Genomic DNA, 72,089 nt, shown 5'->3' with positions numbered 1-72,089 from the left:
CTATATGAAGCCTAGCTCGCCCAAAAAGAGGGTATCTCTGTTTTTAGAAGAATTTTGGAGGCAAGAACACAAAAGGAGCAAGACGGAGAATTCTCCTACGAGTCTTTCATCTTCTTCTTCTTAATTCCATTGTTGGTTATGACTTTTTATATTGTAATCGTGCATAGTAGTATGAGTAGCTAAACCCGTCATCTATGGTTGATGGAACTAATTGTTGGATGAAGTCTTGATTACGTTTTGATATAATTGAGCCGTTTTTACTATATAATTGTTCAACTATGTGTTTCTTGTGATTAATTGAAAGGCCCCTTGATTAATCGTTTCTAGTTGTCTAGTGTTGCTTGAGAAAGAACACTTGATTAGATGGTTGTTGAACAACGACACTTTCGAGTAAGTTAAGAGATTAATTACTTGAATTTAAAAGCGAGATTAGAGATAACTAAGCTTTGGTGTGATATTTATGAGTTGTACAAATTGTCAACTAGAGTAATTTGAAAGAATGCTTATAGTAAATTATCGTAATTGATCGAGAGATAAGTACGGTAAGTAAAAATTCATCATCTTTATTGAGTGTTACGGCGAGATTATAGCTAACGTGTGAGGATTAATCCGACAATTGGGGAAATCAATAACCCTAGATTCTTTTACCCTTGACTTTAACTTCATTCTTGCTTATTGATAATTTTTATTGTCATTTTTCCTTAGTTAAATAATTTATGTTAATTATCAAATAAAATCTTGAACTCTGAAAATTATCTGAGCTTATCATTGGCGATACTAAAAGTTGTAGCAAATATGTTAGTTTCCTGTGAGATTCGACTCCGGACTCTTGAACCGGATTATTTTTGCAGTGACCGCTTAATCCCTTTTATAAGGTATAGTTCGGCGTGATCACGTAACAATTAACAATTTCATCCGACACTAGTTCACACAATTGCGAACTTCTGAAATGGCTACTACTTACCAATCTCTGTTACCACTTAGTAGAGACACCCAAACAAAATCCCATAATCAGCTGCAAGATCCTTACTTTCGTCGTTACCTTTGTTGTTGCTCTCTTCTCATTTATTTTTCTTGTCGCTCCATATAAATTTAAGGATAAACATTATGATATATAGTATCTGTACCACCTCCACAACTATGTGAGACTGTGCAAGATTCCCAATTCTGCTCAATTATGTCTCTGAACTAGTTTTCGATGAAATTGTTACCTCATATTCTGATGTGGTTATGTCTCTGAACTAGGCTTGGGTCGGATTTAATTAGGGTGGGCGAGTTTAATAGTGTAATTTACAACTTCATATGGATGAATTACAGATGCTACAAATTTGTTTAATCTCTCTCACACTCTCGTTAGTTCCAGCGGCATTTTTAGGCTAAAAATAACATTGAGGACATTTATAGTTCAATAGGTGGAAGAAAGGTAAATTTTAGTCAAATTCAATTTGTTAGCGGTATTTTTGGACATTTTTCATAATTTTTATTTTTTACCATGAAATTAAGCTTCTTCAGATTATTGTTCGAACAAAATTTTGTTTTTAAAAAAAATACTAAAATTGAACACAAGAAGAAAACAGAGACACGAAAGCAAGATAAATGTAGTTCCACTTTATTTTTTTGGAGTGATCATTCACACATATATGTAAAAAGTTGTCATGCTCCAATTCCCACCATACGCCATGATGGTGCCCAACATTGCCTTCAGACAAACCAATAATGAATCAACACTTTTTTTATCGATAGTTTATAACACTTTTTAATATAAGTGATAAAATAAAAAAGTAAAAATCGGTTCAAAAAATCATAATAAAAAACTAATATATATATTTAATTACAGGTTAATAAAATATTTACAATTTAATTACAAAAAAAAAGTCCCTTTTCAGGTTAATAAAATATTTACAAATATAATTTTCAGGGAATAGTTCACAACTACATATTATAATTTATCATTATATGCTTCCAATAAGCTATTAATAAATTAAAACATAATTCAATACTCTAATCATTACTAAAAGAAAATTAATGGATATAAATACTTATAAGTTGTTAATAAATTAAACACTAAATATTAAGTAATAAATTTCGTCACCTACAAATATGATAAAATTATTTCAAATGAAATAAAGTAAAAATCAAGATTTGTTGAAAATATTATAAAGAATACAATAATATCGGCCTAACAAAAATTATAACATGAAATATTTTTGGATGAGAGGTTCTATCAAATTCACTTTCATGCTGTAATATTAGTGTTTTTAATTTCTGATATGCAATTAATTAATAAAGCTTTTGACAAGTCAAAAGATTGTTAGTGAATTGTTTATGATCTACAAAGCTAATTACACAAAGCAGCACACGAATTGTGGGACGAGCCACTGTGTAAAGCGTCAAACACATATCAAGCATATGTCGAGCGCCTGAGGCGTAAGCTTAGCAAAATAGGAGCCCGCATATAAGTCCAAGAGCATTTCACGTGTGTCTTGCCCCGTACCAGTCCCTATTTTGCCTAATCCCTACTTTGCGAATGAAAACAAAAGTGATTTGTAATAGTTAAATATAAAGACTCAAAATTGAAACATTCATCAACTTTTACCCTTTGAATCCTTTTTAAAAAAAATATGTTGGAAGTTTATATATTTAGTATTTAAAACACAATCGAGATTTTACCTTCTTATTTAAATAATGTAACATGGACATAATTTTATGTCATAACTTGAATAAAATTTATTCGATTTTATATTTGAATTCTTTTAATTTTGTACTCAAATAATATTTACTTTTCATTGACTTTTTAAGTATAACATTTTAAAACGACACGCTAAAACAAAAACAAATATATAAAAGAGAAAGAGAGATTGACGAGAGAGAGAATTAAAGAAGACAATCAAATAATTTAGATAATTGGCGAAAATACAATCACAATAAGTCATATTATTTCATTTATCGAGCTAGCTAAATATGATAAGTATTCATAATTTTTAAGAACTTATATATTTTTTTAATGCAAATATATTATTTAATAATATTTATACGATTTCTTAAAAAGTTAAAAAATTATATATTCACTGACATGGGTACACGCGCAAAACGCGTACCATCAAACTAGTTATGTTATACGGAAAAGGGTCATATATGCCTTTAACGTATTAGAAATGGCTCAAAAATGCCCTCCTTCCACCTATGAGTTCAAATTTGCTCTTAATGTTATTTTTAGGCTTTAAAATGCCCCTCTCTTAACGGAAAGATGACATGGCATTGATGAGCATTTTAACATTAAGGGCAAATTTGAACCCATAGGTGGAAGGAGGGCATTTTTGAGCTATTTCTAATACGTTAAGGGCATTTCTGACCCTTTTCCGTTTTAATTAAACATGTAGCATTTATTTAGTTTGGAAAAAATGATTTTTTTTTACTAAAAATTGAAAAAACGAAAATATTTTTTTTCAGTTTTTACAAAAAAAACTGCTTTAAAAAAAAGCTGAAAAATATTTTCTAAAACAATATTTTTGTAAAAACTGAAAAAAAAACTGAAAAGCAATTTTCTAAAGCAATATTTTCGTAAAAGCTTAAAAACATATTTCCTATTCTTCTTCCTTCCTTGTTTGTCCACATGCTTTCTGAGTTCATTTTTTTATATATATTTTAGTTTTTCTAATGAGTTAGTATATCAAAACTAAAATATTTTTGTTTTTTTAGTTTTTAGTAAAAAAAATTTCATTAGTCTCGAAAAATATAGCATTTATTTAGTTGAACATGTAACATTTATTTAGGAATAGATTGACTTTCTGAAATCTGAAAAAATGGCATTTTAATTAAACATGTAGCATTTATTTAGTCTGGAAATTTTTTTTTGCTAAAAACTGAAAAAAACTATTTTTTTTCAGTTTTGATGTACTAGCTCATTAGAAGAACTAAAATATATAAAAAATGAACTCAGAAAGTATATGGACAAACAAGGAAGGAAGAAGAAGAGGAAATGTTTTTTTTCAGCTTTTACAAAAACATTGCTTTAGAAAATTGCTTTTCGTTTTTTTTTTTCCAGTTTTTACTAAATTATTGTTTTAGAAAATATTTTTCAGCTTTTTTTAAAGCAGTTTTTTTGTAAAAACTGGAATAAAAAAATATTTTCATTTTTTTCAGTTTTTAGTAAAAAAACAAATTTACTTTTTTTCAGACTAAATAAATGCTACATGTTTAATTAAAACGGAAAAGGGTTAGAAATACCGTTAACGTATTAGAAATGACTAAAAAATGTCCTCCTTCCACCTATGAGTTCAAATTTGCCTTTAATGTTAAAATGTTCATCAATGCCATGTCATCTTTCCGTTAAGAGAGGGGCATTTTTAAGCCTAAAAATAACATTAAGGGCAAATTTGAACCCATATGTGGACGTTAAGGGCATTTCTGACTATTTTCCGTATATTATAAGTGTGAATCACAAAGTAAAGAGTCAAAAGACTAAAATACCCATGTAAAATTACTTGACCTTTATTCCCTCTAACAACTACGTTATTTCTTAATTTACAAACTAGCAAATTAAAGTAGGTTCTCTCCTCTTTTTTACCATCAAGTCTCAGAAGGTTGAGAATTTGACAAGTTACATTCGATAATTTAGCATTGTCCAAATTCATCTTTATTACAGAAATGTAAACGAATAATGATAATGATCACTTTAATAATACAATTGCGTTTCTTTCACGAATTACCTGCAATAAATATAAAATATTTCTTAAAATTCATATAAAGTGAACAATTACTTACCAAGTTCAACTAATCCAAAGCTGAAAATACTATTGTTATAATTTGTATAACATTTATTTTGAATGAGAGCAATTACGAGGAGGCGAAGAGCCACAAATCTACAATATTTAAGACAAATTTGGTTTCACCTTATACTTGACCGGTTTTTATGGCTGTACATAGTTCTTAAAATATGGGTCTCTCCATTTCTTCATTCTTTCCACACTTATATGTTAAATTGTTAATCGAGACCACTGGAGTTTTGTTGAAGGAGTAGGTCTGCATAAATTCAGTTTATTTGTTTCCTCTAATATTAATATTATGCATAATTTATTTTATCTATTCCACCAAATATATAGCAAAGATGTGTATAAAAGTCCATTGAAATGCTTTGATTTCGTGGAGATGAATTGGCAAGGACATTCAAATTTGTCACAAACCTCGAAATGGGTCTTAATTTATATATCGTCTCTACTAATTGAACTTATATGTCATTGTATTTATTATATATCCACAGAAAAGCTGATCGTTACACCAAGAAAAGAATCATATCAAAGCACTTTTAATTGGTTGTCACTTTTGAGGGATGAGAAAGAGCTTGAGAGCGCTTAACCAATGTCATGACCTTCAATCGCACATATAATGGTGTTGATCTACCACAAGTGTAGTTAGGTGTGGTTGCAAAAGCTGATCACTCTGGGGTCGTTTGGTTTGAATACGGCTTATGCCGGGATAAGTTATGATGGGATTAGTTATCCTGATATTATTTTTTATCCACTATTTGGTATGTTGTATTAAAAATGACAATTGCATAATTTCTAACAAGAAGGTATAAGTTATCCCGACACTAATTACTCCACTCTCTACAAGGTATAAGTTATCCCGGTATTAATTTTAATCCTGGGATAACTTATACCAAGTTTGTTAACCAAACAAAGTATTAAGGTGATATTAAATTTTTATATTAACACTATACCTTCTTGTACCTAATACCAAACGGCCCCTAAGTGTACTTGTCTTATTAGAATATATTCATTGATTTTAGGGGTATTTCAGAGGAAAATATTGAAGTTGTTAGATCCTGTTACTTCTTTCAGTCTAATCAAATTAATGAAAAAAAAAATGTTTCTCTATCTCTACTCCTTTCAGTCTGGTGCTTGAATATATATATATATTATTTTTTTTTGCTGAGTACTTGATTTTCTTCATTTGTTTGATTTGACATATTTTCTCATTACTGTCTATTATACAGTAAGAAATGGTACAATTCTAATTTGTCATACTCGAAAATCATATCATGCCAATACAGTCCAAAAATTCATGCCAATACAGGCTCAAGTCGTGCCAATACATTCCCAAGCTATGCTAATACAGGCCCATACAAGTTCAGTATTCATCATCTAAGTCTTTTATAGGTCACGGCGTGTTAGCTGAATCCTTCATGTTAATTATTTTCTTGCAAAGGTATTTCAAAGAGACATATTGTAACTTAGGAAATCATGTTCATACGTCCCTAGTTCAAGTTCAAGTTTAACAACCCATGTATATGGTACCTCATGTGTGCATACATATAGCACAAGATAATCAAAATGTATAGACTCGAAGCGAGCTTGTCCCACATGCACATAAAGCCTTGTTGAATACCTTTATAGTAAAAATTATTTTCAAAGAGATATACCTCAAATCCCGCTAAACTAATTCAACCGTAGTTCTAATGTTCAAGCAATCACGCTACACATAATTGGAGTGACAGGGATTAAAACTTTAGCGAGCTCTAGGTCCTTGCTCCTTTTCTATAAAAATAAGAATTTATGCCTGGAATTGTATGTTTCACAATTTAAATCAATACCTAAATGAATTAGGGGCTTAGTATCATCTTGTTACCTTTCCAATCAATTAGAATAACTAAAGAAGGATAAAGTTCTTTCCTTGTAAGAGATCCCCAAAATTCCAAATTGATTGCTCCTTGTTAAATTTTCAAGAATCTAGGGATTTAAAGGACAATTTGGCATTAATACTTGTTAGTTTGATGTAATAATTAATAAAACTTAGTAGGAACTCACCTTTTATGATTTGGGAAAGTCCTATGGTGCTTTTCTCCTACAAAAGTCAGCCAAAACGAAGTGGGGTTTGAAACTCTAAAAATTCTCGTTTTCATAGATTTCGATCAGTTTTGAGATGCGGCCACCATATACAGTCTGTATATTGGACATATGATCCTTATGTTAGTCGTATGTCAACTCCTGAAGCCTACAATAATGGATATATGATCAATATACTATTTGGACTCCGCATGTCAACTTCAGAGACTAAAATTATCAACCATTCTTCGTCTCAACGGACGATACAACATGTGGCATGTATGTTCAACATATGGTCCGTATGTTTCTTTCGCATGTCAAGTTTAGAGATTTGAAATTTTCAACTTCCAGTGATTTCTGAGACCTTATATCGGTCAGACATGCGGTCCGCATCTTCAATGTGCGGTACGCATCCCCGCCGCATCTTGGCCTAGATATCCAACTTGGTTTCCTTTTGATTCCATTTAACTCCATTTTTTTGTACACTTGATAAACGCTTAGATTTTGACTTTCCCACGTGTATACACCTTAATTTCCAAGGTTCATGTCTAACTAACCCACGTGTATATGCCTTAATTTTTAAGGTTCATGTAATGATCCGGCCGGTTATTTTTACAGTTATAGCCTTGATCCCCTAATTACTACTTTCCCCGTATCTCTTCCTGCTTATGTGACTTGCCGGGAGGCTTTGGTTGTATTTTCGGAGTATTTTGGGGCACTTAGTCCCTAAACGGAGGCTTAAATCTCAGAATTTTTTAATGTAGTTAGAACTATGTGAAGAAGACTCCGGAATAGGTTTTCGTCGGTTCTGTTAGCTCCGTTGGATAATTCTGGACTTAGGAGCGTGTCCGGATTGTGAATTGAAGGTCCGTAACTGATTTAGGCTTGAATAGGCGAAAGTCGAATTTTTGGAGATTTTGACTGGTGATGGACCTTTTGATATCAAGGTCGGATTTCGATTTCAGAAGTTGGAGTAGGTCCGTAAGGCTGAATATGACTTGTGTGTAAAATTTTAGGTCAATCGGACGTGGTTTGATAGGTTTCGGCATCGTTTTTAGAAGTTTGAAGTTTCAAGGTTCATTAAGTTTGAATCGGAGGGTGATTCGTATTTTTAGCATTTTTTGATGTGATTTTAGGGCTCGACTAATTTCGTATGGTGTTTTAGGACGTGTTGGTATGTTTGGTTGGGGTCACGGGGGCCTCAGGTGTGTTTCAAATGCTTAACGGATTGAAATTGGACTTAGGCAAAAGGCTGAAGTTTTCTGGTTCCTGGAGTTTTGCACCTGCGGCGGGGAGACCGTAGGTGCGGGATCGCATGTACGCAAGGTCTATCGCAAAAGCGGAGTGGGGTAGGTGCTCAGGGGTCGCAGGTGCGAGGCAATTTTTCGCATCTGCGATGCCCGCAGATGCGCCAAAGAAGCGCAGGTGCGAAGTGAGACCGTAGAAGCAGACCAGGTTCAGCAGGCGCGCACACGCAGTTGCGACCCCTTCATCGCAGATGCGGACCCATCCCCCTTAAGTCATTTCTGCACCTGTGAGGGAAATTCCACAGGTGCAACAGTAGGTCCGCAGATGCAAAATCGTTGGGCAGAAAAGATAAAGTTCGAGGGTTTATTTTCCATTTTCAATTTTGGGACCTTAGGAGCTCGGTGTGAGGCGATATTTTGAGGGTTCTTCAAGGAAATTATTGGGGTAAGTGAACTCCTCGGGAGATCTCCTTGCATATTTACTTTTGGGATTACGAGACGGTATCTCGGGAGATCCCCTGTTGAGTATTTATTTATTTTTGACTACGAGACGGTCAGGAGTGTCCTTGTCGTTATCACATTGTAATGTGATTTTATATCTCTGTGAATTCTTTCTGTTAAATTTCTCGTGTTACTTTATTTATTATATCATCTGTCTTATTATTATATCCCCAGTAGGGCCCGGACCTGACCTCGTCACCACTCTACCAAGGTTAGGCTTAGCGCTTACTGGGTACCGTTTTGGTGTACTCATGCTACTCTTCTGCACATGTTTTGTGTGCAGATCCAGGTGCTTCTTATCAGCCCCGCTATTAGCTGAGAGTGCTTGCTACTGTACGGAAACTTCAAGGTACATCTGCCGCATCCGTAGACCTCAGAGTTCCCCTCTATTCTCCCTTATGTCATTTACCTTCCGTATTTCTTTTATTAGACTCTGGTGTATAGAGATTCTAGTTTTCTTCTGTAGCGTGTGACTTATGATATTCCAGGATTTGGGAATACTGTGTATTACTAGAGTGTTGGTTATTGTACATGCCGAGCGGCATTGTTACCAGTTATTAGTTATCTATTGTAGTTAGTTGTTAAGTTTACTTTCATTTTGTTATTTTTGTATTTTGTTAGGCTTACCTAGTCGTAGAGACTAGGTGCCGTCACGACATCTTACAGAGGGAGAATTGGGTCGTGACAGTTCAGGTCTAACCAAAAGTATTTAATAAGTCCAAACCTTACCCGAATTTATGAGGTATTGCATTATCTCTCTCTTTGGAATTTTCGTCCTCGATCGTTGGTTATTACCTAAAATTTGACTAACTTCCAAGATTTTCAAATATTTTGTAGAGTTTTATTTGTAACTGGAGCTATCCCAAAAGTAAAGACTCAGCTAACAACCAAACAATCAACAACACAATCCTCACAGGAACTATCACAACCAAAATAACTATCTTTCAACACATACTATGAACTTCATACTGGTAGCTAACATTTGTAGAATTTCAAGAACTGAAAGGTCAAAACATACCTGAAATAGGTAACAAATGAGGGTATCTCTTCTTCATGTCATCTTCTGCATCCCAAGTCGCCTCCTAGGTATTATAATTTCTCCATATGACTTTAACCGAGCTACACCATTTGCCCTTAGCCTTCGAACTTGACGATCTAAGATTTGCACATGTTCTTCTTCATAAGACAACTCCTCGTTGAATTTCACTTCTTCATAAGACAAGATATAGGAATGATCAGGTCTATACAACCTTACTATTGACACATAAAAGACTAGATGCACCATGGACATCTCGGGTAGTAGTTCAAGCTCATAAGCTACATTTCCAACCTTCTTATTAATTTCATAGGGAACAACGTAACAAGGACTAAAATTGCTCGTTCTACTGAAACACATTATGCCCTTCATTGGCAGCACTTTCAAGACCACATTGCCACCCAACACAAATTCCAACTCGTGATGTCTCATGTCTGCATAAGACTTTTGTCGACTTTGATCTATTTTGAGTCATCGCACAATAAGGTTTACTTTTTAGTGGCTTCACGAACTGAGTCGGGTCCCTACAATTTCACTTTCATTGGCTCAAACCTACAAATTAGCGATCTGCAAAGCCGCCCATATAACGCTTCCTACGGATCCATATGGATACTCTCCTGATTACTATTACTATAAGCAAAATGGTGGGAGGCATATCTTCAAGAGTTTGAATAGTTCTTTCTGTCTGTATGTCTGTTTAAAGGTGGAAGGCAGTGCTCAAATTGAGATGAGTTCCCACACCCTATTGGAAAGATTTCCAAAAGTGGGCGGTAAATTGGATACCTCGGTCAGATATAATAAATGTTGGAATCCTATGTAACCTGACTATCTCCTTCAAATATAACATAACATAGTGATTGCAGTATACGTCGTCTTCACATGAAGAAAGTGTGTGAATTTCGTGAGTCTATCCATAATTATCCGAATAGAGTCATATTTGTCCTTCGTGTGAGGTAAACCTACAACGAAGTTCAAACTGATCATCTCCTACTTCCATTGGGGAATTTCAATGTTGTGAGCTAGTCCTAGGCCTTTGGTGTTCGACTTTCACTTGTTGAAAGTTTAAGCACTTAGCCACAAAGCTAGATATATCCATCTTCATATTCCTTCATTGATAATATTGTTTCGAATCCTTATATATCTCGGTGGATCCTGGATGCACAGAATATTTAAAACTATACGCGTCCACCATTAACTCATATCGAAGACCATCGATATCAGCGACACATAATCTCCCTTGCATTCTCAAGACGTTATCATTTTCATCAACTGTGAACGAACTGTATTCACCATTTTGCACTCCATCTCTCAGCTTCACTAGGAATTCATTTTCTTATTGACTAGATTAATTCTCTCCGCGATATTAGAACATATCTGAGTAATTCCAACTAATTCTCCATTTTCTACTTCATCTAATCGGATGCCAAGGCTAGAAAGTCTTCGAATTTCCTTGCCCATTGGCATTTCATGAGGCCGAAGATAGGCTAAACTAATGCACTTGCGACTTAGAGCGTCAACGACAATATTCGCCTTACCATGATGATATAAGATATTCAAGTTGTAATCTTTCAATAATTTCAGCCATCTTCTCTGTCTGAGATTCAACCCCTGCTGCTTGAAAATATATTACAAGCTCTTGTGATTAGTGAAGATATCACAATGTTCATCATACAAATAGTGGTGCCAAATCTTCAAGGCGAAGACAATGACAGCTAATTCCAAGTCGTGATTTGGATAATTATTCTCGTGCTTCTTCAATTGACGGGAAGCATAGAGAGTAATTTTACTGTTCTGCATTAGCACATATCCTAGTCCCATTTTGGAAGCATCACAGTAAATCGCGTATCCACCAGACCCCGAAGGCAGAGTCAAAATACGAGCAGAAGTCAACCTCGTCTTTAGCTCCTAAAAGCTCTTCCCACACTCCCTAGACAATCAAAATTAAACTGTCTTTTGAGTCAATTTCGTGAGCGGTGCTGCTATTGTCGAGAACCCTTCCATAAATTTATGATAATAACCTACCAATCCCAAGAAGTTGCATATCTCCGTTGCACTTATAGGCCTCGACAAATCCTTAACCGCTTCAAACTTTTGAGGATTAACATTGATACCATCACTTAACACCACATAACCCAAGAATGTCACGGAGTTAAGCCATAACTCACACTTGGAGAATTTCGCGTACATCTTATTCTCCATCAGTGTTTGTAAGGCGATTCATAAGTGACTTGTGTGCTCTTCATGACTCTTTAAATATACTAGAATATTATCAACAATCAAGGCATGAATAACGAATACGTCAAAATGATCGTAAAGAAGGTTTAAAGCTCTATAGCATAATCTAGAATCAAAATGAGAAACAAACACTTGTAATATCCTGGTGGTCACTCGTCATACATGTGATCAGGCTGTATAAAGAAAACTCTACTAGACATAGATCCACAAACATAGACAAACCTTAGGAGACTTCTAAACCTAGAGCTCTAATACCAACCTTGTCATGCACCAAAACATGACCCCTAGCGCAACAAGTAATCAATGCTAAGGAACCATATTAGAAGCACCTTACAAGATAGAAGTTATAACAATGCCTTACGTTCTTTTAATAAGTCACTAAGTTATAAGCAATATGAGGTAAGTCTAAATAAATTATTTTGATTTAATTAATATCCAAAAATATTAAAATAAACTAAGCATGGCAAACCATCCCAACTTTGAGAACTAACCAAGCCAAATATAGCTCTAGCATAATAATACCCAAGAGCCAACATATGTGTATCGAGCCTCTAAGAATAATGAAAGAATAACTAAAGTGGAGATGCAAACCGAAACTAATATACATAAAATAGATAGGATGTCGGAGCCCCACGAACAAGCATCACCAAAAATCTATAATCAACAAGTACTCCTAGTCCGTACGATCTTCTTGTACATGCTCCTTTCTGTTACCTAACATACCATCAAAAATAACAATAGTATGTATAAGTACTAGGTACTTATAAAAGGTTGGGAAAAGTTCATATAACAAAAGTAAATACAGTAATATATATATATATATATATATATATATATATATATATATATATATATATATATATATATATAATATTAATTAAATAAAGAATACAATTTACAATTTATATTTCCGTTCAGTGGTTTGAGATTTCGAGTATATTCATATGATGTATTATGACTTGCGTGTATGGTCAGCTTTGGTTTTTGAGCGGTTTGGGATTTATTTGGAAGAATGATTTTTATTTTAGAAATATTAAGTTGGAAGAGTTAACCAAGGTTTGATTTTTGTGTAAACAGTCCCGAATTTGTATTTTGATGATTCCAATAGGTTTGTATGTGATTTTGGACTTAGACGTACGTCTGAATTTGGATTTGGAGGTTCCTAGGTTGATTTGACTCTTTTGGCGAAAGTTGACAATTTGAAGGTTTAGAAATTTCTTAAGTTTGACCATGGTTTGACTTTGTGGCTATCGGGTTTGGAATATTGGTTTCGGGACTAGGAATAGGTCTATTTTTTCATTCAAAACTTGTTTGCAAAGTTTGATATCATTCTGAGTTGGTTTGGTAGGAATCGAACGCGTGGTTGTGATTTTAGTGATTCTTGAGTTTCGTTGTAATTTTTATGTGTTTTGGTGTCTGATTCGTGATTCCGGATGTTATTTTGGTATTTTGAAATCACGAGCGAGTTTGTATAATATTTTAAAACTTATGTGGATATTTGGTATGGATCCCCGGGGGCTCGGGTGAGTTTCACACGTATTTCGGATTGGTTTGGACTTGTTTCATAGCAGCCAGTGTGTTGGTGCTGCAGTTATCGCAAATAAGAGCACCACTACGCATATGCGAGTACCACATTTGCAAAATAGTTATCACATCTGCGAAGGGGGAAATGGGGTGGCAGGCTTCGCATTTGCGACGCTAGCATAGCAAATGCGAAAAAGGGCCTAGGGCTGGGTAGGTTGCATTTGCGACCAATTGGCCCTTTTTGCAAAGGGGGCTGACTTCGCAAATGCGAAGTAAGTGTTTCATTTGCGACGTTCTCTGTGTTCAGTAGGCATCGCATTTGCGATGCACTTGTCGCATATGCGACATCTGCAGCTGAACAAAAGATTGGAATTTCGGGACTTAGTCTCATTTTATCACATTTTGGAGCCTTAGACTCGGTGGGAGGCAATTTTAAGAGTAGATTTTCATACAAAGCTATTGGGTAAGTGATTCTGACTCAATTTTGATTATATAATATGATTATTTATGATATTTAACATTTAAATCTTGGGATTTGAAGAGAAATTTTGGGAATTATTTATTATGTTTTGAAAAATAAAAATTTGAGATTTGAGAGTCGATTTGGACTCGGATTTGAAAACCAAATACATATTTAGACTCATGGAGTTATGGGTAGTCAATATCTATCCCTTGACTCGGGTTTTGACTGAATGGGCCCGACTTTTGTTGACTTTTTGGAATAAGTGTATAGATCTTAACTTTATTAATTAAAATTGGTTCTCTTGCATTGTTCGATATTATTAATTCATTTTTTTTGGCTAGATTTGAGCAGGGTGGAGGTGAATTTTAAAGGAAAAGAATTTTTAGAGTATTGAATTGACCTAATTGAGGTAATTATCTTGCCTAACTTTGTGTGGGGGAACTACCCCTTAGGATTTGGTCTAATTGCATTATTTGAACTATGAGAAAAGACGTTTACATGAGGTGACGAGTGTGTATACGGGCTTATGTTGGTAATTGACCAGATTAGACCCTTGTGCTATTAATATGCCTTGAATTGAAGTTGTTATTATATAAAGCACATTTCGTTGTTGATTCACTCCTTGTACCCATATGTTATTGTTGTTATTCTTATACTTATTATTGTAGAGCCGTGGGCTATGTATTGTGTGGCATTGAAATTGTTGTTTGGGCGATGTTGTGGCATATGTGCACGTTTTGTGCGATTGATCATTGTGTTGTGATTGAGATGCACATGCAGGGATATATAGGTGGTGTGTATATTAATGCGCATACGATGAGATAAATGGGCTTATGCGTGTGGTGCAAGTAAGAGAAAATACTTCATTGTGATGCACACATGGTGCAATAGGGGGCTTATGTGCGTGAAGCTATTTCGGAAAAAAAATTTAAAATGTGAAGCTCACGTGACGTCATAAGGATGATTTTTGATTTTGATATGTGGCACACCGCATTGACTCTTGTTGTTATTCATGTGTTGGAATGGTTTACGACTTCTTATATGTGTCATGCATTTTACGTGATTTGTTATGTTATTTCCAATGTGCTAATATGTGTCTCCTTTATTACTTGATGATTTGGTTGCCAAGATAGATTTACCTACGTGGAGTTATTATCTCATATTCTGTTGAGTTGTTGGTAGCATAACTTATTGAAATAAAAAGCTTTTATCATGCATTACTTTTTTTAATTCTTAATAAATTCTTCTTGAACGTGTTAATGGTAACTGACCCGGGTACGATTCACGTGGTGACACGAGGTTTTTGTCATGTGAGTATGACTTATATTGTGGTACAAGGTCGGGTGTAATTTATATTGTGGCACGAGGTCTTTGTTGTGCGAGTGTGATTTATATTGTGGAACGAGGTCTCTGTCGTGTGAATATGACTTATGTTGTGGCATAAAGTCTTTGCCGTGTGAGATTGATTGAAAATTAGGGCACGAGGTGCCATATGTGTGAGATTTAATTTGATGACTCATCATCGAAATTGTACCTTTATTTGTTCTAAATTGTAACCACTTATTCTGAGGAGACTCAGTTATTGCCTTATGTTATTTTTCTTGTTGTCTGTCTTTGACATTTTGCACAAGTTATATTTGACTAGTGAGTCTCTTGACTTAAACCTCATCACTACTCCTCCGAGGTTAGTCTTGATACTTACTGGGTACCGACTCTGGTACACTCATACTACACTTCTGTATATTTTTGTATAGATTCAGGTGTTGGAGGTAGCGGGCCCAGGTTGTGAGAGCATCTTTGATCTTAAGGATTCAAGGTAGAGTTGTTTTTATCATCGCAGTCCATTGAAGTCCTTTCCTTACATTTATACTATTAATTCTCCATCTTAACAATATTGTATTTTGAGATAATTTTATGTATTCAGTTAGAGCTCGTGACTCTGTACTACCTACTCTTGGGGATTTGTTGTGATTATCGTCGTGTTGGCTTGTATCACCTTTATTTACGCATTTATATTAAACTCTACTTCATGATATCATATTTTATTGGTTTAACTGTCGTAAGTAATCGGCTTACCTAGTTTTAGAGGTTATGCACCATCACGATCCTTAAGGTGGGATTTTGGGTCGTTACATAAAATAGTTTAAATCAAACAAATGAAGCAAATCAATTACTCAGCAAGAATTAATAGTAAGGAATGGTATAGTTCCCGTTTATCAGACTCGAAAATTATATCATGCTAATACACGCCTAGTTGTGCTAATACAGACCAAGTCATGACAATATAGGCCCCAAGTCCATGTCAATACAGGCCCAAATCTTGCCAATACCTGCCCACATAAGTTCAAAGTTTATCATCTAAGTCTTTTCAAAAATCATGTTGTGTTAGCCGAATCGTTCATGTTCATTATTTTCTTAGCAATAGTAACTCAAAGAGACATATTTTAATTTAGTAAATCATGTTCATAAGTCCATAGTTCAGGTTTAAGTTTAACAACCCATGCATAGGGAACCTCATGTGTGCATACATATAGCATCAAAGATAATCATAATACAGAGGCTTGATGTGATCTTGTCCAACACGCGCATAAATCCTCGTTCAACACCTTTATGGTAAAAATAATTTTTCAAGGAGATATATCTCAAATCCATATAAAATAATCCCACTGTCGTTCCAATGCTCAAGCAATCACATTTGAGTGATAAAGATCGTAACTTTAGCGAACACTAGGTCCCCTTGCCTCTTTTTTATCAAAACTAGAGTTTATGCCTAGAATGGAGTTCTTCACAGTTAAATCAATACCCAAACTAACTGGAGGCTTAGGATCATTTCTTTACCCTTCCCGATCAATTGGAATCACTAAGGAAGGATAAAGTTCTTGTCTTTGAAGAAATCCCCAAAATTCCACCTCGATTGTTCTTTGTTGGATTTTCAAGAATCTGCGAATTTAAAGGTTGATTTCGTGTTAATCTTTGTTATTTTGATGGAATAATCAGTGAAATTCAGTAGGAACTTAACTTGTATGATTTGAGGAAGTACTAGGGTGCTTTTCTCCTAAAAAAAATGGCCAAAACGAAGTGAGGTCTGAAATCCCGAATATTTTTTATATTTATAGATTTCTATAGTTGTGACGTGCGGGCATCACATTTGGTCCATATATTGGACATATTGTCCGTATATTGGTTGTATGTCAACTCCTAAAGCCTACGATGGTGGATATACGATTGATATACGGCCCTTATATTGAATATACGACCATTATGTTGATCATGCGGCCCGTATATGGCTTCCGTATGTCAACAAAGCATTTAACGAGTCCAAAGCTAACCCGAATTTATGAGGTGTTACAGTTCCTCAACACACTTGAGTATGTAGAACTGATCACGTCTTAATAGCATTCGATTGTTTTATTTTCTAATCCTCTTTACTGCAATTTCACATGATTCTTGATCAATTCGAGGCATGGTTATTGAGAATCTTGTAAGGATAGAAGCTACTAGCATTTTCAAATCACAAACAAGATGTTATGATTCAACATAGCGATGCGCCCACTCGCATCATAGTCCATAGTAATACTCATATGAGTCTAAATATTTTTGTCACGACCCAAATTCCCACCAAAGCTGTGACGGCGCCTAGCACCGCTTGCTAGGCAAACCATCAACAAACATACAAAAATAAACTTTAACAATATATAATAGGAAACAATATCAATAGCGGAATAATCATAAAAATATTAAATCTAATAACAATAGTACAACTAAAACCATCCCACGACTTGGTGTTATTGAGTATATGAGCTCTATAGAATAAGTAAATACAAGGTATAAATCAAATACAATATTGTCCAAAGGACTAAATAGTGTTAATATATGATAAATAAAAGGGATTTCAAGGCCTACGAATGGAACAAAACTGCTACCTTGAGATCTCCAACTAATCTAGATCCGACTCTCGGGTAACTATCACGATCAACAAAACTTGGATCTGCACACAAAGTGTAGAGTATAATATGAGTACAACTGACCCTATGTACTCGATAAGTAACATCCTAACCTCGGGCTGAAAGAAGTAATGAGCTTGGCAAGGTCTAATGCTCACTCTTCCCAACCAACAATAACAATAACAGTAGAATAATAGCACATGAAAGAAAATAGCTCAAATAATGACAAGCTCATCATAATGAAATAGGACGAGAAATAGACATGATTTTTCAGATATGAGAATCAACGCATCAACTTCCACAAAATTCACTTAGACATATAATTAACAAGATAAAACTGTGATATCAAGCTCTGAATATCAAGTAGAGTCATCAAATACCGATTAGCATGAGAGATAATACAGCTCTATAACTACATTTCAGTTATACATGCTAAATCAACAAGAATCACATTTTAAATATCAAGTATGCATTATCTCAGCATATTCACAATGTCCGGTACAAAGTATCCCTCAATCATGCTCTAAACACACATCCGGTGCATGTCTCAAAGCCCATTGATCCTCAGCACTGTACGGGTGCCTGACACAAGTCCCTCACCCAATCACATATATATGACCCTATGCCTATGCCCATGGTTAATACCTGGCTTCGGAGGGGCGGGTCCTTGCCCAAGCGCTGATTGGATCAAAGTCAATTATATATCATCTAGATCAATATGGGGCCTAGAGCACGCGTCGCCTCAATATCAATACCAACACGACTCTATGGCCCAAAATCAGTCATCAGTCCGTTCAAGTCTCCATGTGCCAACATCTCGCACAAACGTATTCCATATATCACACGGAATATACCAACATGCTACAATTTAGCTTAAACTCGTGTCACGTACAAGGATACCAACAACGTGTGAGATAACATATCAAAAGTGCACAGAGACATAGATCTAACACACAAATATAATATCATGACTAAACAGTATGACTATGGCTAAGGCAAATAGATCAGTATAGAAAACATAGACTTATCATATCTCAAACAAATAAGTAGGTAGTCTATACATGATTTCAAGCATGAATAGTAACTCATGTAGCCATACAAATAGAGAAAACATGATATCATAGAAGCATGATAGCAAAAAATGCATATAATAGCCTATGATTCTATCTGGATTATGAATATTCACTGTGCATGCATATACGCTCGTCACCTCGCATATACATCACCCTCAACATATAACAAAGATCACAGCCAACAGGGAAATTACCCTCAAACCAATCTTAGGTAAGATACTTACCTCATTCGGCTAGTCTTTAACCTCGAATCGCGTCAAAATCTTGATCTAGCCCCCCAATAGCGCAAATCCAAGCCATAAATCATCCAAGGAAGTCAACGATGCCATATGAGGTGATCCCTCTCCATAAAGATTAGATCTTTGAAGATATTTTCAAAAGTCAACGTGCCAGAAATTCGAAACCAATAGCAAAATCCGACGACCCATAACCTGTTGAGTTCAGATATGTAATTAGTTTCCAAAATCAAGTCTGAATCGATACTCAAATTCCCAAAAATACACTCTTTAAAAGTGAAGATAAAACCCCGAGATTTCTTCCTTAGATTCATCAATCAAATACTAAAATCGAAGATAGAATCATGAATAATAATCAAATTCGAGTTAAGAACACTTACCCAATCCAAGTGGGTAAAAATCGCCTTAGAATTCTCTCTAATTCGAGCTCCTAATTTTAAAATATAATAAAATAAAGAAAAACCTCGAATATAATAAGCTCCGAGGCATTCTCGCTCATGCAGACCCTATCTCGCATCTGCGAGCTCGCTTTTGCAACTCATATGCTCACTTCTGCGAGTTCCATCAACCTAGGCCCTCATCGCATATGCGGCCTTAATGTCGCATCTTGACGAGCGCAAATCACACACTTAAATTATGCTCGCTAATCAAAGATAGTATAGTATAATATCTTATCCACAGGGATTGGATTTAAATAATATTCTCGTAATTTCTAGCTTGATTGATATCCAGGAGGATCAACAGTTGAGATTTATATGATTAATACTTAAATTTAACTAAGAATCTAAAGCTATTGACTAGTGACTATCGAGACAAGGAATAAGCAAATAAGGTTATCAGCAGAGAAGATAGGATTTTGACAGGATAAGTGCAAGATAATTGTTCGGGATCTAACTCTAGATAATTCACTTATAATGTTCAAGTGAGTCTCTCGAATTCACTCAATTATTAGTTTAAACGTTCAGCAGAAACTCCTCTCTCGATTAAGTCTTAACCTCACGAGATGAACCAACTTAAGCAATGTGAATATATGCAAGAATGCGCAGTGGATTGGTCTTTAGAAAAACCTCTTTCGATTATTCTCCTAAGTAGGTTTAATCGATAATTCAACTAGCCTCTTTCGATTACTTAGAAGAATCTATGAACCCAACCAACATTATAATGCAAAGATATCACAAGTTATGCCTCTCTCGATTCGATGAACTGAATATAGATGCAACAATTAAATCTTCCAAAATGATTCAATACATAAAACTAGAGTTATAATCCACAAATAATGATCAATATACCAAATCCATCAAACCCTAAAGGGAACTACTCCATACACATGGAGAAATTCATCACAAATATAACTAAAGTATAGGAAAACATAGATTCGATCCAAACTCGGGTCTTGAGTGAGGAAGGAATGATAAAATCCTTGTGCTTGCGTTCTTCCAACTCTTTCTTCGCTTACTTAGGTCGAAAGTATGTCAAAAGTCCAGAAAATTATATTTTTCCAAGTATTTATATCAAGTAGGGTCGATCCCGGACAAAACCACCGTTTCCTAGCCGAAATAGGAAAATAGCTCTAGGAAAAAGGTACAGGCGCGCCGCATGGGGTGATGCGCCACACGAGGTGTTATATCTCGTACCTTAGCACGAGGATATGCCGTAGTAAATCCACATGAGTTCGAAGGGATTATGTCTATAAGGAGGTTGTAGAGGGTTTAAGACATTATTATTATGAGACCTTGTAAGTTTACAACCTTGATACCGTTAGATATTATGTTAGTGTGGTATTTTCTTTTAAGTGAAGTATTTTAGTAAAAGTTTTATAAGTATAATTTTGGATAGTTACTATTATTACTATTTTCGGATATGATAAATTATACACCTAATATGAGAAAGTTTATGAGATTTTCTTTATTGTAAAGATAGAAATTAATTTTTTTCACAAGAAAAAGAGGTTATCTTTTTAACATTTTAAGAATTAAGCGTACGAAAATTTATACTCTTTATATGAGATTAGGAAAATTAGAAGTTGAGAAAATATATGTATTATTACATGGATGTTTTAATAAAATAATAGTGTATGTATTTATTTTATATGGTACCACATGACCACGATAGTAGGGTCTATATAAAGTGTGTTAAAAGTGGATAGTATTTTAAGTAATTTGAGATAATTATTAATTATACGGGTAATGGGTTAATTACCGGATAACGGGGCATTACCTAGTTAACTAATAAGTTGGAAAAAGATTAAAATTTCTCCCCCCACCCCCACGTGGCAGCAAGACACTAACCAAACAAATGACTCTTAGTCATTGTTGATTAGGTGGCTATCTAAAGTAAGGTACATAAGACAAGTCATATGTCTTAGGTGGCCATCTAAAGTAAGGTACATAAGACACTTGCGTGTGACATTACAAGTTTGGTCTCATTGGGACATAGAGCAATCAAGTGAGAAATGATATACCATTCTTCCTAATTCAAAACCTTTCAAGGACAGACGCTAAACTCAATCCAAAAAGCTTCCAACAAAATTTCTTGCAACCAAATCAAATCCAGCAAGAATTATTAGCACCTTAGCAACGTAAGGTTTTGCGGTTCTAACGGAGTACGGTGCAACCTTTTCCAAGAATATCATACGATTTTTTGTATTTTTCCCTACTCCACGTATGTTAAGGCTAATCCTTCTTTCTTTTGGCATGATCCAAGTAACGATACATAAACGTAATGCTATTCCATAAGTGGTTCTACTCTTAGCAGTTAAGGATATCTACGTTATTCATTCCTATAAAGTGATATTCAAGCATGTCTAAGTATGTATATACTTCCCTATTGAGGTATTTGATAAAGATATTAATGTTCATAATATAAGTGACTTGTGCATCTTCATGCATTTACCACCGTGCTACGGTCGGTCGATCGGGTAGTTACCACCGGTTGTGCAGCTATGTATCACTATTTACCACCGGTTGGGCAGTCATGCATATTCATTTACCACCGAACTACAGTCGGTCAGGCAGTCATGCATTTACCACCGAGCTATGGCCGGTCGGGCAGTCATGCATTTACCACCGCGCTACGGCCGGTCGGGCAGTTACCACTGATCAGTTGGGCAGTCATGCATCATATGATATGGATAAGAGTCTCAAAGAGAAGCATTATATATATAAGTATAATAAGTATGTATATACGGTGACACTTTAGAGATTCAGGTTGATTCTTATATATCTTTAATTAATGTTGACTTATTGTTATGTTTTAGTTTTGCCTTATATACTCAGTACATTATTCATATATAAGTCCTTTTGTTGGGGACGTTGCATTCATGCATGCAGGTATAGATAATCAGTTTGACGAGCCCTCATAGTAGACGAGATTGGCATTCAACAAAGGATCGGTAAGACTCCACCTCATTCAGAGTGCAGCCGAGTCTATGAGTCATCATGTCAGAGTTTTTTTCTACAGACTTATGGGTAGGTCGGTACCCTATCCCATTTGATGTCAAATAATCTTAGAGGCTTTGTAGACAAAGGTTCATTTTGTACAGTATGTCAGAGGCGTTGGCGGCCCATATATATTCATGTTTTAAGAAAAATGATTCAGTGATACAGTATTTTCCCACTTACGCTTGTATATTATGAGTTATGGCCATGTTGGCCCATGATAGTTACAAAAGGAATGAGTTCAGCTAACTCGACCTATGTATGTTCGAGTTTTGGTCGAATGATCATGAGTTACAGAATGGTTCGCTCGGGCCAGTGCGGCACCGGGTGCCAGCCACGCCTCCCCAAGTTTGGGGCGTGACACGAGGTGCTTGTGGGACTTATCAGAGAGCTCAAAACTTGTTAAGCAACAGGATTTACACAGCCACGACACACCACGCGTCGTGGTAGTGTAATTTCTTCAGAGTACTACTTCAACCTTGATTTTTGATGTCCAGTTTGGTTCTCGACCCTCAAACACGATCCCGGCTTAATCCCTTAGGCTTTTACTCAGACTTCAAAGCTCCAAATAGCTCAAATTAGCTCCACAACATCTACATAATTCGAAATCACTCCTACAAGGCATAAAATACAAAATCAGTGCAAAACACTACCAATTAACGCTTAAACACAAGTAAAGTGCAGTGAATTAGAGTGCACTAAGCCACTAAAATACGAGATTATAGCTTACCATTACATCTGCGACACCGTAGGTGCGTCTACTCAAGCGTAGAAGCGCAAATTCCTCAATCCAACCTAACTCTGCATGTGCGCACCTTCTTCCGCACGTGCGGTTCCGCACCTACGACCTTTCTTTCGCAGTAGCGGCCAACCCCGGGCCTCACTAATCTCACATCTACGAACACCTATGCGTAGGTGTGACTTCACATCTGCGACCAATCATCCGCAAATGCGGTGCATTAGAACCAACAATCCATGCAACTCTGAAATGGTCTGAAATCAATTCGAATCACCTGGGCCTAACGGCACCCCATCCAATCATACCAATAAGTCAAAATACATTAACCAAACCTATCCAAAAGCTCTAAATACCATAATTAACATCAAAACCAAGAATCGTTTATCAAGATCAATCTCTTAAGTTCATAAACTTCCAAATCAAACTAAGTGTTCGATTCACACCTAACCAACCTGGAATGAACTCAAACTTTGGACACAAGTCCCAAATAATGAGACGGGCCTATTCGAATTCCCGAAATAATAATCCAACCCCGATTGCCTCAAAGTCAACTCCCGATCAAATTTGTAAACTCTCTAATTCTTAAAATTGCCAACTTTCGACATGTAGAGCCAAAACCTTCTAGGAACATCCAATTTCAAATCTGAACATATGCCTAAGTATAAAATCACTATACGAACCTATTGAAACCATCAAATCCTGATTCCGATGTAGTTTACTTAAAAGTCAAACCTTGGTCAACTCTTCCAACTTAGAGCTTCTAAATTGAGAATTATTCTATCAAATCAACTCTGAATTCTACGAACATCAAAACCAATCATATACGCAAATCATAAGGCATAATATAAAACTACACAAGATCTCAAACCTCTTAATGAAATGCTAAAACTCAAAATGACCGATCAAGTCATTATAATTTTAGTTGACGAAAATCGCCATCCTATTCACTTAGAATTTGAGGCTTATTTTTATACCCCATATTTTCGTACGTGAAAGTACGCCATAAGTAAATTGATAGAAGCTCGAAAATGAGATGTTACATCCCGCATTTTTGTATGTTAAGTTTTATCGTAAGTTAATCGACGTAAGTTCGGGAATGAGATTATTTTGAGATTATAAACATTATGCTATTTCAAACAAGTAATGAGTAAATTCGTGAAGGTGAGGGGGTAAGCAAATCGAAGAAAATGAATTTCGTCGAAGTTTGACATTTTGAGATAAAATACGGTCCAAGCTACAATACCCCGTATTTATGGACTAGTGTCATATAAGGTACCATATGATCATGATAGCAAGACATATAAAGTGGGTTAAAAGTGAGTAGTATTTTAAGTAAGTTGATATAATTCTTAATTATATGAATAATTAATTAATTGTGGGGATAATTATGGTATTAAGTAGGATTAAGTAGATAAGGATCTTTTTTGGGGCTGTCACATGGCATTAAGCCAAGCCAAAGTGGCACTAATGTGCATGATGAGGCATAAGACATAAGTTGCCTTGATTACACGTAAGAGCCCTTGGATAACTACCTTGGTTGGTTTCTTATTTGGTAATGTAACTTAGAGAATAGGAAAAGTTATGGCATGTTTGCAAAGACCAGCAACGTTGGGTACATAGGCTTACTAGCGGATGGAATTCTCTTTCTCAAGGCGAATTCTTATGAACCCTTATAACACTACAGTAGCGTAAAATGCGATTTTAAGTGAGTATGGTACAATCTTTTTCAAGAATATCATACGAATTTTTTCCTACTTTGATCCGCCGATATGTGTTTTTCGCAAAAGACGTGTATTAAGGGGATTGTCAAGAGAATCGGCTCAGGTATGTTAAGGTTATCCCTTCTTTCTTTTTGGCATTATCCATACGATACAAATGAAACGAGCAAATGCACAATTTCCATAAATGACTCTATTCATAGAAATACTAGAGGTTCCTATGTTCTTGATTCCCCATATGTCTTATTATTCTATCGTCTGTTCGTGGGTCTTAGAAAATACATAAGCTGATAAAGTTTATTTCATGACATTAATCAAAGGCATAATGGTCTTATGACGTTCCGAGAGATTTTATTGACGTACTTCTTATGCATTTCATGCATTTATACATGTACATTGACCCATGACCAGATGTCATTATATACACGTATATTACATGTATATGAGATATGGAAAAAGGTTATGGCGTTATATACGCACCACCACCTAATCAGCTTACGGCGTTATATTATGCACCACCACCTGATCAGCTAGTATACGTTGATGATTTTGCCCACAGTGGCCGAGATGATATGATGGGATGCCCTCAGAGGGTTGATGATGTTATGAACGCATATACTTATGCATGGTATGACATTTATACACATATGCATGACATTATAAGTATTAAATGATTCACAAAGCTATTCATACTTAGATGTCGAGTCTATTACTCCATGTTTCTCTCATGTCTATTATTTACTGATTTTCATTCCTTACATACTTGGTACATTATTTGTACTGACGTCTCTTTTGCCTGGGGACACTGCTTTTTATGCCCGCAGGTCCCGATAAACAGGTCGAGAGTTCTCCAAGTAGGCTATCAGCTCAGCGGAAGATATTGGTGTGCTCTATTTGCTCTGCGGTTGCTTATTTGGTCGGTATGATTTGGATGTGTATCGTTTAGCATGGCGGGGTCCTGTCCCGACCTTTATGATACTTATGTACTCTTAGAGGCTTTTAGACATATGTCATGTACGTAAAAAATTGTATGGCCTTGTCGGCCTATATTCAGTGTACGAGTGATCATTTTGGCCTTATAGGCCCGCCCGTATGTCTTATGTATAAGTTGGTATTACGTATTTTATTCTAGATATCGGCAGCCTTTCCGTCTCATTTACCTATGATAGCATGATACGAAAAGATACGTTATATTGGTACTCGGTTGAGTAAGGTACCAGGTGCCCGTCGCGGCCCATCGGTTTGGGTCGTGACACGTTTGTGTCAAAATGTGTGTTATCAAGCGAGGTAGTAGAGTAGCTTCTTTGATTAGAGCTGCCTTCGTCAATAGTATTTGGGTCCTTCGGGAAGAATACTGACCAATCAATATTTTCATTCTTGACATGGCTAACGATGTTTACTTGTTTTTAAATGGTAAGGAATGAAATCATCTTTATATAGTGAAAATAATGAAATCAAAATAGTATGTAATGCATAACATTACTAAAACGTGGAATTTTTGCGTCTACTATGGTTATTAAAATGTATTGTCATATGAAATCTCAAAGTCAGAATTACAATAAGATGTGACGATATAATCATCATTACTGACTTGAGCTCATTACAATAAGATGTGACGATATAATCATCATTACTGACTTGAGCTCGGGTGCAATATATTTTCATATGGTTGTTCTTCTTGCTAATATGGTTTAAGGCAAAAATAAATTATTAAGTTATATTATGCAGCATTTTTCTAGCAAGGCTCTTTGGCCATTTAAGCCCACATGCCCGCAACTCTTGTTCTAGTCCTGTAGCCTCATTAACACTTCAGTGCCACTCACGTATCATTTGATTGTTATAACTTTGATTGTAACGCTCGTTTGGGTTATTAGAGTATTCGAACTCTTCTTCCAATGTCCAAGTCCTACCTGTTGCTCTAAATATGTCTTTAGGATAGAAACAAAGTTAAACCACTTTGACATATCTGATTGATGTGATATTTATTTGGAATATAACAATCACTTTTTATACTATACATATTTTTTCTGAATCGTACTTACTGTGAATGTTGTGTTTACTAGACAAGGAATCATAATTACCTTTTTGGTTTGATAATACAAGACAAGGCATGCTTCTAATTAATATATTTGCTGATGCATCTAAGAGAATCTTAGTAGTGTAACACTATGACTTACTTTGTTCTGTATGACAAAAGACAATGTGTAATAACCCGATAGGTCATTTTAAGCTTTAGCCTTTATTTTTATGTTTCGAGACCTCAAATAGCTTCATTTGGTTCTCATCGATTTGTGTGCGCAATCAGTATCTTTTTTCCGAAAAAAATTTGTGTGAAAAATTGAAGAAAATGTGAAATTTAGCTTTAAAATGATTTGAGTTGACTACAGTCACCATTTCATGTAAACGGACCCGAATCAGTTTTTTGATGGTCCTGATGGGTCTGTATCGTGATTTGGGACTTGGACGTATGCCTAGAATCGAATTCGGAGGTCCCTAACTTGATTTAATGTGATTTGTTTAAAACTAGTAATTTAAAGGTTTAAAAAATTCTTAAGTATGACCGTAGGTTGACTTTATTGCTACCAGGTTCGAATTTTGGTTTCGAAACTTGGTATGGGTTCAATTCACTATTTATGACTTGTTTGCAAAATTTGGTGTAAAACAGAGTTGATTTGACGTGATTCAGACGTCCAATTGTTAATTTGCATGTTCTTGAGTTTTCTTTGAAAATATCATTCATTTTGATGTCTGATTCGTTGTTTTAGGTGTTATTTTGGTGTTTTGATTACGTGAGTAAGTTCGTATGATGTTATTACAACTTATGTGCATGTTTGGTTTGGAGCCCGAGGGGCTCGAGTGTGTTTCAGATAGGCTACATAGTGGTTTTTGGACTTAGGCAAATGCTGAATCTGAGTTTTCTGATATCTAGTGCATCATTCTTCACGATCGCGAAGAGTAATCTGGACTGGGGTGGAATTTCCTCTATGCGAACGCGAGGTTGAGGTCGCGAACGCGAAGTAATGGTAGGATTACCCTTCGCGAATGCGACCAACACTACACGAATACGATGAGTAAGGGGCCTGGGAAGGGGAGCAGCTAGGTGTTCTACGCGAGCACAATCAGTGGGTCGCGAACGTGATGGACAGGAGGGAAGATCCATCGCGAACGCGAAGGCCACTTAAGACGTGATTTTCTTCAATTTTTCACCATCTTCACACTAGAGCTCGGTCTAGAGGTGATTTTGAAGAAGAATTTCATCCCCTCTTCATAGGTTAGTATATTTTTAACTTGTTTTCTTCCATTTCCATCAACACACATTGATTTCTAACCTTAATCTATGCTCTTTCATAGTAGAAAATTAGAATTTTGGGTAGGATTTGGATTTTTTTGTAAAATTGAGATTTAAACCTCAAATTGAGGTCGGATTTCGAAATTAATCACATAATCGGGCTCAGGGGTAAATGGGTAATTGGGTTTTGGTCCGAATCTCGGGTTTTGACCAAGCAAGCTTGAGGTTGGCTTTTGTTGACTCTTTGGGAAAAGTGTAAAGATCTTTGCTTTATCTATTGTAATTGATTTTTCTAGTATTGTTTGATAATATTAAGTCGATTTTGGTTATATTCGATTGGTTTGGAGGCGAATTTTAGAGGAAAGTCCATTGTTGAGCTTTGATTTGATTATGGAGTGAGGTAAGTGTTGGGTCTAACCTTGACTTGAGGGAATCGGGAACCCTTGAACTATATGTTATGTGAATTACGTGTGTAACGGCGTATATGTGAGGTGACGAGTGTATATACACCGTCAAAATAATTATTTCCATGTTTTTCTCGTATTTCATGAATTATCTTATTCCATGTCTTAACTGTTACATGCTTTAATTGCTTTATATGCCGTAACCTATTACTTGTCATTAATTATCCTTGAATTGAAATGTCTATTCCTTCAATGACTCCATGATTAATTGCTACTTGCCTTAATTGTCTTACTTGTACACTTTAACTGTCACATACTTGGCTTGTTTTGTTACTCTTATATTATTTGTAGTCTTCCTTTGATTAGTATGTGGCTCCTTTATTGTTTTGCCTTCATATACTTTGATCGTAGAGATTCTTGTGTATTGAGTTGTTGGGTTGATTTCATTTATTGAATTTGTTTAAGGATCGGGTTGCACGTCGCAACGGTTGTGATATGGCAAAATAAGGGAGGATTTGATATTGATATAGTGGGATCGGATTGCGCGCCGCAACGGTTGTGTACACAAACTAGATATTGATAAACTATGATATGGTGAAATAAGGGAGGATTATATATTGATTATGATGATATGGTGGGATCGGATTGCACGTTGCAACGAATTTTATATGTGATTCTTGATATTTATAGGGTGAAATAAGAGAGGAACGAATGTGTACGGTGGGATCGGGTTGCGCGCCGCAACGGATTATGTGTAATGTATTCATTGTTGTTATTGTGTTGATTTCCAGTGTTGTTACATGAAATTATGAGATCGGTTATTCCGTATTCTCTGATTACAAGAATTGATTTCTTTTTCATGAGTAAACTGCCTTACTTTTCCTGTTTTCCTTTCCTATTATTATTATTATATTGCATACAAATTATTATAAGTGACCCGCCCTAGACTTGTCACTACTTCGTCGAGGTTAGGCTCGGCACTTATAGAGTACATGAGGTCGGTTGTACTCATAGTACACTTTGCACGTCTTGTGCAGATTTTGAAGTTGGTCCTAGCAGCGGTTAGTAGATTGCTCGGATCTTGTGCTTGATGGATACTTGAGGTACAACTGCATAGCGTTCGCAGCCTTGAAGTCCCCTTCTATATTTCTCTATCTGTTTAATTCGATTCAGACAATTATGCTTTCATTCAGACTATTATTTGTAGTACTCGAGATACTCATGTACTTGTGACACCAGTTATGGGATTGTATCTGGATATCACCATCATTTTAGTTTATTCACTCTATTTCAATTTATTTCAGCCTATTGGTTTTCATTTAATTTGAATTGTTAAAATGGCTAATAACTCAACCTGACGTTGGCTTGCATAACAAGTGAAATGTTAAGCGCCATCATGGTCCCGAGGGTGGGAATTCCGGGTCGTGATAGGTTGGTATCAGAGCACTAGGTTTCCTAGGTCTCACGAGTCACATACAAGCTTAGTAGAGTCTGTAGGATCGGTACGGAGACGTCTATACTTATCTTCCAGAGGCTATGGAGTTTAGGAAAAATTTCACTTCATTCCTTCTCTATCGTGCGATTTTATTCTATCATTGATGATTGAACCATTCTATTCTTTTTCTCTCGCAGATGACAGGAACACGTACACCATCTGTAGCCGGATAGGAGTTAGAGCCCCCAGTGGCAGCTACTACTAGGGGCAGAGGTCGAGGCCGAGGCAGAGGTAGAGCTCAGCTTAGAGCTCGAGCAGCAACACCCGTAGTGGAGCCTGAGATTGATCACGAGGAGGAGGTCCCAACAAAAACCATTCTCGTCGGACCAACTCAGGTCCCTTAGGAGTTCATAGCCACTCCAATGCTTCAGGATGCTCTAGTCCGCTTGGTGGGCCTTATGGAGAGTTTGGCCCAGACCGGTGCATTTTCGGTGGCACCAACTGTCTCTCGGGCTCCCGCTACTCACACACAGCATGGAGCAGTTGGCTCCCTTATATCAGACTCCAGCAACCCCATCAGTTAGGGTGGTTCAGCCGATTACCGCGGCACAGGGCGGTGATAGGCCCACTATGTCTTTTGAGGCCTTGTTGAGGTTGGATAAGTTTATCAAGCTCTTTTCATTTCATTTTAGTGGTGCATCTTTTGAGGACCCACATGATTACCTGGATCGTTGCCACGAGGTATTGTTCAACATGGGTATTGTTGAGACCAATGTGGTTGACTTTGCAGTGTTTCAGATGGCTAGTTCTACCAAGAAATGGCGGAGAGATTATGTGTTGACTAGACTAGCTGGTTCCCCTGCACTTACCTGGGACCAGTTTTCCAGCTATTCCTAGAGAAGCTCATTCCTATCATTCTGAGAGAGGATTAACGCAGGCAGTTTGAGCGTCTTCAGTAGGGTAGTATCATTGTTACCCAGTATGAGACTCGATTTGTGGACCTAGCTCGCCACGTCACTATCTTGCTTCCTACTGAGAGGGAGGAGATTCATTGATGGGCTCACTTTCACTATCAGGCTACAGATGGCCAAGGAGACCAGAAATGATTTTTTTTCCAGAGGGCCGTAGATATTGCTAGACGAATCGAGATATGGTTCGTAGTCAGGAGAAGGGGCAGGGGTCTGACAAGAGACCACGTCATTCCGGGGGGTTCAACGATGCCTCATATGGAGGCATGAGTACTTTTGGTAGAGGCCATCCTCCTAGGCTGTTTCATTCAGCACTCCAGGCATCTCATAGTGCTCGGGGAGTCGTGGTCCGTATGTATCTCATTTTGTGCATCCAACCTATAGTGCACCATCAGCTCCTATTAGTGTACCTCCAATCCAGAGCTACCACCATGGTTATCCTTCCCGTTCGGGCTCCAGCTTCAGCATCCATAGCAGCAAGATGCGTGTTTTAAGTGTGGGGGTACTGGTCACATTAGGAGGTTTTATCCGATATTGTTGAGCGGCATACCACAACGGAGTTCTCGTGCCATGGTCCCGGCACCGGTTGCTTCATCGCTCGCTCAGCCAGCTAGAGGCAGGGGTCATGCAGCTAGAGGTGGAGGTCAGGCCATTAGAGCTAGAGGCCATCCAATTAGAGGCCGTCCGAGAGACGGAGGTTAGGGTGGTAGGGCTCAGCCCCGATTTTATGTATTCCCAGCTAGACCCGAGGTCGAGTCATTTGACGCCATCATCACTGTATTGTTCTAGTTTGTCGTAGAGATGCTTCAGTTCTATTTGATCTGGGCTCTACTTATTCCTACGTGTCATCCTATTTTGCTTCATATTTGGTCGTGCCTCCTGATTCTTTGAGTGCCCTTGTGTATATGTCCACGCCCGTGGGAGATTATATTATTGTAGATCGTGTCTATCGCTCTTGTGTGATTACTATTGGGAGTCTTGAGACTAGTGTAGATCTTCTACTTCTTGATATGATAGACTTTGATATTATCTTGGGTATGGATTAGTTGTCACCTTATCATACTATATTGGACTGTCACGCCAAGACGGTGACCTTAGCCATGTCGGGGTTGCATCGATTAGAGTGGAGAAGGACTCCTGGCCATTCTACCAGCAGGGTTATTTCTTATGTCAAGGCTCGACGCATGGTCGAGAAGGGATGTCTAGCTTATTTGGCCTTTGTTCGTGATTCGAGTGCGGAAGTTCCTTCCATGGATTCAGTACCTGTTGCACGTGGGTTTCCGGAGGTTTTTCCTGCAGATCTACCTGGGATGCCACCCGACAGAGATATCGACTTCTGTATTGATTTGGCTCCGGTCACTCAGCCCATTTCTATTCCACCATACGGTATGGCCCCGCCGAAGTTGAAGGAATTGAAGGAACAGTTTCAAGATTTACTTGATAAGGGATTCATTAGACTTAGCGTCTCGCTTTGGGGTGCGCTCGTGTTGTTCGTGAAGAAGAAAGATGGTTCGATGAGGATGCGTATAGATTATCGGCAGTTGAACAAAGTCACTATTAAGAACAAGTATCCATTATCGAGTATTGATGACTTGTTTGATCAGCTTCATGGTGCCAAGGTGTTTCGAATATTGATTTGAGGTATGACTACCATCAGTTGAAGATTAGGGCATCGGATGTCCCTAAGACAACTTTTCGGACTTGGTATGGGCATTATGAGTTCCTAGTGATGTCATTTGGGTTGACAAATGCTCCAACAACTTTTATGGATTTGCCGAACCGAGTATTCACGCCCTATTTGGATTCTTTTTTGTGATTGTATTCATTGATGATACCTTGATCTATTCCCGCAGTCGAGAGGAGCATGAGCAGCATCTTCGGATTGTACTTTAGACTCAGAAAGATAGCCAGTTATATGCCAAGTTTTCAAAGTGTGAGTTTTGGTTGGACTCAACCTCCTTTTTGGGACATTTTGTATCTGCAGAGGGCATCAAAATGGATCATATATATGATTGTGTCAAATATTTAATTTATAAAAATCCCTCTGGGCTCGCATCTCGGAACCTGACCAAACTTACAAAATCCAAACACCCATTTAATAACAAGTCCAACCATACCAAAATTATTCAATTCCGACCTCAAATCGACCTTCAAATCCTCAAATTATAGCTTAGAAAGATTTCACAAGATTTTTCAAAATTTCCAATTCAAAACACTAATTAAATGATAAAAATAATGATGGATTCATGTATAATGGTCAAATCCGAGTCAAAATCACTTACCCCGTTCACCTTGAAAATCTCTTCCAAAATCGTCCAAAATCGAGGTCTCTAACCCAAAAGATAAAAAATGGATTAAAACCCTCGATTTGTCCCTTTTCGGCCCAGTGATTCCGCATCTGTGGTCCAACAGCCGCCTCTGCGGCTCCGCACACGCGGAAAATTCATCGCAGCTGCGACTTTTTTATTATGCCCAGGGACTTTCGCTTCTGCGAACAAGAAACGCTCATGCGGTCCCAATTTTGCGGACCAGTGTCTGCTTCTGCGGCGCTCGACCACACCCGTGGTCCAACACTAAAAGTCCCAATTCCGCATATGCGGTGACACTCCCTCTTCTACGGATACGCATTTGCGTGTCTTCTTTCACACCCGCTGAACCTGCGCACCAGGCCAAGTCTCGCTTTTGTGGCTCTGAGACCGCTTTTGCGGTGCCACAACTGCGGCCCAAAGTGCGTAGGTGTGATTGCACCAGACTCAACAGTGCTTCAGCAATCAACTAAGTCCAAAATGAACGTGATTTCAATCCTATTCACATCGGGGGGCCGTCCGAACATACCATCAAGTTTTGAAACACATAATGAAACTACTCGAGGCCTAAAATCACATAAAACAATATCAAATCAATGAATCACAACCCAATTCAAACCTATTGAATCCACGAACATTCAACTTCCAAAACTAACGCCAATTCATACCAAACCAACTTCGATTGACCTCAAATTTTGTACACAATTCGTAAATGACACAATAGACATATTTCAACTTTCGGAATCAGAATCCGATCCCGATATCAATAAAGTCAACTCTTGGTCAAACTTCTCAACTTTAAAAACCATCAACTTTCTAGCTTTCTCAAATTCAAGCAAAGACGACCCACAAACCTCCAAATCAATATCCGAACACGCTCCTAAGTTGAAAATCACCATATGAAGCTGTCAGAACTCCATTTTGGAGCCGTCTACACAAAAGTCAAACTTCAGTCAACTCTTTTAACTTAAACTTTCAACTTTGGGACTAAGTGTCCCAATTCACTTCGAAACTCACCCGAAACTAAACTAACCACCCCGACAAGTCACATAATCACAATATAACATAGAGGAGGTAATAAATAGGGGAACTGGACTAAAATAGTCAAAACAACATGTCGGGTCGTTACAATCGTTCTCGTCTTTTCTTACTTCATGGTAAGTTCATGTTCCCTTTGTTCCTTCCCCTAGTTTTTAACTAGTTTTATTTATTTGTTGATTTCCTACTAATTCAAATAAAAAGAATTTAATAAATAAAATATCTCTAAGGCCCTAATATTAACAAATTAACATGGACGTGTTTAATTAAAGAAAGAACTTTGGTAAGTTAAAATCTTAATCGATTCCAATTTCTAAAGAGCTAAATTTTAGGACTTTCTATATAGTTTAAATAAAGAAAGATATAATAATCAATATTTTAGTTACTTTTGAACTCCTAAATTTTAGGAAAAACTTATCAAATCACAATTTTAACTATTGTGAATTATATTTTTAAAGAATAAAAAAGACGGACGATATTTCGCTAAGGGGATTCGTGCTTTTAATATAGCATATAGATATTGATAGATATAAGTGAATCTTCCATCAAAGTCTTTTTTTATATGACAAGTTCTTCAATATAGAGGTTATAATTATATCTATCCTTTCCTAAAACAGTTTTGAATCAAGTTCTAATTCACCCAATCTATATCAGATTGAAACATTCATTTGCTCCATTATATAATATGAATTAAATTCAAATTACCAATTAGACTCACGAGGCCTTGACTGAAAAAGAAAGACAATATTATTTCCGATACAACTAATGTTAAAAGTTACATAATTAATTGACTTGAATAAAAAGCTATTATCAGAAAAAACATTTTTTTTTCTGCATGATATTTTTAAAAATTCTAGACTATAGTAATTGTCATTCAAGTTTTTCTTATATTACTGGAATGAAGTTTTTGAAACGCAATTGCTTGATCAAAATAATTTAAATAGTAAAAACTTAAACGACACATATCTATACTCCTTTGCACAACAAGTCTTTGTGGGACTTAATCCATGGTACTCGCACGAGCATTTTTCCAATTTTTGAATCTAAAATTTACTTGTGACTTTTTAAGGTTTTGCTGAATTTATGTAATACGTATTATGATATTTTATAATACGTCATATTAGCAGTGGCGAAGCCAGAATTTTAGTTAAGGGGTGTCAAAATATATAAAAGTAAATATACCAGGAAATTAAGGGGAGTCAATATATAGTATATATACATATAATTTATTTTTTTACCTACCTGCGCATTATATTATTTCCGCGAAGGGGTGTCATTTGATACCCCTTCCTATAAGGTGGCTCCGCCACTGCATATTAGTGCTAGATCTCGTTCAATGAAGTAAACATGTAAAATCTTACTCGTCCTAGGTTGAAGACAACAACAACAACCCAGTAGAATCCCATTAATGGGGTCTGGAGAGGGTAGTGTATACGCAGACCTTACCCCTACCCTAAAGGAGTAGAGAGGCTATTTTCGAAAGACCATTGGCTCCAGAAAATAAAAAGACAAAACGACAAGAGGAGATAACATTAGTATCACCACAACAATCATAGAAAAAATAGGATCACCATGAAATGCAGAAGAAAGATGCAAAGCAAAAACGATAGCTAGTAAATAGGACATGCACTGAAAAGCGAAATAGTAAAACACAACATTGTCACTAGCTACCCTAGACAAAAACCCTACGTGGTCAGTCCCACAATGGTACGAAGTAAGTCAAGACTCAACTACATCCTAACCTACAACTCTAATACTCGACCTCCACATCTTCCTATCAAGTGTCATGTTCTCGAAAATCTGGAGCCTCGCCATATCTTGTCTGATCACCTCTCCCCAATACTTCTTAGGCCGCCCTCTACCTCTTCTCGTGTCCTCCACAACCAGCCGTTCACACCTCCGTACTGGAGCATCTGGGCTTCTCCTTTGAACATGTCTGTACCATCTAAGCCTCGCTTCCCGCATCTTGTCATCAATGAGAGCCACGTGCACCTTCTCCCGAATAACATCATTCCTAATCTTATATATCCTAGTGTGCCCCTCACATCCACCTCAACATCCTCATTTCTGCTACTTTTATCTTCTGGATATGTGAGTTCTTAACGGGCCAATACTCAGTCCCATACAACATTGCCGGTCTAACTACCGCTTTATAGAACTTACCTTTGAGTATTGGTGGCACTTTTTTGTCACACAGGACTCCGGATGCTAACCTCCACTTCATCCATCCTACCCCAATACGATGTGTGACATCCTCATCGATCTCCCCTCCCCCTGGATAACCGAACCAAGGTACTTGAAACTGCCTCTACTCGGGATGACCTGTGATTCAAGCCTCACATCCACGCCCACTTCCCCTGGCTTAGCGCTGAATTTACACTCAAGGTATTCCGTCTTCATCCTGCTCAACTTGAAACCCTTAGACTCAAGAGCCTGTCTCCAAACCTCTAGCCTCTAGTTAACACCGGCTCGCGACTCATCAATCAGAACTATGTCATCGGCAAATAGCATGTATCTTGGCACCTCCCCTTGAATATGGTATGTTAACGCGTCGATCACGAGGGAGAATAAGAACGGACTGAGCGCAGAACCCTGGTGTAACCCCATTACAACCGAAAACTGCTCAAAGTCGCCTCCTACTGTCCTAACCCGAGTCTTAGCCCCATCATACATGTCCTTAATCTCCATAATGTAGGGAACCGATATACCTTTTGCCTCCAGGCATCTCCAGAGAACTTCTCTAGTAATCTTGTCATATGCTTTCTCTAGGTCAATAAAGACTATGTGCAGATCCTTCTTCCTCTCTCTGTACAGTTTCACCAACCTCCTAACAAGGTGTATACCTTCTGTAGTCGAACGACCCAACATGAACCCGAACTGGTTGTCGGATACAGACACTGTCATCCTTACCCTCACTTCAACCACCCTCTCCCATACTTTCATGGTATGACTCAGTAATTTGATACTCATATAATTGTTACAACTCGAGATATCACCTTTGTTCTTATATAATGGGACCACCGTACTCCACCTCCACTAATCTGACATCCTCTTCGCCTTAAAAATAACATTAAATAACCTAGTCAACCACTCCAAACTTGCTCTCTCCACACACTTCCAAAATTCCACCGGAATCTCGTCTGGCCCGGTCGCTCTGCCCCTATTCATCTTACGCATAGCTCCCACGACCTTATCAACCTCGATATGCCTGCAGTACCCAAAGTCACGGTGACACTCGGAATGCTCCAATTCGCCTAGCACAATATCGTGATCCCCTTCTTCATTTAGAAGTTTATGAAAGTAAGTCTGCCATCTCCTCTTAATATGGGAGTCTTCCATTAATACTCTACCATCTTCGTCCTTGATGCATCTCACTTGGTCCAAATCTCGAGCCTTCCTCTCTCTCAACTTGGCCAGCAAGAATAACTTCTTCTCCCCGTCTTTTTCTCCTAGTTCCTCGTACATACGACCATATGCAATAGTTTTAGCCTCTGTGACCGCCAGCTTAGCCTCCTTACTAGCTGTTTTATACCTCTCCATGCATGCTCGCCTCTCCTCCTCATCTATGCTCCCCACTAACTTCAGGTACGCCACCTTCTTAGCTTTCACTTTACCTTGAACCACTTCATTCCACCACCAGTCTCCTTTGTGCCCACCAGAGACGCCCGTCGAGACTCCTAACACCTCTCTCGCAACCTCCCTAATACAGTCTGCTGTCGTTGACCACATAGTGCTCGTGTCACCGCTGCTCCTCCAAGTTCCTATAGCCGACAACCGCCCTTCAAATACTTGGGCTTTATCCTTAGTTAAGTCTCCCCACCTGATTCTCGTACTTTTTCGAGTAGACCTTTTCCTCCTCTTTAACATTATACCAACGTCCATCACTAAGAGCCTATGTTGCGTCGTGAGTATCTCACCCGAAATCACCTTATAATCCTTGCACATTCCTCTATCACCTATCACGATGAGAAGATAGTCAATCCGAGTCTTCGCCACCGCATTTTGAAAAGTAACCAAATGCCTCCCCCTCTTTGGAAAGATAGAGTTCACAATCACCAACCCAAAAGCCTTAGCGAAGTCCAACAACGATGTACCTCCTCCGTTCCTCTCCCCAAAACCGAAGCCTCCATGCACCTCGCCATAACCACCTGCAGTCGACCCAATATGGCCATTGAAATCCCCTCTTATGAATAACTTCTCAGTAGGCTGAACTTGATGCACAATCTCATCTAACCCCTCCCAGAAGCGTCGTTTAACCTCCTCATCTAGGCCCATATGCGACGCATAGGCGCTAACGACATTTAGGGTGCACTCTCCAACCACCAACTTAATAATCATCAATCTATCATTCACTCGTCTAACCTCGACCACAGACTGAGTTCCCTATCCACCAAGATGGCCACTCCATTCTTACCTTTCTGGACTCCTGAGTACCAAAGTTTATACCCGTCCGCGTCCTTCGCCCTCGACCCTACCCACCTAGTCTCTTGGACACACGTTATATTGACCCTCCTCTTCTGGAGGATCTTCGCCAACTCTATAGACTTACCCGTCAATGTACCTACATTCCATGACCCAATTCTCAACCTACAGACACCCTTGTTCCCTTTACCTCCCTTGCCTCCCGCCCCACTCCCTAACCCCTGCCTTACCTCCCGCCCCACCCTCCGTTCCCCCCGAGGACATGACCTCACTCGACCATCCCAGACCACAACCACTATACCTACGACAGAGTAAGGGAAATTACTATCACGCACAATATAACAGACCAAACCAGAAGAAGACAAGTTGCAACTACATGCACACTAATACGGTGAATAAACTAATACGAACTAAGTTGACAACAATTTAACTAACACAACAAAGAAAAAATGGAAAACGGGAGGTACCAACTCACACGAGTCCAATATTAACAAATAGCAAATTTTAAGCAAGATCAATAGAACCTGAAGTCACAACGAGTGTTGAGAAAGGTGTTGTCCACATCAGCTATGTTTTGAAAGTTCCCGCCCGTTTCGTCCGAGGCTCGCTGAAAAATAGTCTCTGCCGCCGCCGCTAGGCTAGGTCAGTGCGCCAGAAAATAGGGGGACGAGGTGGAAGAGACGAGGTATAGGGGAGAGAAAGAAGGGAGAAGAAGAAAAGGGAAAGGGAAATAAAGGGGGGGGGGGAGAGATATGGGGAGCAAAAAGGGGACAAGAAAACAAGAAAGAAAGGGAGGGGGAAAGGGAAGTAACTCGAAGAAGGAGAAAGCAGGAGAGAGAAAGAGAGGAAAAGAAGACAAGGGTGGGGTGGGGGCCAGGGGTCTTACCTGGTCCACCGGAGGTCCGGTTGTTTAAAGAGAAAGAGATGTGTGAATATAGAAAGCGAAAAAATAGCCTAGGTTGAAGAGTTGTGAGAAATTTATTCTGAAAAAATGCAATTGAATTACCAGATTAAAAAATTATTTTTGACAGTTCTTTTTTGCAAAATTTAACGAAAAAGTAATAGCAAAAACGCCTTTAGGACTTAGGAGAACTCTTCTTCGCTTTCAAAATATTCCACGAACAAATGCAAGCAACGACGTGGGATGGGAGGGAGGAGCATGACGAATTCGGATATCACAATCCGAACTGGTATTCATTCGGTATCCGACCCGAAACCCGTAACTAAATTCGATGTGCAGACCGAACCGGAACCGGCAATCAGCAGCATAAGAAAACATCCAATCACACAAAAGCCGATCTCTCGCATTTTCTCTCTCTCTTGACAAGCCTCTGTGTGGTTGGTTCTCTCTGTCTTTTTCTCTCTACCTTCTTCGAGTCTCATCCTCTCTACGATTTCCTCTTCTTCGATCTACTCATCACTTGTGAGTCCAATCCTTAAACCCTAACTTTTTAGGTCTTTAATTTTATTAATCGTCTCTTTTTTTCCTTCTGATTTTTGTTCAGATTTAGCACTGTTTGCTTTGTATGTATTGTGTTTTGAACTGATTGGATGATTTTATTTATAAATTTGTGCTTTAGGAGGTTTTGATTTGAGTCTGATAGATAAACTTCTTTTTGTTTTGTTTTATTTGATATTTTTGGGAGATTTTAGATAAATCTTGTTCTTTTTTACTAGCTCGCTGTGTTATCAGAGTGTATATCGTTGTATTGGATCGATGTGTTTGATTAATGGAACAAATGGATTGAGCCTTTGAGTTGACGAGTTTGACTTTGAATTTCGGTGTGAATTTGACATGGATTTCTTAATTTTTATTTTGAAAGTAAATGTGCATATTTTAAAAAATTTAATTTAAGCACAATTTTTTATAATTGAGAAAACCTAGAAACTTTTGAAAAAGTGGTAGTGTAAGATGATGCTTGACAATCCAAATAGTGATAGTGGCAAACAATTTAGGACGGACACATATAAGATCTCTATGTAGTTGTTTGTTATTTTTTTCTGGTTGATGATTGTAGATTTTTTTTTTTACGGATTCTGTTACTCTGTAATTAATGTAGGAGGCTTTCTACTTGAGTTTCTCATAAGGTGGAGTTGAAATCGTTAATTGGAAGTTGCACGTCTCTATAGACACTGTTTGTTGAATGAATGATTTTGAGGCTTGGGAACTAGTTATAAGCATCTTGTAACCAGCAGTATATTTTCGGGTGTATTGATTGTGTGGTTGGAATATATTTCTTTTTGGAGTTAATTATGGCATTTGTATTCTATTCAAGGAAACAATGAGCGAGCAGGGAGATAAGACATGTCCTCTATGTGCTGAGGAGATGGATTTGACAGATCAGCAGTTGAAGCCTTGCAAGTGCGGATACGAGGTTAGTAGATGCTGTCTTCCGCTTCTATTTGTTTAGAAAGTTCTTACGCTGGAATCTATCCTTTTTGAATGTATTCTTCAAAAGTAGGTCATCAATAAGATGATAATTGCTCAGCTGAATATAGCTTGGGTTTAAAGCATTTGAGGGGTTAGGTTTTTGATATCTGGAAGGGGTCTGCATGAGCAGTTCAAAACCATGTTGTTTCTTTTGAACTTGCTCTTCAACTTAAGATTCTTGAACCTCAAACCTTAACTAGTATGTATAATGTGGTTGAGCATGTAATATTGATACACAGTTATGTATACCTAAGCTGCCTGTCATGATATATCCTTATACATATGCATGAATTTGCTTTATTTACAACTCCAAATTTTGTCTTATCTCTGGGTGGAGAATTTGGGTGGCTGAATTCATGAATTGCTTAAGGGCCTGTTTCGACAGGGAAAAAGTTAATTGAAAATTTTGATAAAGAATCATGATTTGCAATTGATCAAATTGTGTTTGGATAGTTGTAGTTGTTTGAAGGATTAAGGTTGTGAAAGTTTGAAGATTTGAGAGTGGAAGTTGAAGATTTAAAAAACTTTACTTCAGATACACATTTGAATCATAGGTTCTTCAAGTTCAATTTTTTTTATTCTCAGTTTCCTTGACAAATGCCAACTTGCAAACTAAAACCTCTTTATTCGTAAGTGAAATCTTTTCTTTGATTTCATTATCATCTAACTCAACTGGATAAGGATTCGTTTATTTAAAGAACACTCTTCTATATTTTTTTGATTTAGCTTTTGATGTTTGTTATAAAATTTGTCAAGACCACCTTTTTGAGATTGTATTAAAACCGTAACCGCTATCCGTGCTTCATTCTTCGTAGTCTTATACCTCTCCCTATTCGTCCCTTTTTTCTCCTCATTTTTGCTCTCCACTAAGAGCAACCTTCTTCGCTTCCACTTTCCCGACCTCTCCATTTCACCACCCGTCTCCTCTATGTTCACTAAAGTTACCCTTCGAGACCCCTATCACCTCTCTAGCTGCTTCCCTTACACAGTTAGCTGTCCTAGTCCACATCCGTGTTGTGAAGAGCGTGAAATGAGGAAAAGCGACAAGCCCCTTTTCGCTTAAAGCGTGAAGCGAGAAGCGAAGCGCTCGTTTTTTTTGAAGTGAAGCGGAATTTAAAAAAATACTAAAATAAATATTGCATAAACAATACATGTAACTGTAAGCAAATGTTTAATACTTCAATGTAAAAACTAAAGAGTAGCATCAATGAAAGCACAAAATGAGCATCCTATTTTTATACAAGATTGTCAAATTCTTGTATTCCACTATTATTATTATATTGCTAGTCTTCTTTTTCTTCTTCTTCTTCTTCAACTAGGGATAAAGGAATTGCAGTTGCTTTTTTTCCCTTCCTCGGTGAGCTTGAAGTTGAAGTACTCCCTCTCAAACCATAAATTCTCTCCCCAATTCCACTTGCCTCCGCAACATTACCCCAAGTGAAATTAGAAGTTTCCTCAAATACTTCTTAATCTGCATGATCTTCCGGGACTCCAGTTAGCCATTCATTAGCATTGTCGATGTTGCCCAAACTAATTGGATCAATTATATTGCGAGAGTTGTAACGACGCCTCTATGTTCTTTGTACTTTATGAAGACTAGATCATTGAGGCGCTTTAAGGTTAGTTTATTCCTCTTTTTGGTATGAATATGCAAATAATAAGTAATTAGTATGATTAGGACAGTTGAGATATAATTTAATTATCTCAAAATACTAAATCTTTCTTCTTAGTTCTTACATGCTCAAACACGCTTCATTTCCTTTCACACCTGGATGAGCTACAGGTTAGACTTAGAACTTTGATGACAAACTTTTGTAATTTTGGAGTAGGATGGCCATATTGCTTCCACCATTTAACTGTAGAAGTAGAACTAATATTCAAAACATAATATTTATAAAGAAATAACTTATTGACTATAAAGCAACATAAAAGCACCCGCTCACCCGGTACTTTGTCTTTCTTTGTCTAATTGCCATGTTTTTTTCAAAAAGTTGCTCAACATTCCTATAAGTATTAAATTGCTCTGTTATTTTATCTTGCTCGGATTCTTCAGGTATCAACTTCTCAATACATTCAATGTATCCACTCCACAATTCTGCATCTCATATAATCCTCTCTTCATTGTCATAAAACAGTTCCGGGCTCAAAACAAGTCCAGCTGCTTGCAAAGGTAGATGAAGCTGATCTGTCCACCTTTTATCTATGATCTCAAAGACTCTTATATATTTTTTTTGATCACTAAACAAGTCTCCAATAGCCTCTATCCATTGCTTCATAAAGGTAGCCCATTGGTGATCTTTGCTTCCCATCCACCAAATGAAGCACTTTAACTAAAGGACCACCAATCTTCAATGCATGAACCTCATTATTCCAGAATGCAAAAGCATAATATCTGCAGATTCTCTCCCTCGAGCTTCCGTTCCATAGGCACTGTTAGTGTACTCTTCTGAAACAAACAAACAACTTCTTCAAATTGCTTTTTTGCTCATACATCCTATTCGAACTCAAGAAAGCGGTAGCAAATCTCGTCTTTGCAGGTTTCACCAAGTTTTTTTGTTTAGTGAATCTCTTCATCATATTCAATAACAAAGGCCTTTGAACAAGATAAGAATGCACCCTAATTGCCTGATTAAAGACTGTAATGAAGGGTCTTTCCTTGAAAATGTCACCGAAGATAAAATTAGTGCAATGTGGTGCACATGGAGTCCAATAAGTGGTGCTGCACATGGAGTCCAATAAGTGTGCTGGTACGCTGCATACATCAAATCATCAGCTTTAACATTTTCACTGGTGTTGTCCGTGACAACTTGAGCAACATTTTCTGCTCCAATAGAGTCTATCGTACTCTTGAACAAGGAGTACATTTTCAAAGAATCAGTAGAAGAGTTGCTTGCATCAGCGGACTCGAGAAACAAGCTTCCCTCAGTAGAATTCACCAAGATATTGATGATCATTTATCCATTTCTTGTCGTTCACTTATCCATCATAATAGAACAACCAATCTTGTTCCATTCTACTTTGTGCTCCTCCACGATTTGTTAGTCTCTTCCACCTCTTTTTTTAGATATAGACCTCTAACTTCATGATAAGTTGGAGGCTTCATTCCTGGACTATATTGGCCTACGACCTCAATAAAAGCAAAAACATGTCAGTATAATTAACACAATTAAAAGGAAGACCTGCATCGTACATCCACCACACAAACATTGCAACTGCACGATCCCACAAAATCTCTTTGGCATCAATTTGACGATTACCACTTTTCCCTGTCATATCTCATGGTCTTTGCGAGAAATAACAATCCATAGGACTTTAGTCTTACCAGTAGATCCACAACTTGAAGATATTGTTTGTATCCTTCTTTGCTTTTGTGATTTTAATGGAAGCGACACACCATCATCACCTTCTTCTAGTTCTTCATCGTCATCATCAAGATTATGCACTTGTTCATGATGCATTTGAGTCTTTAACACTTTTTTTTATGAAGGTATGCTTTCATTTCTTCCTTCACATGCGACGGAACTTTAGGACAAGATGCGACGTTTGGATCACCACCGCTGAGATGAAATTTTTTGACGATAAATTCCCCCATTAGAAATCTTGTTACAAAAAAGACATCTAATTGCCATCTTGTTGGTCTCGCTAGCTTTTTCAGAATAAGCCCCAGCCGGGTCTTTCTTATCTTCTTTTGGTGCCATTAAAAGAACAGCTGAAGAACAAAAAAAAAGGCAGTAAGAACAAAAGTTGAAGAAAAAAAATTAATTTTGGCAGCATTTCGCTACAATTTTGAGGATTGAAACGAAAATAAAAAGAAGAAGAAGAAGAAGAGAATGAGAAAAAGAAGAATTGAAGTAAAAAAAAGTTTTGGCAGCATTTTGCTGCTATTTTAAGCACTGAAACATTGAAACGAAAAGGAGGAGGAAGAAATTATACCTGGACTTGAACTTGAAGAGTGTTGAAATTTGAAACTGTAGTCGCTGCTTGCTCTGCTGCTCACTGATGTTGTGAAAAAAGACAACTTTTTTATTTTTTCACTTAAGTACCGTTGGTAGTCACTTAAAAGACAGAAGCGAGCGCTTTAGTCGCTTCTTGCTTCAGTAACGCTTCTCGCTTTTAGGCAGTAGAGGGCGCTTCAACTTACCTGTTACGCTTCACCCTATAGAAGCGACACAGTGGCCGCTTCACTTCGCAATTAAAGCGCGAAGCGAGCGCTTTTCACAACGCTGGTCCGTATACTATCTGCGTCTCCACTAATATTCCAAGCCCCAATAACCATCAACTTTTTCCTCAACTCCTAAATTTTATCATTAGTCAAGCCCCCCAATTAATCTTCAGTTGGTCATACAAATCCCTCTTTTTTCTTTTCCCTTTAATCTCTAGATCCATTACCAAGAGCTTCCTAAGGAGTAGGTAATCGATTTGAGTCTTTGCCACCGTACTATGAAAGGTGACCAAGTGCTCCTCCTTTTGAAAAAGGTTTTGCAAAATCCAAAAGTGAAACTCCTCCTTCGTTTCTATCCCCAAAACCAAAACCGCCATGCACATCATTATTATTATGGGTATTATGATAAAATATGTACTTCATTTATTATTTCTTAAGGGGAGTGCAAAGTCCATTATGAAAAAGTAAAAATGAACGGGGGAGTATAAAAGATTGTCCTATTAAATAGAGTGGATATTCTTAGAGGATTGGTAAGAAGATAAGATTAAATAAGCACATAATTCAGGAGAAAAATAAAAAATATAGGCCAAGTTGTAATATTAAGTGCATGATTGACCCAAACTATTAACAGAGGTCAATGCCAGTTAGTTGGGAATATGTTTGTCATGCTAGTACGTCTAATTTATGTTCTATGTTTTCTATGAGTCTTTTAGTCATATCAATGATTTATATGCCAGTATGAAATATAGAAAACTTCTTGTTCTTTTTATTTATTCTTCTTCTGTTACTATATTGGTTTGAGATTTGTTATATTATGTTAATTTGAAATGAGCTTAAATAGGCGACATGGTCAGTGAGGATTCATATGGCCAACCCCAACTTACTTGGGATTGAGGATTTTCTTTCACATGTGACCTTTACTCCAATGGCAAATTTATTAGTAGATGTAGGTTTTAACATTTGATACATATATTTCTGCAGATATGTGTCTGGTGCTGGCATCACATTATGGATATGGCTGAGAAGGATAATACAGATGGGCGGTGTCCAGCATGTCGCACTCTTTATAACAAGGAAAAGATTGTTGGCATGGCCACAAAATGTGATAAGTAATGACATGAACTATTTTGCATTTTTAAGACAATCTCTATCATAGAGCATAAAAATTTATATTTTCTGCGTTATTGATAATCTTTGGTGTTGACCACAGGGTAATGGCTGAGATGAGCGCTGAAAAAAGGTTGTCGTCTCGCAAGGGAAAAAGTAAAACAGCAGATTCTAGGAAGCAACTCAGCAATGTGCGAGTCGTTCAAAGAAATCTTGTTTATGTTATGGGGTTGCCTCTCAGTCTAGCTGATGAAGATGTATGTACCGTTTGTTATGAAATCATCAACACCTCTCAAGTATAGAAAAGAAAAAAAAAGCACTTAACTATCTCCCATTAAATCTCCCTGTTTTTCCTCACTTTATTGTTTTTTTGCTCATAAGAAGCTTCTACAGCGGAAAGAGTATTTTTCGAAGTATGGGAAGGTTCTGAAGGTGTCTATGTCTCGTACAGCTGCTGGTGCTATTCAACAATTTGCAAATAATACTTGTAGTGTGTAAGTTTCGTTACTGATATGAGTTACCTGGCTGCTTGAAAATTGACGATTGTAATAGGTCTCAAAATTTTGTCTGTCTCACAGAGTTGTCCGAGTTATCAAATATTATCTAGGCCTTTGTATCTTTTGACATATGTCAGTGCAAGTTCCTGTATATTGCTGCAAAAATAAGATGTGAAACAATGGTACAAGGTCAAGGCCTCCGAAGATTTACCAAGCCTCTATACCCTGTGTTTTATTTTTTCCTTTCCCTGGTGCTTTGAAGGAAAAAGGATCATTGTGAACAGTCATTTGGTTTGATGACAACCTGTTGTTTGAGCCTCTTCCTTGTTTCTCAGTCTTCACTGTTTTCTATATGCTCCTTGTAGAGAATCACTTTTTCTAATTAAGTTTCTCTACTTTGGCCTACACCTTGTATGCTCCATCCCATCAATAAATGTTAACTTCTATAAAAAATAAATTTTGCTGCCTTTGTGAAAGACAAATTTGACATGACGCGTTGCTTGTGTTGATTCTTTATAACTCTTCTGCCTCCGAAAATTCTTATTGTTGAAAATACTGGAAGCTGCAGGAACATGCATTTAAGAGTAGTGTGTCCGCGGAACATTAAACCAAAATTTCACTTAGTTGCCATTGTTGAATTTTTGACCCAGTGACACATCAATCCATCTCCTGCTCTTTCTACAATCATGAAGCCCCCTGATCCCTTTGTTGTGCTTTCATCATATTTTACGTTTGCCGGTCGAAATCCTCAATTCATATTTAGTCTTTCAATGAAAAGAAAATCAGTTACCAAGTCCTTTTCCCGAAAAAAACCCAGTTAACAAGTGTTGAAATGTTCTGTACAGATATATTACCTATTCAAAGGAGGAGGAAGCAATTCTGTGTATTCAGTCTGTACATGGGTTTGTTTTAGATGGTAGACCTCTAAGGTAAGTGCGATGATTGGTTCATGTACGCAGCTACCGTTAATTCTGATTTTGCATTAAACATTTTAAATTCTTTGTTTGCAGAGCTTGCTTTGGAACCACAAAATACTGTCATGCTTGGTTGAGAAATATGGTACGAGTTTGGATTATCATTTGGAATAAATCACTGACTAGGAATTGCATTTGATCCTTCTATCATTGAATACCATAATGTAATCGAGGATTAGTTGTCTCTTGGTTCAGCCCTGTACCAATCCTGATTGTTTATACTTGCACGAGATTGGGTCACAAGAGGATAGCTTTACTAAAGACGAAGTCATATCTGCTTACACAAGGTATTGGGATTATTCAGTTGATTATGCTTGTGGCTCTTCTAACTGCAGTTTATGAATAATGGAATAGCTGCCAAGTAGTATATAACATAATAGAACATCAATTAGTAGGTTCATTTCCAGGCTTTTCGGAGGAGACGTCCAGCTTAATAGCTTGTTTGGCCAAGCTTCTTTTGAGGCAAAAGCACTTTTGTTTTTTTGGTCAAAAGTGCTTTTTTTCTAAAATTAAGGTGTTTAGCCAAGCTTTTGAAAGGAAAAAAAGTACTTTTGAGGAGAAGCAGAAGTAGTTTTGGAGAAGCAGAAAAAAGTAGTTCTCTCCGAAAGCACTTTTTTGAAAAGCACTTTTGAGAAAAATACACTTAGAAGCCGTTTTTTAAAGCTTGGCCCTAATTACTGCTCAGAAATGCTTTTCAAATTAATTAGCCAAACACAAACTGCTTCTCACCAAAAGTACTTTTGAGAAAAGTATTTTTGAGAAAAAACACTTCTCAAAATAAGCTGATTTTTGCAGCTTGGCCAAACGGGCTATAAGTCTGTGCAGAATAAACTATTCGAAACATTTGTATTTCAGTAGGTCTTTAATATATATAACTTAAAGCTGTGCCAGTATCAGAAGACTGAAGTTATTTTCCTCCGTGTCTCTGTACTATTCATGCAAATGTTCACTGGATAGCTAATTAACGTGCATAGTTATATTGAAGGAGTAGAGTTCAACAAATTGCTGGGGCCATTAATAGTACGCAACAGCGATCAGGGAGTGCGTTACCACCCCCAGCAGAGGAGTACTACAGTCACAGCTCTGCTGCTTCAGGGAAACCTATTAGTAAAAATGCTGCTACTGTAAGTTTTTCTCGTTCCATTTGCTTACCTTATTCACTTCTTATGCTTCTTCTTCCCTTCCTCGGTTTTAGGAAGGGAAAAAGAGAGTTTTCTATTGTGGGGTTGCAGGGGGGAGGAGTCAATTGGCTGAGAAGGCTGGACATTGTGCTCTTAAAGTCCAGACATTTCTATTTTTTTGTGGTTATATTGGATGATTGTGATTTGCTTTCATATATGCTTATATTTGAAGTTTGAACAAACTAACCACTGCTAGAAATTATTTCAGCATTATGCCAATGTTTCAGTTGCAAGTGTGAAATTTATAGTGTCATCTACCATGCAGAATTCAGTACCCAGTGTTAGAGGCTCACCACCAAATAGTAGCTCCGGTAGATCCGCTGCTCTTCCTGCTGGAGCTTTATGGTATGCAGTAAGCAGATCTACTTTTATTGTCATTTGTATGTGGTGCTATCTGCTAATATTTTATCTTGTTTACTAGGGGAACACGTGCATCAAATAATCAGCAGCCGGATGGGCCTCTTAATAAGAAGCCGGAGACATGTAATCCAGCAGCGTTTTCTTCAGCTGTTGGAAGCACAAGTAAGGTTTCATTACTGCCTGCTTATGCAGGAAAAGTAGTTCATACTTTAGAAAATGGAACTACTCAAGAGAAAGGGAAAATAGAGACTTTAGAACCTGTTAAGCAGTACGCAGGAGCAGATCCTCGAACCTATACTTCTGAGAACCCCTCTCTTCTGGTACCTCCTACTTCGTCATCTATAAACACTCAGCTACATAGTGTTCCGTCATTAAAGGACAAACATAAACATATGATGCCAAACAGTGCCACAAATGCCTTTGATATTTCTGTAATGTCTAATGGACCTGGTTTTGCAAAAGAGTCTAATGATACCACAGATATTAAGATGCAGAATATATCCTCTGATATGTCGTCGTTGAGCATTGATAGACATAAAAAATCACAACGCAGCTGCATTGAGCAATGTAGGGAGTCCTTGCCATCTGAAATGACTGGGGAATCTGCGGTCTCTGCGGATGAGATTTGTATCTCAAAAGAAAAGTCTGATTTGAGATTGGATGCACATAGTAAAGTTATACAAGTTGGTACTCCTGAAATGGAGGATGATTTGCTATCCTTTAATGAGCAGAGACATAGGGATCCCGAAGTAATTATCGAGAAAGTCTATTCGCCAAATCTTTCCCTCTCTTTACACACTCCAGCTCAGCCTAGTGGTTATTCTCCTCAGCTGACTAATGGTGGCGGACCTGTCAAGAGGGCCAATATGCAGTTAGACAGGAGAACTGATTCAGTATCTCAGCCTTCTACTATCGAATCATCGACTAATGGATACCTGAGCAATGTATCAAACTATGTGGCTGATCTGCGAACTATCAATGGAAGTTATTATCCGTTGCCTAATGAGGGTAAGAGGATGCACGTGGAAAGGTTTGAAGGTGAAGCTCCTAGCGAGATCTATAGTACTAATGTTGATAATGGAGAGAGCAGTATAATATCTAATATTTTGTCTCTGGATTTTGATCCTTGGAATGCGTCATTAACTTCCCCTCAGAATCTTGTTAAGTTGTTGGGAGAAGCTGATAACCAACAAGGGTCTCTTAGAGTGTCAAGCTCAAGAAAATTAACCAGTAACCAGTCGAGGTTCTCTTTTGCAAGAGAAGAAGAACCTGCCAGTCCATCAGCTGATTTTCAACCATCTCTAAGTTACATGGAGCAAAATTTTAATCATTATGCTCATGCTCATGATTTTTCTAATAGCAGAAGTTATCAGCTTGAGAATATGGGTTCTCGTAATGGTTTCTCTGTAGCTAATAATGAGGAATCCGTTGGTTCTGGCAACTGCTTTTCTCATCTCTCTTCTAACAAGCTATCAGGTCAGTTCCTGGCTCGTCTTTGTGGTTCCTTCTCCCTTAACTGCATTTTTCATTCTAAGTGTAGTTGTTGAAGAAAAAGGAAGAGAAAAGAAGAAGTCTGACTGCCTCTGGTTTAATTTTTTTCTGGTGAATTTTCATAACAGTGTCCAGACCTCAGATGTCAGCGCCTCCAGGATTTTCAGCACCAAACAGAGCACCACCCCCGGGTTTTACTTCTCATTATGAGAGAATGGAACAGAATTTTGACTCTCTCCGTGGTCTGTTATTACAAAGGCCTTTGTTTTTTCTACTTTGTTGACATAATGTATGTAGATTTTGATGATTTATGTCAATCATTACATTTTGCAGGGAGTCACTTCCTTGATACCTCCTCGTTGCACAATCAGTATCAGGCTCCCCCAGTTGGAAATGTGAGTAATGGGGACATTGAGTTTATGGATCCTGCAATTCTGGCAGTTGGTAAAGGGAGGATTCCTAATGGCCTTGATCTCTCAAGCTTGGACATGTCTTCAGGTTTTTCTCCACAGTTAAGCACTTTAGAAAATGAGAGAAGGCTTCAATTACTGATGCAAAGATCTCTAACTCCGCAACAGAACCAGAGGTTTGCTGATATGGGGGACAATTTTTCTCCATACAGTGATGCATATGGAATTTCTTCCAGGGTTGTGGAGCAAACTCTGGCCAGCAATCAATTCCCATTTGATGGAATTTCTCCCAGGGTTGTGGAGAAAACTATGCCCAGCAATCAATCGTCATTTGATGGAATTTCTTCCAGGGTTCTGGAGCAAACTCTGTCCAACAATCAACCTCCATTTTCACAACTGAGTCCTCCCCAGACCAGGAACTCTGTCATGTCAAATGGCCACTGGGATGGACGGAATGGGGTTCAGAGTGGAAACAATTTGGGTGCTGCGGAAATCCTCCGAACCGAAAATTTGGGCTTTAACAAGTTCTTTACTGGATATGAGGAACCAAAGTTCCATATGCCCAATTCTGGCAATTTGTATAAAAGAACATTTGGGATGTAATTGTGGATCAGAGGTTTTATTGAGCTGAGTAGTTATAAAAGAATGAATGAATCAGAATGATCATATGTGAAACTGATTTGATTTTGAGATGCTCAAATGGCTAAGAAGGCATGAGGAAACAACAGACTCGCTCCTGGTAAGGCGAGCTGATTCACGACCGTCTGCATGAGGCTGGCTTTCAGATTGGTGAAGGAACAAACCCCCTTAAATAGGGTATCCAGAAACCAACAGGTTAGCACTTCCCAACCAAAGTTTACCAACTTTTCTTTAGTGTCTTGTGACCAAAATAAGTGCGAGGCTGCAAGGACTAAAACGGTTTAGGTGACAAAAACTATCCATTGCTGCAGTATATGCAATGGTCTTGTCAATCTTGATGAATAGTTCTATCATGAAATTTCCTTCCAATGCTGTGTATTAAAGTAGCCAATATAAACTTGAGAAAGATTTTAATGGTTTGCACTTGGCTTGGAATATAGTTCCTGGAACCATGTCTGTCTAAATATTTTACCTCTTTTCTACGTCATGGGTTCGAGTGTTGTTGCGTACGAAAAGCCTGGTATTTAAGTAGAGAAGGGTATAGGGTACCCCATTATCCACCAAGTTTCAAACCACGACGTACTTTCGGGTATTTCTCTGTTATAAAAAAAAGAGAGTAGTTCACTCTTTTCCTGCTTCTACTGGCCCAGAGTTACTTTTTGACATTTTGACGAGTTTGTTCCTGTTTAATTATGTGTTTCCATATACATTGATGCCTGCTTTTGTTTTATAATTTTTCCAGTCGAAAGCTGGGGTCGAGGCTCAACATGGTGGTTTAGATGGAGCATCATGCTCGACTGGTTCCGCAGATGTTCTCCTGTCAGTTTTCTTGGATGTGGGTGGAGAATCAGGTTATAGTATTGAAGGGACACAGCTCATTTTTGTCAAGAACAATAATACTGTAGCTTGTTTGCGGGATTGCAAGTAAAATTGGGAAGAGGTGAATAAGTTGAAATCTGTTTATATTGCTCTTCCGCCTCTATTTTGGCAACGGATTTCAACTATGAGGTTGGAAAGATTACTATTGCAGTGACCAGATAATTGTTTCATTGTTTGTTGATGATGGGGAATAAGCTGCTTATTCTTCCCAATATCATTTACGAAAGGAAACACAGGCACGTTTGTTACAACTTGTCAAAATTGATCCGTCTTAGGTCCCTCAGGTACTTGTATAATTTTTGCCGTGTGTTCCCCAAGTCGAAAGATGGTCGGGAGTTTGGTTTTGCACCTTTTTGCTGTCGTCTTTGGAAGTTCATTAGATCTAAAAAGAGTTTGAAGTTCATTAGATCGTTCAAGAATTATATTGTTATACAATATTTGGTTAAAGTGTATTTGGAGTTGAAGTTGAAAAGGTTATTTTGATAGTCGTTTAGCCATAAATGTTACTCCGGAAAAAGTTAAAAGTTTACGAGTAAGAACTTTTATAGCTGTATATCATTTTATAAGGTGATAGTCAACACTAAAAGGGGAAGTTTGTCATTGTTTGGTTGAATTTGTTTTTGGATAGCTAAATTAAATATACCTACATCAGTATGCAGCTTAATTTCTACATTAAGTCTAATATATTAATCTGCAAAAATAGACTAGCAGCATATACCCAGATACTTAGCTTATCCGAGTTGAGATGAAAAGTTGTTTGGATAGATTTCGTACACAGTGCAACGTATTCATGCTGCGTACATAAGCACCTAGTGCAGAACTGCAGATATGTTCATGAATGAGTTTTTGTGTGCTCTATTGGGTTACTGGGTTCAATATTCGATTTACTGATTTCATTGTTTGTACTTATATCTAGTAAATTTTCTAATATATATACAATGTCTGAACTAAAACTATTGGATCCAGATAAACTCATAGTTTATACTAGAGATTCAACACTGTAGATCAGGGTAGATTTCTAGTACGCTTCATACCTATAAGTGGGAGAAACTTGTGCTTCTGTTTGATTAGCTATTGATTAGCTATCAGAGGTTAAGCTTTTCTCCTTGTACTTGCAATCTTATCCAAATACTTGCGATACTAAGTACGACAAAGGGCCAAAACTGCCTCTAATCTATTCGCGTTGGTTTAAAAATGCCTCTTGTCCAATATTTGGCTTTAACACTATTAAAAGTTTGGATCATTCATGCTCTTAATTGTACAATGACAATTCATTTTGTATAGTAACAGTTTATTTTGTATATATTATGTATAGTGACAGTCTATTGTATATAAATTGTATAGTGACAATCTATTTAGTATATTTTTTATATAGTGACAGTCTATTTTGTATAGTGAAGACTATGCATGAGATAACAACAACAACAACAACAACATACCCAGTAATATCCCACACTGTGGGGTCAGGGGAGGGTAGTGTGTACGTAGACCTTATCCCTACCTTGTGAGGATAGATATGCTGTTTTCAATAGACCCTCAGCTCAGGAAAGTATAAGCACCACATTAATGAAAATATAGACAAGAAATGACAGTACTAAAAAGCCATATAAAAGCAGAATAAAAACAACAAGACACTAAGGTGATCAACAATGAAAGAAAACAATGGTTAGTCATAAAAACCTACTACCAACAGAAAGCGAGACTGCGTGCCAATACTACTGTTATGAATACTCTAGACTACTCACTCTACTATCCTAATCCTCGAACCTCCTTATCTTCCTATCAAAGGTCATGTCATCGGTCAACTGAAGGTGTGCCATGTCTTGCTTAATCACTTCTCCCCACCTCTTCTTTGGCCTACCTCTACCTCTCCATAGGCCCTCCAATGTCAACCTCTCACACCTCCTCACCGGTGCGTCTGTGCTCCTCCTCCTCACATGACCAAACTACCTAAGCCGCGCTTCCCGTATCTTGTCCTCAATAGGGGCCACACCCACCTTGTCGTGAATAACCTAATTTCTGATCCTATCTAACCTGGTTTGCACGCACATCCATCTCAACATCCTCATATCTGCTACCTTCATCTTCTAGACATGAGCGATCTTGACTGGCCAACACTCAGCCCCATACAACATCGTTGGTCTGGCCACCACTCTATAGAACTTACCCTTAAGTTTCGGTGGCACCTTCTTGTCACACAAAACACCGGAAGCGAGTTTTCATTTCATCTATCCCGCCCCAATACAATGTGTGACATCTCCATCAATCTCCCCACCCCCCTGAATAATTGACCCAAGGTACTTAAAACTCCCTCTCCTAGGGATGACCTGTGAGTCCACCCTCACCTCCCCTTCCCCTCCTTGAGTCTCGCCACTGGACTTACACTCCAAGTATTCCGTCTTAGTCCTGCTTAACTTGAAACCTTTAGATTCCATGGTCTGCTTCCATACCTCTAATTGCGCGTTCACACCATCTCGCGTCTAGTCAATCAGTACAATATCATCTGCAAATAGCATGCACCACGTCACCTCCCCTTGGATGTGGCGCGACAGTACGTCCATCACCAGAGCAAACAAAAAAGGGCTGAGTGCTGACCCCTGATGCAACCCCATCATAACCGGAAAATGGTCCAAGTCCCCACCCACTGTTCTTACTCGGGGTCTTTACTCCATCATACATGTCCTTAATCAACCTAACGTAGGCAACACGTACACCTCTAGCTAGCCTCCAAACATCTCCACAAAACCTCCCTCGAAACTTAATCATACGCCTTTTCTAAGTCGATGAACACCATATGCAAGTCCTTCTTTCTTTCCCTATATTGCTCCATCAATCTCCTAACAAGGTGGATAGCTTCTGTAGTCGAACGCTCCGGCATAAACCCAAACTGGTTGTCGGAAATAGACACACTCCTCCTCCCCCTTAACTCTACCACTGTGATGACCCAAAATGTCATCTTTAATTTAAACATTCATTTATGTGTTCTAAGACCTCAAAAATCACTATTTATCATTCCTCGACTTGCGCGTACAATCCGTATAATTTTTCGGAAAATTTTTATGTGAAAAATGGATAAAAATATAAAATAGAGCTTTAAAACTCAACTGAGTTGACTTTGGTCAACCTTTAGAGCAAACAGACTCTGATCCATGTTTTGACAGTTCCGGTAGATCCGTATAGTAATTTGGGACTTGGGCGTATCCCCGAAATTGGATTCGGAAGTCCCTAGCTCAAATTATCGCTATTTAACGGAAACTAGAAATCTAAAGGCTAAAGATTTCCAAAGTTTGACCGCGGATTTGAAATTATCGATATCAGACTCGGGCTGAGATCCCGAGAGTTGGAATAACTCCATTATGTCATTTATGACTTGTGTGCAAAATTTGAAATCATTCCGGATTCATTTAATACGTTTTGGCACGAGTTTTGTAATGTGAAAAGTTTGAAACTCATAAGTCCGAAACGAGGAGTGAATTATAATTTCGACTTTATTTGACATGATTTGAGACCCGTAAGTCCGTATTATGTTACAAGACTTGTTGGAATATTTGGTTGAGGTCCCGAGGGCCTCGGGTGGATTTCAGATGGTTAACAAAGTTCAATTTGGATATTCTAGAATGTTTCGACGTCGTTTCTTCAAGAATAAGTGGTATCACATTAAGCAAATGAGCTCGAAATTCAGTTTCGATTAAATCATTAGATCCGTATCGAAATTTCGGAACCATAGCAAAATGAATCGTCGAACTTGGACATCGTATGAGAGAGTTATTTCCAATTCCGTGTTAGGAAATATTTCCCGTCGTCGTCAGCGTCCAGGGTAGCGTGGGGCGCTATCCCTGGTGCTGGGACAATATGAGGTACTAGAAATGGTGCCACAGGTAGCGCCCCACGCCACCTGTGGTGCACCGGACACAAACCCCCCATAAAACGGATAGTTTAGCCATTATTACTCATTTTTGAGTTTGGGGAGCTCGGTTTAGGCGATTATTGGGAGATTTTTACGGGAAAACATTGGAGTAAGTGCTTCCTTATCCTATATTGATTATATTTCATGATTCAATACTCATTTACATCATGAATCCGTAAATTTATGGAAGAAAAGCGAGATTTTTACAAAATCTTTCAAAAATGTAAAATGAAGAATTGAAGGTTAACTCGATGTCGGAATTCGATAATTTTTGTATGGTTGAACTCGTATCGGAACGGGTGTTCATATTTTGTGAGTTTGTTTTTAGGGATTCGATACGTGGGTCCCACGGTCGAATTTTAACATGAATTTCAAATTTTTATTCGGAAAATTAATAAATTCATATGGAATTAATTCCTACGATTCGTGTTGAGTATATTGAATTGTTTGTGACTAGATTTGAAGCTTTCAGACCTGAATTCGCAAGGTAAAGGTTTATTGGAATCTTGAAATTGGTTGCGAAGCGAGGTAAATGTCATGGTTAACCTTGACTTGAGGGAATAGAACCCTTGAATTATTTGTTATGTGAAATTCATGTGAACGACATATAGGCGAGGTGACGAGTGTCTATACATCGTCAAATTAATTGTTTGTATAATTATTTGAAGATCATTAATTGTTTTAAATCATGAATTAATTATTGTATTTATTATTTTTCTCATATTCCTTGTTCAATATTATACCTTGAATCCATGCTATAATTGCTACATGCTTTTTTGATTTATGTGACTTAATTTCTACTTGACATTTAACATACTAATTATTAAATTGCCTATTACATCCTTAATTTCCGCAATTAATTGCTATTTGTCACCACTTATTTCTAATAAATCATAATTATTATATGCTTGTTGTCTTATAATTTCATATTAATTATTGCATTTATTGGAGTAATTTCTTTTATAAGAATAGATTGAAATGAATATATTGAAGGAGCGGGTTGCACGCCGCAACAGAATTGATTGAATTGAATATATTGGAGGAACGGGTTGCATGCCGCAAAAAAAACTGATTGAAATAAATATATTGGAGGCAACCCGCTCAACAGATTTGATTGAAATGAATATATTGGAGAAACGGGTTGCACACTGCAACATAATTGATTGAAATGAATATATTGGAGGAACGAGTTGCACGTCGTAACAGAATTGATTGAAATGAATATATTGGAGGAACGTGTTGCACGCTGTAACAGAATTAATTGAAATGAATATATTGGAGGATCGGGTTGCATGCCGCAAAAAAATTAAATATGAATATATTGTGGGATCAGGTTGCATACCGCAACGGAACCTGGTTGAAATAATAATTAGTTATGACTGCCGAGTTGGTTCAATTGTTGAAAAGAGATACCTGTTTTATTTCTATTGTTTTTGTTATTATTGTTATTGCGCACATGTTAATGTAAGTGACCTGCCTTAGCCTTGTCAGTACTTCGTCGAGGTTAGGTTCGACACTTAACTGGCTACATGGGGTCGGTTGTACTCATACTAGACTCTGCACTTCTTGTGCAGATACCACAGTTGGTCCTAGCCGCGTATAGTAGATTTGCTCAGATTCAGATATTCGCAAGAGACTTGAGGTATAGATGCATGGCGTTCGCAGTTATGAAGTCCCCTTTCACTTTATCATAGTTGTGTATTTCTTTGAGACAATTTTATTTTCATTTAGACCTTTATTTGTATTATTGTAGTAGTTCGTGCACTTATGACACAAGTTCTGGGATGGTATTTAGACATCGCTATTATTATGGATTATTCACTACATTTCAGACCTTACTTTCGCATTTGTTTCTTTGTTATTAATTAATTAAAAATGGCTAATATTATTCTAACGTTGGCTTGCCTTGCAAGTGAAATGTTAGGCGCCATCACGGTCCCGAAGGTGGGAATTTTGGATCGTGACAAGTTGGTATCAGAGCACTAGGTTACATAGGTCTCACGAGTCACGAGCAAGCTTAGTAGAGTCTGAAGGATCGGTACGAAGATGTCTGTACTTATCTTCCAGAGGCTATGGAGTTTAGGAAGAATTTCACATCTATTCTACTATGTCGTGCGATTTATTCTAGCATTGACGATTGAACTCTTCTATTATTGTCCTCTAGCAAATGGCGAGAACACGTACTGCGTCTACAACTGGACAAGAGCCAGAGCCCCCAGTGACAGCTACAACTAGGGGCAGAGGCCGAGGCCGAAGTCGCGCCAGAGGCTGATGCTGAGGCAGAGGAAGAGCTCAATCTAGATCTCGAGTAGCAACACCTGTTGTAGAACCTTAGGTGGATTTAGAAGAGGAGTTTCCATCTCAGACGATACATGTTGGACCAATTCAGGTTTTGGAAGGATTTATAGCTACTCCAGTACTTCAGGATGCTCTAGTCCGTTTGGTGAGTCTTACGGAGGGTGTGGCCCAAAATGGTACATTTCCAGTGGCACCAACTGTCTCATAGGCTGGGGGAGGAGCACAAACTCCCACTATTCCCACTCCGGAGCATATAATTCCCCAGTATCGGGCTCCAGCAGCCCCGCCAGTTGGGGTAGTTTAGCTAAATGTTGTGGCACATGCCGGTGATAGGCCCTCCATGTCTTATGAGGCTTTATTGAGAATGGACACGTTTATTAAGCTCTTTTCAGTTCACTTCAATGGTGCACCTTTTGAGGACCCACATGATTATCTTGACCGTTGCCATGAGGTGATACGGAACATGGGAATAGTTGAAATGAACGGAGTCGATTTTCATGTGCTTTAGATGACTGGCTCTACCAAGATGTGGTGGAGAGATTATGTATTTACTAGACCAGCTGGTTCGCCTGCACTTACTTGGGAGCAGTTCTCACAGCTATTTCTGGAGAAGTTTGTTCCTATTACTCTAAGAGAGGAGTACCGCAGGGTATTCAAGCACCTTCAGCAGGGTAGCATGACCATCACCCAGTGTGAGACTCGATTTGTGGACTTAGCACGTCATGCCATCATCTTGCTTCCTACTGAAAGGGAGAGAGTGAGGAGATTCATTGATGGACTCACTTATACTATCAGGCTTCAGATAGCAAAAGAGAGAGGGAGTGATATTTCCTTCCAGACGACCGTGAATATTGCTAGGAGAATTGAGTTAGTTCGTGCTCAAGAGAGAAGGACATTGTTTGATAAGATGCCCCGTCATTCCAGTAATTTCAGAGGCGCCTAATCTTGAGGCAGAGGTACTTATGGCAGGGGTCAGGTACCTAGAGGTAGAGGTCAGACCGTTAGAGGGGGAGGTCAGGCCGTTAGAGGTGGAGGTCAGACCGTTAGATGTTGAGGTCAGGCCATTAGAGGTGGAGGCCAGCCAGTTAGAGGTCGTCCCAGAGATGTAGTACATAGCGGTGGGGCCTAGGCCCGATTTTATGCTTTCCCAGCTAGGTCTGAGGTCGAGTCATCCGACGCCGTGATCACAAGTATTATTCCAGTTTGCCATAGAGATGCTTTAGTTCTATTTGATCAGGGATCTACTCATTCATATTTGTCCTCTTATTTTGCTTCATATCTGGTTATGCCTCGTGATTATTTGGGTGCTTTTGTGTGTGTGTCCATACCGATGGGAGATTATGTTGTGGTAGATCATGTCTATCGTTTCTATGTGGTTACTATTGGGAGTCTTGAGACTAGCGTGGATCTTCTACTTCTTGATATGGTAGATTTTGATGTCATCTTGGGTATGGATTGACTATCACCTTATCATGCTATATTGGATTGTCACGCCAAAACGGTGACCTTAGCCATGCCAGGGTTACCTCGAATAGAGTGGAAAAGGACCCTTGGCCATTCCACCAGTAAGATTATCTCTTACGTGAAAGCTCAGCGTATAGTCGAGAAGGGGTGTCTAGCTTATTTGGATTATATTAGCGATCCCAGTGCGGATATTACTTCTATGGACTCAATACCAGTTGTTCGTGAATTTCCAGAAGTATTTCCTACAGATTTGTCGGGGATGCCACCCGACAGAGATATTGACTTATGTATTGATTTGGCTTCGGGCACTCAACCCATTTCTATTCCACCATACCGTATGGCCCCGCCGGAGTTGAAAGAATTAAATGAGCAGTTACAAAACTTGCTTGATCAGGGATTCATTAGACCTAGTGTCTCGCCTTGGGGTGCACTAGTGTTATTTGTAAAGAAGAAAGATGGTTCAATGTGGATGTGTATAGATTATCGGCAATTGAACAAGGCTACTATCAAAAACAAGTATCCATTGCCAAGAATTAATGACTTATTCGATCAGCTTCAAGGTTCCAAGGTGTTTTCAAAGATCGATTTGAGGTCTGGTTACCATCAGTTGAAGATTAGGGCATCCGATGTTCCTAAGACAACCTTTCGGACTCGGTATGGGCATTACGAATTCCTAGTGATGTCATTTGGGCTGATGAATTCCCCCAGCAACATTTATGGATTTGATGAACCGGGTATTTAAGCCATATTTAGATTCTTTTGTGGTTGTATTCATTGACTATATCTTGATTTACTCCAACAGTCGAGAGGAGCATAAGCAACATCTCCGGATTGTGCTTCAAACTTTGAAGAATAATCAGTTATATGCCAAATTTTCAAAATATGAATTTTGGTTAGACTCAGTTGCCTTTTTGGGGCATGTAGTATCAGTTGAAGGCAAAAAAGTGGATCCTAAGAAGATTGAGGCAGTTAAGAATTGGCCTAGACCTACTTCAGCTACAGAGATCTAGAGTTTCCTGGGGTTAGCAGGTTATTAACGCCGGTTTGTGGAGGGGTTTTCATCCATAACATCCTCAATGACCAAATTGACCTAGAAGGGTGCCCCATTCAGATGGTTAGACGAATGTGAGTTGAGTTTTCAGAATCTCAAGAATGCTTTCACTACGGCGCCAGTGTTGGTATTACCCACAGGTTCAGGATCTTATACAGTGTATTGCGATGCATCTCGCTTCGGGATTGGTGTAGTATTGCTGCAAGATGGCAGGGTGATTGCATATGCGTCGCGACAGTTGAAAGTTCACGAGAAGAATTATCATGTTCATGACTTAGAATTGGCAGTCATTGTTCATGCACTGTTGATTTGGAGGCATTACCTTTACGGTGTCTCGTGTGAGGTATTCACTGATCATCGTAGTCTACAAAACCTGTTCAAACAAAAAGACCTCAATCTGAGGCAGAGAAGATGGTTAGAGCTGTTGAAAGACTATTATATCATCATTTTGTATCACCCTGGAAAGGCCAATGTGGTGGCCGATGCTTTGAGTAGAAAGGTTGTGAGTATAGGCAACCTTGCGTATATTCTGGTTGGTGAGAGGCCGTTAGCTGCATATGTTCAGAATTTGGCCAATCAGTTCGTGAGGATAGTTATTTCAGAGTCCAATGAGATCCTAGCCTGCACAGTCTCTCGGTCTTCCTTGTATGAGCGAATCAGAGAGCGACAATATGATGATCCCCATTTGCTTGTCCTGAAGGACACGGTGCGACACAATGGTGCCAAACTAGTGGTTGTGCGAGATGATAGAGTTTTGCGGATGCAGGGTCGTATATGTGTTCCTAATATGGATGGGCTTCATGACTTAATTCTTGAAGAGGCCCACAGTTCCCAGCATTCTATTCATCCGGGTGCCGCCAAAATGTATCAAGATTTGCGGCAACATTATTGGTGGAGGAGAATGAAGAAGGATATAGTTGCATAAGTAACTCGGTGTCTAAATTGTCAACAAGTCAAGTACGAGCATCAGAGACCTGGTGGTCTACTTCATAAGTTAGAAATTCCTGAGTGGAAGTGGGAGCGTATCACTATGGATTTTGTTGTTGGGTTCCCACGAACTCAGAGGAAGTTCGATGCAGTATGGGTCATTGTCGACAGGTTGACCAAGTCAGCATATTTTATTCCAATGGCAATTACCTATTCTTTAGAGCGGTTAGATGAGATTTACATCCGCGAGATTGTCCGCCTTTACGGTGTGCCCGTGTCTATCATTTATGATCGAGGTACACAGTTCACCTCGCACTTCTGGAAGGCTGTACAACATGAGTTAGGCATGCGGGTTGAGTTGAGTATAGCATTTCATTCATAAACAGACGGAAAGTTAGAGCGCACTATTCAGATATTGGAAGATATAGACTTTGGAGGTTATTGGGATCAGTTCTTGCCACTTGCGAAGTTTGCCTATAATAATAGCTACCAGACGAGTATTCATATGGCTCCGTGTGAAGCATTATGTGGGAGGCGATGTCGTTCGCCAGTTGGGTGGTTTGAACCGGGAGAGGCTCGGTTGTTGGGTACTGATTTGGTACAAGATGCCTTGGATAAGGTCAAGGTTATTCAGGATCGACTTCGCATATTTCAGTCTAGGCAAAATAATTATGCCGATCGTAAAGTCTGTGACATTGCATTCATGGCAGGAGAAAGAGTATTGCTCCGGGTTTCACCTATAAAAGGTGTAATGAAATTTGAAAAGAAGGGCAAGTGGAGCCCTAGGTATATCGGACCCTTTGAAATTCTTGAAAGGGTGGGTGAATTAGCCTACATGCTCGCACTACCACCTAGTTTATTAGCAGTTCCTCCGGTGTTTCATGTATCCATGATCCGTAAATACCATGGTAATACGCCCCATGTATTAGATATCAGCTTAGTCCAATTAGACAAAGATTTGACTTATGAGGAGGAGCCAGTAGCTATTCTAGCCCGGCAGGTCCGGCAGTTGAGGTCTAAGACTTATCCTTCAGTTAGGGTGCAATAGAGAGGTCAGCCGATTGAGGCAGCTACTTGGGAGTCCGAGTCAGACATGTGGAGTAAATATCCACATCTTTTCACCAACTCAGATACTTTTCTAATTCCGTTCGAAGAAGAACGTTTGTTTTAGAGGTGGAGAATGTGATGACCCAAAATGTCATCTTTAATTTAAACATTCATTTCTGTGTTCTAAGACCTCGAAAAGCACTATTTATCATTCCTTAACTTGTGCGTACAATCTGTATAATTTTTCGGAAAGTTTTTATGTGAAAAATAGATTAAAATGTAAAATATAGCTTCAAAACTCCACTGAGTTGACTTTGGTCAATATTTTGAGAAAAGGGACTTGGATCCGTCTTTTGACAGTTCCGGTAGGTCCGTATAGTGATTTGGGACTTGGGCGTATGCCCTAAATTGGATTCGAAAGTCCGTATCTCAAATTATTGCAATTTAACGGAAACTAGAAATCTAAAGGCTAAAGATTTCCAAAGTTTCACCGCGGATTTGACCTTATCGATATCGGTCTCAGGTTGAGATTCTGAGAGTTGGAATAGCTCCGTTATGTCATTTATGACTTGTGTGCCAAATTTGAAATTATTCCAGATTCATTTAATACGTTTCGGCACGAGTTTGTAATGTGAAGAGTTTGAAACTCATAAGTCCGAAACGAGGAATGAATTGTAATTTCGACGTTATTTGACGTGATTTGAGACCCCGAGTAAGTCCGTATTATGTTACACGACTTGTTGGAATATTTAGTTGGGTTCCCAGTCGTCGTCAGCGTCCAAGGTAGCGTGGGGAACTATCCCTGGCGCTGGGACAATCTGAGGTACTGGATATGGTGCCTTAGGCAGCGCCCCACGCCACCTGTGGCGCCCCGGACGCAAAACCTCATAACATGGAGAGTTTAGCCATTTTTACTCATTTTTGAGTTTGGGGAGCTCGGTTTAGGCGCTTTTCACAAAAATACATTGGCGTAAGTGTTCCTTATCCTATATTGATTATATTTCATGATTCCATACTCATTTACATCATTATCCGTGAATTTATAGGAAGAAAAATCAGATTTTTACAAAATCTTCCAAAAATGTAAAATGAAGATTTGAAGGTCAATCCGATGTCGGAATTCGATAATTTTTGTATGGTTGAAATCGTATCGGAATAAGTGTTCAGATTTTGTGAGTTTTTCCGGGATTCGGTAAGTGGGTCCCACTATCGAATTTTAACATGAATTTCGAATTTTTATTCGGTAAATTAGTAAACTCATATGGAATTAATTCCTACGATTCGTGTTGAGTATATTGAATCGTTTGTGACTAGATTTGAAGCTTTCGGACACGAATTCGCAAGGCAAATTTTTATTTGAATCTTGAAATTGGTTGCGAAGCGAGGTAAGTATCGTGGTTAACCTTGACTTGAGGGAATAGAATCCTTGAATTATTTGTTATGTGAAATTCATGTGAAAGACGTATAGGCGGGGTGACGAGTGTCTATACATTATCAAATTAATTATTTGTATAATTATTTGAAAATCATAAATTATTTTAAATCATGAATTAATTATTGTATTAATTAATTTTCTCATATTCCTTGTTCAATACTATACCTTGAATTCATGCTATAATTGCTACATGCTTATTTGATTTATGTGACTTAATTTCTACTTGACATTTAACATACTAATTATTAAATTATCTATTACATTCTTAATTTTCACAATTAATTGCTATTTGTCATCACTTATTTCTAATAAATCATAATTATTGTATGCTTGTTGTCTTATAATTTCATATTAATTGTTGTATTTATTGGAGTAATTTCTTTTATAAGAATTGACAAATTATATTATTGGAGGAGCGGATTGCACGCCGCAACAGAATTAATTGAAATGAATATAATGGAGGAACGGGTTGCACGCCGCAACATAATTGATTGAAATGAATATATTGGAGGAACGAATTGCACGCCGCAACAGAATTGATTGAAATGAATATATTGGAGGAACGGGTTGCACGTATATTGGAGGAACGAGTTGCACGCCGCAACAGAATTGACTGAAATGAATATATTGGAGGAACGAGTTGCACGCCACAACAAAATTATTTGAAATGAATATATTGGAGGATCGGGTTGCACGCCACAACATAAGTGAATATGAATATATTGTGGGATCGGGTTGCACGCCGCAACGAAAACTGATTGAAATAATAATTAGTTATGACTGCCGAGTTGGATTCAATTGTTGAAAAGAGATACATGTTTTATTTCTATTGTTGTTGTTATTATTATTATTGCGTACATGTTAATGCAAGTGACCTGCATTAGCCTCGTCACTACTTCGTCGAGGTTAGGCTCGGCACTTACTGGGTACATGGAGTTGGTTGTACTCATACTACACTCTGCACTTCTTGTGCAGATACCGGAGTTGGTCCCAGCGGCGTATAGTAGATTTGCTCGGATTCGGCTATTCGCAGGAGAATTGAGGTTTAGTTGCATGGCATTCGCAGTTCTGAAGTCCCCTTCCACTTTATCATAGCTGTGTATTTATTTCAGATAACGTTAGTTTCATTTAGACCTTTATTTGTATTATTATAGTAGCTCGTGCACTTGTGACACCAGTTCTAGATGGTATTTAGACATCGCTATTATTATGGATTATTCACTACATTTCATACCTTACTTCCGCATTTGTTTCTTTGTTATTAATTAATTTAAAATTATTTAAAAATGGCTAATATTATTCTAACGTTGGCTTGCCTAACTAATGAAATGTTAGGCGCCATCACGATCTCGAATGTGTGAATTTTGGGTCGTGACAACCACTCTCTCCCTGACTTTCATAGTATGAAAGACTATGCATAAGATAAATAATTAAAATTTTAAAAAAGTAAAATACTCCAAAAATAATACTAAAATTGATTCCTTTCCTCAAAGTACAACTTCTATGCGCAAATCTTGTGACGTTCATGACGATGCAGTTCAACAATTGAATAACATAATATCACGATTCAAGCTGGGGCCATGAATTCTCATCAAGCTTATTGATTTTCTTGCTTAAAACAAAAAATACGCATCTCAGAATATACCTAACATAGCTAAAAACATAAGTAAGAACATGAGCTATTATCATTTCTAGTTATCCGGGAAAAATTAATGACAATCGGTAGCCACAAATTACAATATATATTTTATAGCCCAAAATTAATTTTAGCGGCTAACTACCGAAATTGACAAACCTAACTACCAGGGCAACATTATGGGAGATGGCTTCTAAGATGACTTTTAATTTATTCTATTCATTATTTTATTCTTTTTTGGCTTTTATGCTATTTAGATATTAATATTTTATACATACTTGTGAAAAATATAAAAATAAAACTTTTGTCATAAATGTTACTTTTTTCCTTTTCCTATATGAGTTCAATATGTGCCCGTACTGTAAGTGAGATAAATAATTAAAAATTTAAAAAGCAAAATACTCTATTCTTTATATGTTCAAGGTTAGAGGGTAAGTCAAGATTTCACTTCTATGAGTTCTGAATTATGGAATGACGATCTCAAATACTAACAATTGAGTTCTAAATTTAATATTTGTATATATTTATAAATTTCTTCACACAAATATACTGTTTGAGTAAAAAATTACTGAATTCATCCGAACTTATAGCCGGGCTTCTAGCAGTGGTGGAATCAGGATTTTCATCAAAGATGATCAAAATATAAAGAAATAAACTATATAAATTTCCGATGAAGATGTGTCGGTCCGTAAGTGCATGTGGCTCCGCCCGTGCGGAAGGCATAGCCACCTATAATAATGGGTGCTAGGTTGAATTTTCTTTATTGAAAAATTATATTATATATATATTATACTTTTTATACATAATATTAAATCTTGAACATCATTTGTCAAATGTTTTAGTTCGGCGTCTAAACGACTAAACTTGTGCTTGAAAAGTGCAATTACGATAACTACATCAGTATCATTACTGTACTATGCCTGGCCCAGAGGATAAAATTGTAATTGCACTTACAGCCTAATACGTTGAACGCAGTTTGACAGCCCTTAAGTCACCATTTGGCTAGCGTGAGTAGTGCACGTATAACTTTTCTAATAAGTTGGCCCATTTGAATTTTCTTCTCATGCTCATTCTATTTTCCAAATGTGATTTTGCAGTTTTTTTTTATTGTAATAGTCACGTGCAATGTTTTGTAAATGATAACTTAATTTAATTAATTTATTACAGAGAGTTTCTTTTTACCAAAATGAAAAAATTATTTCAAATGAAAATTGTAGCTGAGTATTATTTCTGTTAAAAGATATTGCATTGGTCAATTAAACTTTCTACTAACTAAAATTTGGAAAATAAAAAATATAAGATGAATTAAAGACATGGAAAAGATGAAAGACTAGATGAAACTAATTAAAATTAATTAGCAGTGCATAGGAAGATATCATTGGAGTACTTTATTTATCCAGATTAAATATATGATGATACCGTGAGTATAACAAATGGAAAATAATAACGTGCAAAGAAAAGAAAACTTATGTCTTTTAAAAAGAAAAAGAACAGAGATTTTTAATAATTAAACTTTCCTGAAATGAGTAACTTATGCAAGCAAAGCGGGTATGCGTGCGTTTAAATTGCAACTTTTGTTGTATTTTTGGATGGTTGTTATTCAATATTTTATGGTGTATATCGTATTCTATTGTATGTATTATACTGTATTGTTTCGATGATTACAATGTTTGGATAAATTATATCGTTTCTCATCGTTTTATAATATCATACACCATCAATTTGAAGAATACATTATAATATTATTAAAAAAATGATACGAGATAAACTTATTATTAAAATAGGGTAGAGGGTGAAATATAAATACTAAAAAATTATTAAGGATGAAATGAGAAAAAAAAAAAGGTAACGACTCAAGCACACCAAATTGATTTCATCGTTAAGTAATGATCAATTTAGCAATACAAAACAATAATAAGTAACAATCAAAATAAATAATATATTTAAAGTAACAATACGATGATATACAATAGGTAACAATCATCCAAATAGGTTGTGATGAAAGACCTGTAAAATATCATAACTTGTTAATTTGAACTGTTAAACTTTTAGGATTTCTATGTAAAACGTATACTACATACGGAAAATGACCTAAACTAACCCTATCATTTGCTAAATGGTTCATAGATATCCTCTGTCTATCTATTAGTATACGTCGTTAATTCTATTAATAAAATTATTCCCCGCATCTAACGACAGATCTTGTGGGCCTTGTAATTTTATAGAAAGGTGATAAATTTTTAAATAGAGTGAAAATTTTGAATATAGCTTTGTAGTGCTAAACTATTTCTGATCATATCAAATCTCTTGAGATGTTGATTTCTTGTGTTTCAAACTTAAAATTTGGGAAAATTACATTTGATGGAAATCAAAAGTATTGAATTTTCAATATATGGAGTTATTCATACCTACTGGCTACTGTACAAGATACAGAAAAAATATGATAATTGGGCCGGGCTCAGCCCGGGCTAATCCAACTAGTGAAAAATATAAACATGACGCGTTCGGCGTTTGCTGCTAATATTTCTAAGCCCCCCCACACATTGAGGTTGTTGGGAAATGGTGATTGACCTCAACAAGTTATAAGACACCTTTTTACTTAAATACTCCTATAGTCCTATTAATTAATTTCTTCTACTGTAAGTCTGTTCCATCTTCTTATACTGAAAATGATACTATATGCTTAGTTGTTTGCAACTTGCAAAATATATTCCATTATTATCACCAAACATGAATTATATATATGTCACACGATAATGAAGCAATAAAATATTTACGTCATAAAATATAAAAACATAAATATTCATGGGGCTTACGCCCCCGCCTCAGGACTTTCCCCTCGCCTCATGTTAGATAAAATGTTTTGTCTTTAGCCCACACCTTTTAAAACACCGCTTTCAATCACCATATAGTTATGCTGCTACTTCTATTATTGTAGATAATGAGATGTCCAACTAAAAACAAGTTAAGGAAAATCTAACTTCCATTTCAAAATTGTTTGTAGTCAGCAAGATTAAATGTTTGTAGGCCAATTGCTGAGTCACTGCAAAAAGACTGAAGATTAATTCTTGGTCCTTATTCATTCAAGTCAATATTCCTTTGCACCAAAAAAAAAAGAGTCAATATTCCTCATGAATTTCTTTAAAAAAGAAACAGACACTAGTCCCCCCCCTCCCCCCCTTTTTTTTTTCTTCCTGTGTCTATCCTACATAATTTTTTTTCTTCCTTAAATTGGAATTTGTTTTCTCTATTGCATGTTGAAAGGTTAAAAACAACAACAAATGTATTTTTCAAATCTTCACCAACAATATCTTTTTAAGTGATTGCGTTTAGTAGTCATAATATAATGTTCGTCTATAACTTAGTAGTCATATATAATGTTACAAAACAGCCACGTACTATCCTCAAAGTGGAGAATGAAGTATTACCGATGAAGGTTCCGGTGGAGCCGAGCGGTAAGTACTTCTTCATCCTTAACCAGAGATTTCGGGTTCGAGCTCTGGCTATGGAACCACATTTGATAGGAAACACTTACCCCTCAATGTGAGACTTTTCTGTGCAAATCCAAATTTAATTAGAAATCAATATAGATACCGGACATCGGATAAAAAACTAGAAAAAGAAAATGAAGTATTGAACCACTTTTATGACTGAAAGAAATATGACAACAACTATATCAGGAAATTAAGACCGATTGATATATTTTGGTATTTGCAACCTTGATTATAATAACACACCCAACTAGTCAAACCATTTGATTCGGCGATTGAGCGGAACAGAAGTTTATATCCAGCCATATATTCTCATACAAGTGAATGATATTTTTATAGTTTAGAATCTAATATTCCTTTGTCGGTCCGTATTATTTATCTTTAAAAGTTTTTTATAAACCCCTTTTGAAAAAGATTTAGTTAATAATCTCAATCTTAAAGTAGATTTATCGGGATTATCCTTTATGATTTTATTAAAATGTTTCACTTAATTAATGTATTTCTCTAATTGAAACAGTAAGTTAACGTTAATAAGTTTGAGATCCTTACTATTCAACCGTGGAAATGCATGTATTTTTTCTTTTCTTTTTGTCCCAAATGTCTTTTATATTGAATTTGTGAACGAGATAAAACTTTGCCTCTAAAATGGTGCAGGACAGTTCTTGTCTCTACGTGTTGTTCCTCTTTGATTACGTTCATGATCAAAAAACAAATGAACAAAGGGGTCTAGAGACTAGATTATTGTGATTGCCTTTCGCACGTAGCCAAAAGGTACATTAGATGTTAACGGAACTTCTGAATACAAGCTTTAAGATTTAAGGTTCATCTCGTGTAATTATTATCGACTTGTATAAAGATATTGAGTAAATAATTGATATATCACATCTGATTCTATCTTTTGCAATGTCCCTTTGCAACATACATTAATAATGGTTCATTAATGTCCACTGAATTAGACTTCTTCCTCCTTCCAACTATAAAAATGATTGTCCCGATTCAAAACCTCCGATCGTTCGTGATGCCGCCTAACTCACTTGCTAGGTAAGTCAAGCATGACAAGAACAAAATATAAATATTGAAATGATAAAATGATACAAGTCTAATATCTCAACATAACATAATAACACTAATACATGATAAATCCCCCAGAACTGATAAATACATATTTATGAGCTCTAAAACGGAAACACAAGTCTGAAAGGCTAAATAACAATACTGTCTGAAATAAAGACAATAGAAGCCAAGACTGCGGTCAAGAATGCAACTCTACCTCATCTCTAGGGTGATCCAACTCAGCTATAAGCCTCACCACTGATGACTGGATCCGACACCTGGATCTACATAATTAAGTGTAGAGTGTAGTATAAGTACAACCGAATACATGTACTCAACAAGTATCATAACTAACCCCGGCGAGGCAATAGAAGCAAGAATTATAAATGATACTCGCTATAGCCTACAACTCATAAATTCAACAAGTACAAAATAATATTATGATCAAGTCATAAAGCACAAAAAGAACCACCTTGGTGTAAACGATTACTTAAGTACTCTGCTCAATTAATAATCCAACATATAAAGATGATATGCAAGTAAATTAGGTAAATAACCAAGGAAATTGCAAGTAAAGATGAAATGCAATAACCAAAACAAATACTGGCCAACTTTTCCTCAATATTTCCACAATCGTACCAAACTACTGATCAATTTTTCTCAAATCCGCGTATACACAATCAAGAAGAAACATGAGAGGGTAACCCTAGGGGGATGGATCCATATCCACACGTTGCACGACATAGTCACGTGCAATAATCATAATCCACCAGATGTGGTCACATGCTCAATATCATAATCCGCCTGGCA

The 72,089-nt window shown here is 37.5% G+C and overlaps 2 protein-coding genes across 5 annotated transcripts; one reads left to right on the top strand and one right to left on the bottom strand.

Moving 5' to 3' along the window:
• Window positions 1-9,623: 9,623 nt before the first annotated feature.
• Window positions 9,624-10,040, bottom strand: LOC107765293 (uncharacterized). Its single transcript, XM_016583920.2, has one exon. It carries the CDS (start codon window positions 10,038-10,040, stop codon window positions 9,624-9,626), a length of 417 nt encoding a protein of 138 aa, XP_016439406.2.
• Window positions 10,041-39,933: 29,893 nt separating this feature from the next.
• Window positions 39,934-53,466, top strand: LOC107765290 (uncharacterized). 4 transcript variants are annotated; one of them, XM_075234071.1, is made up of 14 exons: window positions 39,934-40,262; window positions 41,116-41,214; window positions 46,414-46,541; window positions 46,643-46,796; window positions 46,924-47,033; window positions 47,882-47,965; window positions 48,047-48,095; window positions 48,206-48,297; window positions 49,002-49,134; window positions 49,457-49,536; window positions 49,613-51,027; window positions 51,171-51,284; window positions 51,376-52,286; window positions 52,834-53,466. In XM_075234071.1, the coding sequence occupies exons 2-13, from the start codon at window positions 41,122-41,124 to the stop codon at window positions 52,053-52,055; spliced, it is 3,132 nt and encodes a 1,043-aa protein (XP_075090172.1). In that variant the 5' UTR covers window positions 39,934-40,262; window positions 41,116-41,121; the 3' UTR covers window positions 52,056-52,286; window positions 52,834-53,466. The 4 variants fall into 4 exon arrangements, with proteins under 4 accessions (XP_075090172.1, XP_075090170.1, XP_075090171.1 ...); XM_075234069.1 differs by having other exon boundaries at window positions 48,996-49,134; XM_075234070.1 differs by having other exon boundaries at window positions 40,121-40,262; window positions 46,921-47,033.
• The last annotated feature ends 18,623 nt before the right edge of the window (window positions 53,467-72,089 follow it).

The sequence above is a fragment of the Nicotiana tabacum genome, chromosome 17, assembly GCF_000715075.1.
Source record: "Nicotiana tabacum cultivar K326 chromosome 17, ASM71507v2, whole genome shotgun sequence".
NCBI lineage: Eukaryota > Viridiplantae > Streptophyta > Magnoliopsida > Solanales > Solanaceae > Nicotiana > Nicotiana tabacum.
The sequence above is the reverse complement of the archived record's forward strand: the minus strand, read 5'-3'. Positions and strand labels throughout refer to the sequence as shown.

Bases quoted from the DNA above. Each gene is read 5' to 3' on its own strand.
- LOC107765290 (XM_075234068.1), top strand. From the start codon at position 41,122: ATGAGCGAGCAGGGAGATAAGACATGTCCTCTATGTGCTGAGGAGATG. The intron at 46,797-46,920 runs GTATGTACCGTT...TTTGCTCATAAG, and splicing joins TCAGTCTAGCTGATGAAGAT to AAGCTTCTACAGCGGAAAGA. The intron at 49,135-49,456 runs GTAAGTTTTTCT...TCTACCATGCAG, and splicing joins TTAGTAAAAATGCTGCTACT to AATTCAGTACCCAGTGTTAG.
- LOC107765293 (XM_016583920.2), bottom strand. From the start codon at position 10,040: ATGAGACATCACGAGTTGGAATTTGTGTTGGGTGGCAATGTGGTCTTG.